At 44.0% G+C, this 72,089-nt stretch overlaps 1 protein-coding gene across 1 annotated transcript; it reads right to left on the bottom strand.

Annotated features, from left to right (window-relative positions):
- Positions 1 to 41,319: 41,319 nt before the first annotated feature.
- On the bottom strand, positions 41,320 to 58,469 carry SMIM21 (small integral membrane protein 21). The gene is given in 5 exon segments (XM_045378100.2): positions 41,320 to 41,365; positions 49,534 to 49,590; positions 49,592 to 49,638; positions 49,641 to 49,664; positions 58,123 to 58,469. Coding segments are annotated over 5 exon segments (303 nt in total). The 5' UTR covers positions 58,252 to 58,469.
- Between the last annotated feature and the right edge of the window lie 13,620 nt (positions 58,470 to 72,089).

Below are 72,089 nucleotides of genomic sequence, written 5' to 3'. Positions count from 1 at the left end.
GACCAAACTTTTGTATGAGGAAAACAATTCTCCTGTATTAGGTCATGAAGAGTCTTTTTTTTCTTTTTTTTTTTTTTTTGAGACAAGGTCTGGCTCTGTCACTCAGACTGGAGTGTAGTGAGTGGCAAAGTCATGGCTCACTGCAGCTTCGATTTCCCATCCCAGGCTCAAGCAATCCTCCCACCTCAGCCTCCTGATAGCAGGGAGTACAGATGCGCACCACCACACCTGGCTACTTTTTATATTTTTTTGTAGAGAGCGATCCACCCACCTGGGCCTCCCAAAGTGCTGGGATTATAGGTGCGAGCCGTGGTGCCTGGTCATGGGTAGTCTTAAAATTGATAAAGGCATGTCTTCAACCAATGTCTTCTTGTGGCATCAGTGACTTAACTCCTGTGGAGCCCCTGGAACATGGCATCTCTAAGCCTCAGGGAGCTGGCCGCCGTCTTGAGCGCTCTTCCCAGTTGCCTCCGTGGTGCGTTTTCTCCTCTGGGCCCCTGCCCCTGCGATTCTCACTCCCACTCACTGCACAATGCCTGGAGAGCCTCAGCAGCCGTCAGGCGAGGCTCTCTGCTGTCCCCACTTCCTGCTCCAGTTCGTCCTATACATAGCTGGCAGGATAATCTTCCAAGAGTGCTATTTTCATCAAGCTACTCCCCTGCGTGGAGCCCACAATAGCTCTGCATCATCCTTCTTCAGCCCACTTCCATTCTTCTTTGACCTTGCTTCCCCGACCCAGAAGCCCCTCCTCTCTGACCTCCTGCAGCCCTCTTGTGCCTCCTGCTGGGTCTTACTGGCTTTGGCCATGGCGCTTCTGCAGAGGGAATGACCTCAACCCCAATTTTCCTTTTGCCTTCTCTTCCTAGTTTTCAGTCTCACCTCTAGCCAAGATTTCTAATTTCCAACAAGCCCAGCGGAGCCAATCCTACGACACACTGAGCACCCGGTGGCTCTGCGATCTGTGTTGTGATGCAGATGTGGTTTGCTTCACAAATTCCAACGTGAGACACTCCATGCTTGTCCTTTTTTATTTGACAGAACTGCTGTGATGGGTGCTTCAGCACAATGCTTGGGAACCACGGCTGGAGTCTGACAGAACTGAGTTCAATTTTGATTATGCTATGTACCGCCTATGTGACCTTGAGCAGGTCACCTCATCTCTCTGAGCTTCGGTTTCCTCCTCTGTGAGACGGGAATGGTGATAGTAATGAAGCCTGCTTCTTAGGTTGTTCCTGCAAGGGTCAAATGATGTGATAGACATACAGCACCCGACAAGTGCGCGATAAAATGAGCTTTTCTGTTCTTGCGGTGTGTGCTCCAGGCACTCAATCCATGCCGATTAGAACTCGGCACCTGCACACGTGCGCTAGGAGACAGCTGGAAGGAGGCCAGCATTTAATTCTCCACGATACTTCTGAGTATTGCTTTCTTTAAGCTGAGCTCCCACGTGATGTCTTAGAAACTTCTCGTATATCCTGGTCTCTTGCTAAGGACATTTTCCCCCACCTGGGCTCAGCCTCCATACCACTTTTTCCATGTTCAGTGTGGACTTCCCACCTCGTCCAGGTTCCTCTATATTAAGACTGAGTGTTACAGCAGCTGCACTTTTCAAGGATGGAGACTGTCTCACTCCTTTTCACAACTTCAGCACCAGCCACGGTGTCTGGTGTGCAATCCATGTTGATGGATAAATTTTGGATAAATTAGCGTCACCCATAAATAAACACTGGAGTTGGTGACCTCATAGGTCACTGAGTTGCAGTCCTGGGAAGGCTGAAGTAGAAGCTGTGTATCCAATGGCCACCTCTCAGGGAGGTTGTGAGACAGGCTTCCTGCAGAAGTGAGGTCATGGGTACCCATGGGGGAGGCCGCCATGTGTCTCCTGACGGCTGCTCTAAGGTGGGGTGACTCTAAGATCCCACGAATGAAGGAGTCTATGTGACATGACCGTGGGGCGTCAGTTGCCTCAGTTTTCTCATTTTGAAAAATGAGGTGTTTCCTTGTGGAGCTGTTTTGAGCGTAAATGGAAATGATACAAGTGAAGCAGGAAGCAAGTGCCTGGCAAGTAGAAATGCAAAGAAGGTTCACTGCACAAGAGCACAAATGTATCCCACCAGCTCTCCACTACATCATTTGACTTATGTATCTCGTGGGTGCCCACACTCAGCATCTTCAACCAGGGGTTTATCACTCCCAAGCTCCGTTCTCCTCCCAATTTATTTATTGCAACCATCCCCACTTCATCTCCTTTGCTGTGCGTGGGCCTGGATAGTGTCCCTTCTATTTCAATAAATTATTAAGGCTTCCCCACTTCCTATTGTTCCCTCTCACCCAAGTTCTGCCAGAGGGACCCTTCTAAAATGTGGTTAGATCACAAGATCATTAGAGAGCCCTATTTTTATTCTGAAGTGGACAATTGCTACCATTTACTAGGGCGTGCTTTAGTTTATTTTTGCTGTTTGATGGGTGATTTGCATGTATGCTTATTGTATTTAAAACAGCTCACTTCCTTCATTTTCTCCATAAGGAATATTCTGAACTGAGGGGTTCCATGATTCCATCCCACCAGTGGGCTGTATCTATTGGAAATTTGCCTGCTGAAGTGGATAACTCAGTGGTGTTGCCTGTGTATCAGTTAGCTGTGCTGCATAACAAACTATCCCTAAACTAGTGACTTCAAGCAACAATATGTTATTTAGCTCATGATTCTATGGGTCAGCAATGTGGGCTGTACTCAAGTGGTCAGATCTTCTGGTCTCAACTGCACTCACTCAGGCATCTCCAGCAGGTGAGCCCAGGCCTGCTCAGGTGGTGGCTAGGCAGCAGGTTCCAGGAGTGTGAGGGAGTTCAAGGCCTCCTCTGGAGTCTGGGCCTTGAGCTGGCCTGCTGCCACCTCTGCTACATTCTTTGGGTCAATGCAAGTCACTGCCCAGCCCAGATTCAAGGGTTGGGGGAAAGACTTCACCTCATGATACGCAGAGCTTCAAAGTCACACTGCAAAGGGACATAGGGAATGGAAGGAGGACAATTTGCAAAGAATTTCCCACGCCCTGATCCACAGCACACTCCCTGCTCCCTCATGAGTGAGAAGTTCTTGTGGGAGATGAACGGGGAGGAGAAGACAGCTTCTGCCCTTGAAGAAATGACAAACCACAGTTTCCAGTGTGAGAAGGGATATCAGTCTGGTGTGGAAGAGACCACCCTCTCATCGTGAGCTATCGGGGTACAATTTGTTACCTGTATATGTGTTTATCCATGTTCGTCTGCTTTTCAAACTTTTGTCAAAGGTGGCATAGTAAATATTTTAGAGTCTTTGCTGCCTACCCACCTCCAGATGTGTCACTAACTGGACGTGTTCTAACAACACATTTTGCAAAAACAGCCGGCAGGCTGCACTGGCCCTCAGGTCATAGTCTTCTGACTCCCTGGTCAATTTTGAATCTACGTCTATCTTTTAGTTTTCTTTCCAGAGGGGCTGTATGCTAGTGCTCTTATGGCAAAAAACTAGGTGTCAGATGTTACTTTTCTTGTGGTTGAAGAGCCTCTTTCCTGGTGTTTCCAGACTCTGTCAGTGAAAAGGGAGCTGCAGATCCACCTCTCTGAGCTCATGTACGTTTTGAGGCCTCCTTCCATGTCGTGAATGTGCATGACTCTTGAGGCCAACACTGTTGTCTGTGTCCTAAACGCTGATGTGGCATCTCCTGAAAATGAACTTTGGGCCACACTCGATTTCCTGAAATATCATCACAAAGAATATTACAAATAAAAGAATTTGGGAGCATCATTATATTAGATCATCTTCTTGCTAAAATGTGAGATCACCTTCCTGGGCTCCAGGCTGGAAGGAACAGCAGAGTATTATTAAAGAGTTAGCTATGACAAGTGGATAAAAAGCAAAACTGAATGCAGAAGTCTGCTATTTAATGTAGTGCGCGCCGGCGTTTACCCAGCTCTGTGTCTGTCATGCATGGCTCTTTTCTGAGAATGGCACAGACTGTTCTGCATTTGGTTTCCAGAATCAGCAAATTACATTGGCAGAACAAAGCTGTCATATTTGGTGGTATTTTGTTACATCCATTATTTCACTTAAGTTTAAACATCTCTTTGCAAAATCAGATCCTACTTTAAAAAATTGCCGTGTTTTGCAACATTAAACAAAATGACAAGCTGGAAAAAAAGTTGATTAGTAAGCAATGCATTGAGGAAAACTCTCCTTTAGGTTCAGAAATGAAGAAATGAAGACTTAAGTCAACAAATGCAGTCACTTTTCTTATAAACAAGAATGTGGTTTGGAACTTGCAAAAATTTCCAATTAAGTTATGCTCAGTGAAACCACAGAGTCTGGACCAACGGCCCTTGGTGGCTGGGCAGACGCTAAGTGGGGCTTGTTGCTACTGATGCAAAGAAGCCTTGGCTCAGCCAGCACACTTAGCACCTCGTTAGCCCCATCACCAGCATGTGCCAACTGGTCTCGCCCATGGAGACCAAACCACCTGCCAATGGACTGAGTGCTCTCCTGTACCATCCTCTTGTTTGGCTTCATATAGACATAACCTGTGTCTAAAGCCACCTTCTGATAAAGGAAAGATAATGCAGATATAGTCTATGTCTTAGTCAGGGTTCTCCAGAGAAATAGAACCAATAGGATGAAATGCATATACAATGGGCATTTGCTCCAGTGGTTATGGAGGTTGAGAAGTCCCATAACCTGCCATCTGCAAGCTAGAGATCCAGAAAGCCTGGTGGTGTAATTCAGTTCATGTATGAAGGCCCGAGAATCAGGAGTGCTGATGTCCAAGGGCAGGAAAAGAGGGATGTCCCAGCTCAAGCAGAAAGAACACATTTTCTCTTCCTTCCACCTCTTCGTTCTAAACAGGCCCTCAATGCCCACCCACACTGGGGAGAGTAATCACCACTGAGTCTACTGACTCAAATGCCAATTTCTTCCCAAAACACCCTCACAGACACACCCAGAAATCATGTTTTACCAGCTCTCTGGGCATGTCTTACCCCAGTCAAGTTGAAACTTAAAATTAGCCATTGGAGTCCAAATCTTTCTTTCCCTATTTTTATAAACAAAGCATAGGGAGCAGAAGCACACTTTACAAATACAGCGCGACTGCCATGAAACTGCCCAAATAGTCACAGCTCGTGGTTGCACCTGTCTGCATCTCGGTGTCCTCTGGCTGCGGGGGAGAAGGCTTGTTTCGCACAAATGTCTGTGGTCCAGATTCTGCCTGTGCCATCCTCCAAGTATTCAGTGCTCTATTCTTGGATTCTACTCCTCCCTACGTTCTTCTGTGGTTCCCAGTCTTAGAGCCTGCTAATGGGGTCTGACAAGTGTCTCTACACTTCACCTCACCAAGGCACCTACATCTTCTGTCTCTCTTTACCAAACCAGATGTCAGGTTGGGTGGATTTCTTTCCCACTTATCTTCTTACCTCTTCCTAAATAAGCACTTCCTGCTAGGGCTGGTGCAGCCAGTTGGTACCGTGCTGAGCAAGACCCCGAGGCCCTGGAATGTGAAGCCTCTGTGCCAGGGGAAAACTCTCCTTTAGGTTCAGAAATGAAGACTTAAGTCCACACCTGGCACAGGCAGATGTGGAAAAGGCATTGGCTTTACCTGGACGAGCCTGGGAAATCATGGTGATGATGGAATTTCAAATGTGGTTAAAGAAGGGCAGAGACTGATGAATAGTATTTATTCATTCTCAAGGGAGCAGATGCATTTAGAGCCATCATTTAAAGCAGGGATCATCGAGTTTATTCTATGAAGAGGCAGACAGTACATGTTTTAGGATTTTTGGACCACACAGTCTCTGTCACAATGACTCAGCTTTGCTGTTGTAGCATGCAAACAGCCGTAAACCGTATGCAAACAAAGAGGGTGCGGTTGTGTGCCAATAAAACTTTATTTCCAAAAGCAGGAGGATAGTGGAGTTGGCTTGCAGACAGTCATTTTCAGAGCCCTGATTTAAAGAGTAAAATGGCAGAAAGAAGGGATCTTTGTGGATGTGTTTGTGATTGGAGCATAGTAGGCTTATGGGGGGGGGGTGCAGGTGATAGGTAAGAGGCAAATGTGAATGTGAGATTTATGGACTTAATTTATATAGAGATGGCAGGGCACTTGGAGTTCCTTGGTGGGGTTGGGACGGACAAATCACAGGCAGAGAAAACAGCGTGTTACATTTTCTACTTTTAGGACATCGGTATATTGTATTATAAATTGATAATTCCATGGGGAGGAGGAAATAAAAGGAAACCTACAAGTGATTATTGATTTTAACTGTGCTCCTAGTGAGGTGGACTTTGTTATCTCATTTTATACAAAATAAAGTTAAGGGTCTGAGAGGTGGAATAAGTTGTCCATGGGGACTTCCCTAAATTCACATTCTCTCTTCTCAAACACACGTCCCTGGTTGGTTCCTTTTGAATTCTTTGTGGCACCTGGCAGAACTCTCACTTGTCCTAAGTGATGAATAACTGTTACGGCCAATCTTCCCTCTCTCTGCTCCTGAAGGCTCATGTGGAGCCTGCTCACCCTCCCCTGCCCTCTGTGTGTCTGAAGGCTGCATTTCCTGGGCTTAGGAGTCGGTGGCCATTGGCTAGGTCTGGCCCTTTGGGGGCATGGGTGAGAGATGGAGGAGCCAGACGGAGAGGACTGGGTGTGCCTCCGCCTTTGGCTGGGGAGTTGGGTCTTCTCTGTGGGTGATCTTGCTCTGGCCTTCCTTTGTCCCTCCAGCCTCCAGCTATTGTGACTTTCTGCTCTTACAAATTAAGAGGCTGCCTCAATGTTCCCTATTTGGCTCTTAAGCAACTCCATTACCTACCTGGCTGATTCTCTGCATTTAATTCCTGGTTGAGCCATGCCTGATGCAGAGTCTGTTATTTTAAAGCTTTGCTTATTTATAAATATATTACTTCTTTCCGGTACTTTTTTTTTTTTGTAGGATAAAACTTTGACCCAAAGGAACAAATGTAACAGACCATGTCTGTTCTGTTTTCACATAGGCCCATGGAACAGATGTATTCCAGGAAAAACCCTTCTCAGCTCTGGCCCCAGCAGCTTCATCCTGGTCATTTGGGTGCCCAAGTATTCCACTCATAAACCACACTGACCTTTCAAATACCACAGGACCGTGCCCTTGGCATCTCACATGAATTGACTGTGGTCTTCTTAGTGAATTAAACACATTTTTTAAAAAACCCAATTTCTTGCTAAGGATTAAAAACTCTAAGGCTATTGTTAAAAAAGAGACTACATAAATAATATTGCTTTGAAAAGTAATTATTCTGCTTCTGATTTTAGCTCTCATTTTGCCTGTGTGCAGCAGGGGAGAAGTTTCTAGATCACCATTAAAACAACAAAACAGTATCTAGATCTTCTTTCCCTTGTTTTACCTTTTAATTTCCATGAGTTGAAAAACAAAATTCCAATTTAGGAAGAAGCGTGACTTAAAATGTCCAAAATGTGTAAAATGGTTCATTCCAGTCCTTCTGTAAATTCTTACAACTTGGAGTCCAAAGAGAAACAGCGATACTACGGCCCTGTAATTATTGAGCCCTGGGGACAGCCTGTCCTTCCTCGCATTCTAGTTCACTTCAGCTGCAATAATACAGACAATGAATGTAGCCCTGGCCAACTCTTTCATTTTAATGAAATCCACACTTCTGGTATAAAAATGAAAAAGCAAGACTCAAAGATGCTCAGAATCATCATATTTTTCCTAAAGGCAACTATGTAGCTGTGTCCTGCATGTGGACTTGTGCTGTGTGCACATGCTCATGTGGGCGTGCTGACGCGTGCGCACTCGTGGGCAGCTGTGTGCGTGCGTGTTTATTCCTAATTGAATGGTGGGATGTTACCATCAGTTTGCTGTTTGCAGACAAAATAAAACCCAGTACAGACCAGTTAAACTTTGAGATTCTTGCGGCTTACCAAACTCAGACTTGGAGAGAAGAGAATGAGAGGGAGAGAAAAAAAAAAGGATGAAAGTGGGAGAAAGAAAAAAGCCTGGTGGTTTGGGGGAGGGATTGTGTTTTTTTTTTTTCTTTTCTTGAGAAAGTGAATAATGTCATCGTTGATTTAATTAGCAAATTCTAGATGTGCTGACAAAGGAGATTTTCTTGGGAGATGCACTGGGTTGTGTCAATGCTCTGAATGAATAGGCAGAGCCGAGTTCCTGGTAATAACAGATGAACAACACAACTCGCCAAACCTCAAACAGTGCATAAATCAATTTGCTGGGAATTAACCACTCGCTTCAAAATTAGGGGTTACTTGACAGGGTTTCAGTGATTAGGTTGTCAGGGACCTGTATTTCTAGCTGGGATTTATCTATCATTGATATGAGCGTATCTTCCCCTGAGCTGCAGACTGACTTGCATCGCCAGCTCGCAGGCCGAGCTCAGAGGGTGGGGGCCCTGCCTTCTGGGGAGCAGATGGCCCTCTGGAGGTCACCCGGGCAGGGAGGAGAGGGAAGATGTGCTGGCTCTTCACACTCCTCCTAATGCCTCTCATATTAGCAGGAGAATTGTGAATGAGGGAATGTGTCTTGGAATCCTTCTGACATCACATGACCCCTTTGATGGCATAAAGAGCTTAACAATTTGTTAAATGAGATGCCTAAAAGTGTACAATTGCAGAGAAATTAGTGAAAAGCAATAAGGCACCGCGAGGTCACTGAACTCAGGGAGTTGGATCCCTGGTGTCGTCAGGATGCAGTGCTCTGGGCCTTCTGACTTCAAGCTGGGGCTAACTGCCCCCCCAAGGGCCTCACCAAGGGGCCTTCCACTCTGGGGCAGGCTGAAGAGGAAAAGGCAGTGATGATCCACCTCCTCAGGCCAGACTGAGCATGAATTGGGGAAGGGGCATGCCATCGGCCCAGGTTTCTTATCTGACACATTTCCTTTATTGGCCAGCCCTTCACTGACCATTATTCAGCACACTCCTGCCCACTTGGAAGTGTACACTCCCACTTGACAGCTCCTTGCTCTGTAAGAACAGTCCAGGAGTTCTATTAAGTTTAACCCGTAAGGACCCCAGTTTATTAGGCTGGGCCCAAAGACATTAACCCTGTAACACTGTCAGACAACATGGAAATACGAGTCCCTGGTTCCATCACCACAATTTGATAGCAACAATGCCCAAATCATTAGCTACATTCCCAGAAATCTCTTACCATCCCTTCTCTTTTCCTCTATTTCTTTTCCCTAATTACTTTTTTCTTTCATTCTTTCCCAAGTCAGCAAAGCTTAGCTTGGGCTCCCTCTTCTTGTTTGGGATTTCTGGAAGGGGGTTTGCTTGCTCTATCCTTGTGATTCATCCCATCCATCCTCTTCCCACACTCACCCCTGGCGCTCTTGGAAAGCAATGATGTACCTTTCTCTTCATTTAGGTGACCTTAAGCACCTCAAAATCACAGCATCTCCAAGCATCCCTACCCAGTTCTTTGGTGCCCAATACAAGAGTGTCAAGGTCAACTTAAATAGAATGGGCTTGCTTTACTGGGAGGTAAAATAAAATGTTCCTCTTTCAATTACTAGAAAATGCCATTGGATTCAACGGTAGCAGTTTTGGTGTTTCCTTCCTGTAATGGCTCTCCTGCTAATCATGTTTCTTTCTCATATCTCTTCCTGTTCACTCACAGCCTATTAACTGGTCATTAAGTCCTCCTCAATTTCATTGAGTCCCCAACTTCCTTATTTTGGTGTCTTCACAAGGCAAATGTTTACAGGATTGTTATTTTTCTTCTTCACTTAAAAAATGAAACTGACCCACTGATTTCTGTGAGTCTTTCTGCCACCTTTCCTAAAGTCCACTTTACCTTAGCCATGTCTATGGTCTACTAGGGCAAATATTTAAAAACCTCTAAGCTACTTCAAAACTAAACCCAACTTTATTGATGTATAATTTACATTCCATCAAATAGTTACCAGTTTTCACTGTACAACCCAATGAATTATAGGAAATTTACGTAATTGTGCAACCATCACCATAATCTAACTTTAGAACATTTCCATCAATCCCCACAAAGAAACTCCATACTCATTAGTAGTCATTCCTCACTTTGCCTACCCAGCCCTAGCCAACCTCTACTGTAATTTCTATCTTAATTGGTTTGCCTATTCTGGACATTTCAGTAAACAGAATCAAACAATATGTGGTTTTGTGTGTCTGACTTGTTTCACCTAACAATGTTTTTTGAGGTATATCCATGTTGTAGCTTGTATCGGTACTTTGTTCTTTTTCACAGCTGAATAGTAATCCATTGCATGAATATAGCACATTTTATTTATCCATTACCAGTTGATGGCCTTTTAGGCTGTTTCCACTTTCAGCCTTAATTTTACCCAGGTGCCTACTTGGATAAGTCCTTTTTTATAAATCCTTGTTTCTCTGTTACAGGCCATACAGCTTGTCTACTTCGAGGAAGCCTGGAGGTACTCAAGCACGTATGTATTTAATACCTCATCTTTTCTGGTCCTCATTTCCTTCAGACCATCTTCCTACTGCCTCTCCAGCTTGTGGTCTATAATTAATGAAGTCAACCAACTATGTATTTTGTATAAAAAAGCCAGGAGATAAAACTGATTGCTTGATTTAAATTTGGTCAAAGAGATGAACAAAAATAATTGACGCAACCTATTCCTGGACAGCACAACCCTAAAATCACTTCTGCTCCCAGATTTGTACATCTTTGCTCACTGAGCACCTGGACCTTTCTCTTAAATGCTGACTGCAAACGTCTCTCTAATATAGCAAGCTTCTGAAATCTTTAGCCGAGGATCTTCTTGCTAATTCTGAGCCTGTGAAGTTATTGAAGACTGGCCTCTGCTCTGCCTCTGACACTGAGTCCCCATTCGGGCTCTAAGGAAGGCTGCTCTGTTTGCTTGCATCTAGTTTGAGTTCATTAGGATCTGAATGTTTTGGCACTAAATGAAATAACACGTATTTTGGAGTAGTTAGAGCATCTTGGAGCGTTGAATTTTGGGGAAATGTTTGTGCCTTCTCACTTCCCATAATTAGGAAGTTGCTGGAACCAAGGATGTTAACGTGTAGCTTTGAGACATGAGTCCCGCCAAAGTTCCTCCATGTGAGCTGCTGCCTTCCATGTCCGACTGACATGGCTTCCTTCTCTCCAGGTTTCCTTTTGGATCACCAGGTCACTCCCTCTCAGCGTCCTCGAGAACCAACCTAGAGGATTCTCTGTCCTTCAGGAGGAAATCGGGCCAGGAGCAGTAACTGAAGATGGGAGCTTTGTTTGTTGTCTGTTTTCTGTGATTGCACCAGGGTCACAAAAGTCACAATGGTGAACTCTGCACAGGAAGGGCCATGGTTTGTCCCACTCCTGCCCTCGCTGGGTCTCTCTGCTTGGGAGCTCGCTGCTCCAAAGATCAGCTCCAAGATGGGGCCTGTTTCTTTCCATTGATGAATCTCTTCTCTCATGACAAAAATGGCTACAGGAACAGAAATGGCTCCAAATGAAGCCATTCTCATGACAAAGACGGTAATGAGGACCAAAAAATGGCACAAAATCAATTTATTCTCATGACAACCTTAAGATTGTAATGAGGACAAGAAAAACAGTCTGAAATTTATCAATTCTTGTGACAACCTTGAGACAGTAACGAAAGCGGCAAATGGTATGAAATTGGCCCGCTCTCCTGACACACAGCGAAAAAAACCGGACAATAGCACATTTACCTACCCCATAGACAGCCCGGAGGCTGGAACAAAAAGGGAAAAGATTACAAGATTAACCCATTCCTGTCAAAAATAATCTTGAAAGGGTAGCCTCCCACATGTCCTTTAACAATGACTGCACCCAGGTAGAGTTACATGTTAACTCCAGACTTTGCTGTGGGATGGAATTCATGGCTTGGATTCCCAGTTGACAGTCACATTTCTTTAGGATCTGTGAAAATTGAATTGTACTGATCTTATGGACTACGCGATGCGACCATCACTCTAGATCAGCTTTTATTTGATGTTCTCAAAGTGCTCTCTCAGTCTGGACTTATTAAAAGGATAACTCATAAGGCATATAAGCATTGCAACAGTGATGCGGACAATCATGCTGGAAATACCCATGAAGGTAACAGGTGAAAGGAATGGGGAATAGAGGCAACTTTCTGAGTCAGTGTAACAGTTGCTGCTGCATATTCCATAGAAAAATGGAGTTTTGGGGTGTGTGTTACTGAACCAGTATCTGTTCCTCAACCCTCAACTTAGCATTCTCATGCATGTAGGAATTCACAGATATTCTCAAAGAAGACACTGAAGAGCTTCTCAGCAGAGTCAGCATTCACTACAACACGGCTCAATGACTTGGGATCATTGAGTTAATAATCCAGATACATGATTCACTAGGTCTGGAAGTGGAGAATACTAGGAATATACACATTTTAAAAAGTAAATGTCATTCTTGAGGGTGCTGAAGTTGGAGAAGCATCAATTTATTGTGTGCAAAGGTACGGATTTGAAGAAGCTGGATTTATGATTCCTAATCAAAGACTTCACTCACTAATTCCTTCCTGCTAAAACTGCTAAGTTCCATCCTTGACATCGCTGATGAGTAAGTAGCAGAGGGCCAAGTTTTAATGTCAATTCAGGTGCCAGTCAGCTTTTCCGGGGCTTATAATAATTATTGATGAGTGATTGAATGACAGAGGTTGGAAGTAATGGCTTGCTTTGCTTGGCTGGCAAGTACAGAGATAATAAAGAGACGGAAGCCTCCCCTGTCTGACTGCTGGTTTTCATTGCATGAAATGTGAAGTGGTCAAGTCTTTCTCTTTGTCTATCTGCCTATTTACTGTTCCAATTGATTTGGTCAGTGTTGAGTGATAGGGAAGGAGATATTTTTTGTTCCCTGAGAGTAGATCAATTTCTTCATTATTGCATTCCTTAAACAATTGGATGCTAACCTAAGTTCTAACATTTTTTTTCTACTACAGTTTCTACATTTTCTCCCCTCTCTTTTGTTGATGGTGGGCTTCTGGTGTTTTTTGCAGAGCTCAAGGAGTTGGATGTGAATTGTAAGGTTTTGGCAAAGGCTCTGGGTCCAGCATCTCATCTTTCCTCTGTTTTGGAATGAGTCCAGTAATGACTGCACCAACGTGTCACTGTTGTTTCCCCAGACACTCTCTCTGGAGGCCTCTCTCAGTGGGATCAGTGGCCTTGATGATCCAAATATTTTCGGTCAAGTTCGAGGTCAGGACATTGCTGAAGGAGCTACTACAGTAATGGATAAAGAGGAATACATGAGGATTGCTTTCAGGTCAACGTGAATTTTGTCGTATGACAAGTTTGTACTTGACTTTTTATTTTATTTTAGCAATTCTAGGTGGCCCAAGAGCCAGGAAATTGGATACAAGGTTGGGGATTTTCAGATCAATGTCAGTAGACATGCAAGTGGCTGAAGGGAGTTTAAGGTGGTAGAGGAGGCAGCTTTCAAGTAGGTAACCTCAATTTAGGGTCCAACAAAGTCATGAGGCTAATAGTCTGGTTGAGCTGGGAGGGGTTGAGTGATAGGTAAGGACAGAGTTTCTTCTTGTTGGTCAACACTGGGGGCGAGGGAGAGAGAGAGAGAGGCAGGGTGTGAAAGAGAAAAAGGAAAGAGAGAGCGACACAGAAATATCATAAATTGAAGACAATAATTAAGTCACTTTTTGGTGTTCTCTTTTTTAGTCTAAATTATCTCAAGTGTCTTTTAACCTTTGTTCAAGGAATCTAGCTTCTTCTTAATCATTTTTGTCACTCTTTTCTGCATTCTCTCCAGGTTTCCCCATAAGTTCAGAAGTGTTATCTCATTTCTTTCCACAACATACCCATGAGGTAAGTAGGGTCATTGCCAAGCTCAAATTTACAGATTGGATGAAAGTAAGGCTCATGGTGAGTAGATGATTTACTCAAGGTCAAACTGCATGGAGGCGTCAGGGCCAGAATTAGACTGAGTCCCCAGATTCTGCTCCGTGGACCACGTCTCTCTTGCTCCTTTCTCCTGAGAGGCATAACAATTATTCAATTTCAAAACTCCTTCTAAAGGACTTTCCGTTGGTTTCGTTCGGAATTTTGCTTCTAGAAAATAAAGAAAAATGTAAAAAGTGCTTTAGTGTGGCTGCGTAATTCTGTTTCTTTTTCACACACTTACTTAGGCTGTACTTACACACAGCATCACTTTTACACATGCACAAATGCTTTGTAACTCATGTCAGTCAAACGAATGGTTAATTTTAAAATTAGTAAATAGTTCCTGATGAGTTTTGATGGCCATGAAATTGTTTTCACATTGGTTTGGGGGTGTTTAGGCAGTCCTAGAAAAGATACCAAGCCTGAGGTGGTGAGAGATTATGTCTAGTTTTAGACCTGAACCCAATTCAGGCTAGGAGAACGTCCTGTTTCATTTCCATACTGGATCGTCCCTCCTTCCAAAATTCTTCCTTAAAGACTGCCAATCCAGGAGAAATGTCAATGCAGACAATAGCCAGAAAATTGTCCAGATTTTTTTCCTGTAATGAGATGTTGCTGTCTTGGAAACTGCATGGCAGGTAGCGAGTTGTCATGTCTGCCTCCCATGGGGTTTACAGCAGTGATGTGTTGTCAAAATGGGCTCTGCTAAAGCTAAGTGCCCATGTCCAATATAATCCCTTCTACACAGGTGATACTCAATGAACTGTTAAGAAATCTTTAGTTCACATTCATCTACCGTATTGGAATGGGCAGAAGCCACACACTTTGGAGGTGTTTGAGTGATTCTTTGCCTGTTCTTTCTTTGACTAGTTAATGAATTCACTCAGAGAAGGGAGTCCTCCTGTTTCACCCACCATTGCATCCCCATCCTCAGTATCATGCCCTGGACATAGTAGAGTCTCAATAAATATTTGCTCAATGGGTTACGTGAGTGACACATTGAATGAGCTCACTCTCATCTTTCCCAGATTTTGAGAGGAAGGAAAACCTGATCTTGTCACATCTCTGCCTAAAATTCTTCAAAGAGGAGAAGAGGAAAAGTGTTGCTACCCTGCCTCAGGTCATGGTCTACAAGATGGGCCACCACCACCGAGTGACACCTGGGTAAGGATGTAATGGTGCAGTGAGAGGAGAAGAGGAGGGTTCGTCCAAAGGCTCACAACAGCAATGTTGCAGCTGGATGTCGCAGTGAACCTTGAAGGCTGATGGGGCAGAGGAGCTCCAGTTATATTTTGAGAAGAGACCGCATTGTTGAAACATGTCCACATGCCTACTTGGAAGGAAGCAATGGTAACTTAGTGGTATGGCTCTTGGTATCTTTTTGAAAGAATTATGACATATTCAAAACAACTTATGACATTTTAGAGGAATAGAATTATTCCTTTAAACATTACCAATTCCAGTTGCATAAATCATAAATAAACAAAGATTCCAAAGTCAAATTTCAGAAGCCCACACTTTGTGAATGCAATGACAGATTTTCAAAACCTCCTGCAATAAACAATTGCATTTACTCACCAGAGATCGAATGCTAAGTTGTCACCTTCACCTGGTGACAAATGTGATTCCTGAGTGTGTGTGGGGCCATGTTGCATTTACCCAAGTGAAATAAAAGAAGGATGAGCAAGATAAGAAAATCATTTTACAGTCTCCTGTTATTAAAGTCGGCAGTTCCCAGTCTGGGTGATCCAGCCTTTGAAAAAGTGTTCATGCTTAACCTCAGTACCACAGGGTCACGCGTAAGACCCCAGCTGCCTCACAAAAACCCGTGGAGGAAGAGAGTGGCTGCAGGCGATGGGTGGGGGCATGTGCCCTCATCTCCCAGGCTAGGGCTTTTCTCTTCTCTCTCCTGCTCCTCTTTCTAGGAATGAATGATGTCAGAAGACTCCATTATTCCTTTAGCAAAAACTCTCCAGCACTAAAAGTAGAGAAATGAAGGTCTAACATTCAGACGTTGCATAGATTCCTGTGTTTGTTTTGAATGGTAGTTCCTGGGTTCATGTGTCAGGATATGGTATTTATCCTCTCGTCTCAATTTCTGTGATTGAAAATGGGATTGATAAATTTCCCTCTTAGCTCAAAGGGGACATTACACACATTAATGAGTAGAACAGGCTTAAATCTTCTTTATGTTCTATGGACAACTATGCAAATATGCAGAGTTTTTCTTTTCTTTTTTTCCTGTGGATTTCAGCCATATTTCTTCTTAAGGAAAAGAAAAATCCATTGTTAAAATCACCGTTGCTCTAGATGCCTCCTGCTAATGTGCTTCTGGAGGAACAGTTTTCAAATGAGAAGTAACGGGAGCCGCTCTGATTGAAACAAACTGGTGTTGATTGCGGATCAGCCATCTGTAAAGGAGGCCACCTCGGGAAGGGTGTGAACTAATGAAAAGATGGGCCTGATTTGGGAGCGTGATGGGCTTCGTGCCACCGGCCCCTGTGAGTGGCATGAGATTATAGCAGTGCGAGGAGAGGTAGATTGAGAATAAGTAACTTCTGTCTTAAAGATTAAATGGCAAATTTGCTATTAAATGTGAAAGACCTAAAATGGAATTATTGCTTTGAGGACATTAGCTGTGGCCGTACTCACTCACAGACAGTGCGATGACCTGTCCTCCTGTCAACAATGCATCCATCCTAGCATGCCGTTTACAGGCCTGGAGAACAGAGTGGTGAACCCTGGGAGTGGCCCACACAGCACCTTCTTTGCAAGGCACTTCCTATGGCCTCCCTTCATCCAGTGACCTTTCAGACTGGTGAATGTTATTGATGAAGTTGTTACGTAGCCCAGAAAGCCAATTGATAATTCTCAGGGATGTTGGTGATCAGAGGGTGGCCTGGGAGAGGACAATGAGAGGCTTCCACTGACTGCTGACCTGGAGAAGTGGTCCTGGAGTTCCAGGAACCCAGGCTTATGTGATTATAACAAAGGCAGAACCAGAGGTGAATTTTAACAATGCACCCAATTGCCAGGGCATTTGGAATCAGTGAAGCACAATCCCAGAAACAGACCGGCACGGTGGAAGGTGTTCACACTGCACCTCAGTGCCTGAGAGTAGGCACCCCACAAATATTCATTGAAAAAATAAAACTTCAATATACGGTCAAATGTAGGGTCTGTATTGCCCTGCCTGGCTCTCGACACAGCTTCCTCTCTCGCGTAGTCTGTTTGCATGCACCAGCTATAAATACACATTTTCTTTGGTCCCCGTGCCCTGTATTTGAGACTGTGAATGTTTGAACTTTTTGTTTGACTTACGTTCCTGATATCTGGTAATTTTCTCGGAAGTTAGAAAATCTAAAGAAGAAAATTCTAGCATTTCTCTGGTTCTACTTTTCAGCTCAATCCGGATGTAAACTCTAGTTGTTGGCTTGTGCTACATCGTTCGTTGCCGTAAGCCAAAGGATGGCTTATGCCACGGCCATAGGGTTCCCCACAGATTGTCAAAAAGCCCTGAGGCTTTTTGGGGTCAGACTTGGGCAGCCTGGTTTCTCTGTCTACCCTTCCAGCCACGATGGAGTTTGCATCCTTCCCTTCTGGTGTAATTGCTGCCTGCAGCCCACCTTGCTCAGACCTCATTGTCTTTATGGGGCTGTTGGAAGCTTAGTCTATTTGCATTGATTCCAGCCCACAGGAAACACCTGCTTAGCATATTGGAGTTCCATTGGTGTACTAGGAAATATTGATGAATGGGTGAATGAATGAATGAATATGAAAACTAGTAGCAATCCCTTACGACCTGTCCTCGACCAGTCTTAAACCCCTCTTGGCACCAGAATTCTGCACTCAGGAAAGCTGTACGTGACTGCAGGGAATAGGGAAGGAGCTGCTAGATCTTTCAATCATCCCCGTGCTTGCATGAGCACATTTGCCAGTAGAGAGGCGATGGGCTGTGCGGCGTGGCACTTTATGGTGTAAAGGCTTATGTTCTGCTGTATTGCATTATTTTATATGCTTATGTGACTTAAGATTATAGGGCACAATCAATGAAATGAAACACAAGTAGTGAAATAAAGGAGATAACACTGTCTTTTAGATTGGATATGCGTCATTAATTCCATTCTTTTTTTTTTTCCTTTAAAATTGGCCGGTATGAATTTCCTGCACATGAACTCAGAGGGCTAAAGCCACTGGTTTGCGGCACTTGCATAGTGTGCAGGCCGCTTCCTGGAAATTCCCTTCCCTGCTAAAGCGTGGCCTGGATCTGCCACCATGCCCCACAGCATTGGGTTGGAGACTCTCTTGACACGGCCTGGTGGCAATGCCAAATAATATGATAGTTTCGTGATGACGACAATGTCAACAGGGATCAGAGTGAGAGAACCAAGCTCATTTTCACTTTTGACCCAAGAAGGACTCATTCCCAGATTTTCAGACGTGAAACGCTCACGCACTAATTAGCACTGTCTCTTGCCCTCAGCATCAATTTTGAAAGTCACCAGTTCAAACTGAACACCAGAAACTTGGCAACATAATCCAGAGGATATCCAAACAGATTTTAAATTAATCAGCTTATAAATCCAATTTGCTAGCTATAATAAGACTTTATATTTACATGGCACTTTTTTTCTCTTATTGTTCTTACAGCTAATAATGCTGGAATAAATATTGATTAAATACAGTTCAGCATACAATGGACTTGCTATCTTACTAATCCTCAAAACATTTCTTTTAGAAGGTCACTACATGTGCTTGGGCTCACACCTTCTCTATCCACCAGTGCCCCTTGCACCACATGAAAAAATTCTTACCTTCCAAAGACTGGATCTGCTGCCCTGTCCCCAAGTTCCTCCCGTGGGTGTTGGTCTGGAGCTGTTCTGAGGATCCTCTTTTACTCACTCTTTTTTGGGTTCCATGATGTCTTTGCTGCCCTATCCCATCACAGTCCTTTATGAGTCACCATGTGTGTGTGTGCCCCATTCTGGCCTCTCTGTGCACCCCTGACTTCTGTCTTGACTTTGTCCTGGCTCCCGACGGCATCCCACCTTTTTGCTGGCCGTCAGTCCAGTTCGGAGTCTAGCTCCAGGATTTCCGTCTGTCCCGTAGTTTCAGGTGCTGAGATCTTGGATAAGGTGCTCATCATCTACGGCCCCTGGAAACTTCTAGAGTCTTATAGCCCCTCTCTCTTAATCCATGCTCCAAAGAGCAAGGAGGCCAAACACTGGACTAATGATCCTCCTTCTACTCGGAGTGTTTTCCTGTGGTAGCAATTTTTACAGAGTGATTTGTGGTGATCGGTGAGAGATAAGTCCCCTTTCTACATCTTGCAGTATCTGACACAAGGTAGACACTCAATACATATTTGCTAAGTGATGAATTTCCCAGTAACTGAAGGGGGAATGGTGCATATTAAATATTGCATTCATTCGTTCATCATTCTTTCAGCATGTTTACTGAGTATCTACTGTGTCTCAGTCACTGTTCCAGGCAATGATCCCTGCTCTGAAGGAGACTGCCTTCAAGGGAGGGGACACAGACACTGAAAACAGAGTAACTCAGTGTATTAAGCAGCATAGGAGAAGGTGATAAATATAAAAAGCAAAGGTGAACAGGGTCAGGTGAACGGGCTGTGCCAGGAAGGGCAGAGGGCTTGTCAGCATGTTGAAAAGAACATCCCGGTGGAGAAGTGGCCGTTGACCAACACAGGAAGGAGGAGTGCTGAGGGGACACCTGAGGGAAGGACTGTCCAGACAGGGCAGATAGATAAGAGCCCTGGATGTGGCTTCCCTGAGCTCCTGGGCCAGGGTGTGCAAAGGGAACGGAGCTGGAGGGGAGGTCGGGGAGTCAATGAGGCTGCATCATGGGGAACGAAGGACCCCATGAGCTGCCACAAGGACTCCAGCTCTTCTTCTCAGTGAGGCCCGGAGCCTCTGAAGGTTTAGGCAGAACAGTGGTGTGACTTGACTGTAAGGGCTGAGTGGGTGCTGGGAGAGCTGGTGGAGGCCTCTGTGACAATGTAGGGGAGGGAAGAGATAGGTTCCAGCCAGGCTCGCAGTCATGGAGAGGGTTAAAGGCTCTGAGAAGTTCTGCAATAAAGAGTCTTGCTTTACCTTATCTCAGTGCTTTCCACCATTTTGGGCACAAATCCCTGTGTTTTGTATAACACACTCTGATGCCCCATGGCTCTCCTGTTCTGCAGAACACAGTCTGGGAAACGCTGCTGTAGAGATGTGTGTGTGTGCTAGGTGCTGGGGGTCATCCGCAGCCTCCTCTGTCTCTAGAAATAGGTGTCAGGCTCCACCACTGTTCCCGAGGCCTGCTGTTGGCTTGAGAGGTGCTCTCTTGTGGAAAGGCCCTAGGTCCAAGCAGAGCTGGGTTCGAGCCTTAGGCAAGTAGCTTCTGATCTCGAGGCTCCTGCTGCCCATCTTTCTAATGATTATAAGAACAGCAACAACAATGGTAAAGGCTGCTTAGACCACCGTTGGGAGTGTATTTAAAGCACTTTGCCTTCATCTGGTGCATAGGAAGAGCTCAGATGCTGTCATAGCTACTGCCATCGTGTCAGATGGTATTCTGCCTGCTGAAATCTCAGAACCCTGCTCTCTGTGGGGTTCCCTATCAACGTCCCCTGCTCACAGTCCAGGGACCCTGTTCTTGGATGAGGACCCTTCTGGTCTGCCCCATAGCGGAGAGCGACGGTGTCCTCACTGCTCAGTTATAGGTGGTCCTACCCTCTGCCCGCAGAATGCACCTTCACCTCTGCACCTGGGATAGCCCCCTGGGTACCTGCTCCAGACCCATAGGGGAGCCCAGTTCTGAGTGGACTCCATCCTCTGACCTGGCCTGTGCTCAGCTAAGTGCCTAAATGTTATAGAAATGACACTGTATGTAAACGAAATCAAGTGTGACTTACAAGTGACCTCTGCATTGAGACCGCCAGACTCCCAGTCACGCCTCTTTTCTCGGGGACATGGAGTCCCACTTCTTTCCACAGCACTCACTTTCTTCTCTGACTAACTTGTGGGCTTAGAAGCACACAGGGTCTTAGTTTTCTCTGGGGTTATTGATGGACCGGAATACTTTCCTGAGCACATAATTTAGTGTGATTCGAGTTTCATACTGGATTTCCTGGACGTCACCGCAGCTACCGTGCCAAGAGCCCTCCCTTCCTGTGGCAAAATCACCAGAGACAAAGTCCACAATGTTCCTACTTGGGGCCGCAAACGGGGCTGTTACAAGAGGACGAGGAAGATGGAAAAATGTCCTCTGTAGCTGGGTGGCTCACGGAATTGCCCATCCTCTCTGATTCCAGTTGTGGAGCTGTTGGGGGTCGCTTTGAAAGCGAAGCTCTTGCCTCACGGCTTGTGTACACCTCTCAGGTAGGGTGTTGCATTTGTGCGTTCAGCCGTTTGTCTTCTGGGACTCCGCTCGTTATTCCATAAAACCCATTGTCAGTCAACAGCCATCAATCACACAAAATTCACGCGCACCACGGATCTGTCAGGAAATCAAAAGGCTGTTAGGGTTGTTGTGATTACCCATTCATGAGCCATTTTGACTGGGAATTTCACAGACCTTCCCTCTTGCTACAAAGAAGGGGGAAGTTTAAATCAATCATCTAAACAATTTGCCAGTGAGGTCTCTTTTTGCCACTGAAAACCCCTTTCCCACCCTGTTGCCTGGTCTTTGGCTTCAGCAGTCTTTTGCCTGTTGTGCAGACTGACTTCATCCAGTCACCACCGGCTTTGTTTCCCGAGGTGGGGGATCCACAGCGATGCCTTCGTGTCATTTAGTGTCGTGAGTGTGAGGACGGGACCGACTCCCGTTCACCCTGGGTCCTCCCGTTCCCCCTGGGTCCTCCCGTTCACCCTGGGTCCTCCCGTTCCCCCTGGGTCCTCCCGTTCACCCTGGGTCCTCCCGTTCCCCCTGGGTCCTCCCGTTCACCCTGGGTCCTCCTGTTCACCCTGGGTCCTCCTGTTCACCCTGGGTCCTCCCGTTCACCCTGGGTCCTCCCGTTCACCCTGGGTCCTCCTGTTGCTGCTCTGGGTTCACATTTCAGAGAAAGAGGGAGGAAGGCGTTTGGAGGGGGAGCAGGAGAGCAGGGCCGCCTGGGATGATTCCTGCTCCTGAAAGGGAAAAGTCCCTGGCTCTCCAGGTTGGCGTTTGGGGGTGGCTCCAGCTCTTTCATGGCTGTACGCCTTGGAGTTTGCCTCTGAACAGGAGGGTCGCTGTGGGCTGGGCTCCCTCATAATGTGGGTGGGCATCTTCCCTTCATCCGTCTCCCTGCTTGTCCCAACGTGCCTTGCCATCACTGATAAATGAACTGTGGTCCAGCTGATAACCACTTTGTGTGTCGTTCTTTCTTGTCTTTGCAGCAAGCATGCTCACAGAAATCCTGGAACTGCCACATCGAGCCTTCTGCGTTCAGGCTGACAAACGTTCCTGGGTTGGAGGAGCTGGCTGGCTGGCACTGCCTTGTGACCCTGTGCCATGCTGCCATACCCAAGGGGGCACAGGCGAGGCAGCCAGGTGCACAGGAGTTGTGATGCCATGTCAGACACTGGAAACGCAACCATTTCCCAACCACGAGCCTTCTTGGCAACTTGTCCAGCTCACCTTGCCCTGGATCTTCTCCTCAGAGAGGGGATCATGTAGAGAGAAAGAACAATTAAATAAATGCAAGCCCGTTAGCCAACCAACTGACCAATGGGCCCAGCTTTCCAAACAACCGTGGGCAAAGATGAGATTAGAAAACAAAATATTGTTAGATCAAATGAGCTCAGAAAGAACGGAAGGTCTGACTGCATGAGACAGTTAAGAACTTTGGGAAGCCCCTGTGTCAACCACTAGCTTCTAATAACCCCACATGAATGTAAGACTCCCAGCGTCAAGGGAGGGATGCTCCCCTGTGCAGCTGTATCCTAGCAATGCTCTCCCTCTCATGGCTGCACGGATGTTGATGATAATGAAGCGTGCTGCACGCAGGTGCGCTGTGCTCGTATCTGCTGCCCCTGGACAGCTGCTGTGGTTACGTGATATCTCAGCCAGTGTGGCAGGTGAAGGCATGCACCCTTCCCTGGAGTGACAATGGCACCCTCCTTGCCCCTCCCCCAGCGTGGTCCCCCGTAGACCTCCCCTGACTACTGCAGCCGTTCCTGCTGAGCGCCGAGCATGCCTGCAGCTCTGCAGTGGCCGTGTGCCCGCAGGGGGCTCCAGCCTGCCATCCCATCCAACAATGACTCTCCAGGTGGGGGGAGGGGTCACCAAGGGCACTGCCGCAAATCCTGCGTCCTTGATATCATCTTGACCTACTGAGATGCTACTGCTGTTAGCTAGCTCCAGGATGCAACCCCTAGATACTTGCATGTATTTTAAACTGGAAAAAAACATCAGTCGGAAGGTGACAGCTTCCAGAATCTGGATCTTATGCAGTCACACCTGGAAGGAAGGGGTCTGAGGTCCATTGGACTGCATTCACCTGCAGTCTGTGGCTGGTGCTTAAAGGAAGGGGCCAGAACTAGGGTTGGAAGGTGGAACATTTGAGGTCGCTCTTCACCCCGGTGATCTTTGCCAATCAACAGAGGCTTTGAGAAAGCAATCATTGCAAAAGCCATTCAGAAGGGAGGCAACTTAAACAAATAAAACAAATGAATTCCAAAGGCAAAGCAGCTAAATACGAGAAGAAAACAGCGTCGGCTAACGTTGGAGATTTATGAGCCTGAGATGTGGCTTGAATCTTATACGGGGTTATAAATACAGATCTTGATGAAAAGCAGAAGTTCTTCCCTACGTCCATGTCCATGGTGTTCCTAAACACTTACCTCTGGAATCTGCTGGAATGTCTAAAGCTGCTAGTCACATGGATCTGGCTCGAAGTCGTGATTAGCAGATGCCCGTGAGCCACCTTTGCTAGTGTGAGGGTAAGTTCAAATAGCACCAGGGCCTTCTCTCTCTCTCTCTCTCCTTTGGAAATATTTGGGCTAGAAATGGTTTGGGTCTTGGTGCTATCTAATATTAACTGCGTAATGCAGTTAATGTAACACAGGCTCTAATTGCTCACATCTGATATTCCATTTTGATACAACCATAGAAATGTCAAGTTTACCCGTGATAAAGAAACAGAACTGTCAGTAGTAGTTTTCCAAATAATTTGTCCCTGTGATTTTTAGAAATAAATAACACAGACCTCTCTGTTGCAAAGCCATCCCGCTTACCTGTTTTCTTCTCACTTCTCTTTTGTCAATTGTTTTATTTGGGCATTCTCATCCAGTGAATACATTCATCAGCCACTATTTTTGGGCTTCTGTATTGAAAAGCTCATGATTTCAGAGGAAGTGCATTGTGTATTAAAAAAAAATCTCAATTATTATAATTAAATAGCTGGTGGTGAGAGGCCCTCTTAATGAATGTGAGGAATTTGTAGGAAGGAAAGCTAAATACTCTCTCCTTCCCTGCATCAAAATAGGAAGAGGCTACTCAAGGAATCATGCTGAAGATTAATTTTCAGAGTGGATTGTGGGTAAAGCAGGTAGTGTCACATACTGAGATTGTTGCGGCCAGGCGCAGTGGCTCACCCCTGTAATCCCAGCACTTCGGGAGGCCGAGGCAGGCGGAACACGAGGTCAGGAGATTGAGACCATCCTGGCTAACACGGTGAAACCCCGTCGCTACTAAAAATACAAAAAATTAACCGGGCGTGGTGGCGGGTGCCTGTAGTCCCAGCTATTCGGGAGGCTGAGGCAGGAGAATGGCGTGAACCCGGGAGGCAGAGCTTGCAGTGAGCCGAGATCACGCCACTGCACTCCAGCTTGGGCGACAGAGCGAGACTCCATCTCAAAAAAAAAAAAAAAAAAAAAAAAAAAAGATTGTTGCAATGTGACCAAGGCGATTGTATACTAATGGTTTCATGTCGAGATTCTTTGACGATGTCAACTACTGAGCAAACCTGAACTGGGGTGTGGGAGTGAGTTGGCACCTGTTGATTGCTTGGGTCAATTTGGCCAACCTGACTGCACTGGGAGCTTCCCTTCCCTGTCTTTCCACATGAGTATTAGCTGGCTCTTCTGAAGAACAACATCTTCTACAGGAAAGGAGCAGAGGTGTGCTGGGGGCCAAACCCTCTCGAATATTTGAGCAGGCTCTCAAAATCCATTTGTGGAAGCAGTAAGGATGATCAAGGAGTTTAATGAATCTTTAATTGGTCCAAGAGAATTTGTGATGGGACAAGATGAGATTTCCTGCCCTTCTAAATTGTGTTCAGTTATCCTGGGAAGAACCTTTTAAATCATGTATAGATCACAAACTTTTCTTATTTAAGAATGAGTGGAGTAAAACCCCTCTCACTCAGAAGAGAACAATGCCTCTCCAACCTTCACGTGCTCATCAATTACATGATTAGTGGGTCCGGGGTTTCCTGTTTCAACCAACTCCCAGGCGATGCTACTGGTGCCGATCTGCAGACCACCTCTGAGTACCAAGGTCTTCCAGGAAACACAGGTTTGTTACCTTCGAGAGTACACCTTGAAGGAGGCTGCTGCCGTGGGACCTGGGGAGCCTTGCCTGTGCAGTGCTGAGACTTCACAGAGAATTCATTTGCTTGCTTTCCCTAATGCTCAATTTCAGAATTTGCTGCATGAAAAATCAATATTTCTGAATGCTTAAAATAGTTTTTAAAAAAAATCTTAATTGACCGGGCACTGTGGCTCATGCCTGTAATCCCAGCACTTCTGGGAGGCCGAGGCAGGCAGATCACTTGAGGTCAGGAGTTCGAGACCAACCTGGTCAACATGGTGAAACCCTGTCTCTAGTAAATATGCAAAAATTAGCCAGACGTGGTGGAGTGCACCTGTAATCCCAGCTACTCAGGAGGCTGAGGCAGGAATCCCTTGAACCTGGGAGGCGGAGGCTGCAGTGAGCAGAGAGTGTGCCACTGCACTCCAGCCTGGGTGACAGAGTGAGACTCCATCTCGAAAAAAACTCAAAAATCTTAATTAGTGAAACCCCCTTTAAATAAGTACTACTTATGCTGTTTATTTGGGTAGGAAATCCATTTTGCATAGATAATGCCGATGTAAACTCTATCCCAACCCAAAACAAACCTTTTAAAAAACCTGTATTTTTAAAAGACGCCATCTGCCATAGAGTGAGGTTTAAGACCACGTTTGAGTGTTCTGTGTTCCTGTTACCGATCTTTAGTTCCTGACGGAGCAAACCCTTTCGGAGAGGACACATCCACCTCAGCAGTAATTGCCCTGGAGGGGCCTGAGGATAAGACATTTCTCAGCCAACGCGGAAAGCTCTCCCCTCTTCTCATGCAAGTTGTGAAGTGGAGGAGAAGAGGAATGCATTCTACTTGCACAGTAAAAGGAATGTTTTTCTTCTTGGATGAGTAGGTTCTGTATTTCCAAGGCTGTTTTAACTGAAATATCTCATGGTACTGTACTGGCATTTTCAAATACTCTATTTATTTTTGAAGAAAAAGGAGAAAAGCTAAAATTCTTTCTTTGGATGACTTTATCCCTCCATCAGCTACCAAAATACTTGTAAACACACTTCGAGTCAGTTATTCTTGGGCTACTCTGTTTTCATTGTACATTACATATTGGAGGATTGAATTGAAACCAATAAAGGTGTTCTAGTGAGGCCAGATGTGATCAGTGATTCAGTTTGGACAGAAGGCCAAGTTCGCTTCTCTTAACTCCCTCTTCCTTTGTTATTAGTAGTAAGTCTGGAAAGTACACAGAAATAACTACATTAGAGTATATGGGAATGAATGCTTTTCTCAATATTTTGTGCTCCATAAACATTAAAACCAGTGATGGATGCTATTAGTCATTTGACCATCTATTTCCATCTATTTGTCTACTCAAGTGAAAAGTTCATCTATGTAGTTTGTGTGACCCTCACTCAGCGTGTGTGTGTGTGTGTGTGTGTGTGTGTGTGTGTGTGTGAAAAAACCTCCGTTTCAAAAGTAAATAACTTCTTGAGCATTTGACCAAGGTAGTTTTATCTGGAAGCTATTCGATATGGAAAGATGCATTCAGCAGTAATTTGAGTATCTACTATATCTTGAGAATGATATTGGGTGTTTCTCAGGATATAGTAGATACTCAATAAATTCCTACTGAATATATCTTTTCATGTCGAATAAGAGGACATGGGCCCATGAAATCATTTCCTAAATAACAAATCCTTCAGGGCATGAAATCTAGTGAGTGGGACAGACAAGTAAACAACTAGCTATATGAAAGGAAAGAATCAAGTAGATGCTGTAATAGAAATGGAGGCAATGTGTTGTGGGTGAGGGGAAGAGATGGAATGCCAATAGTAATAATAACAATACTGGAGAAAGCTTTGAAGAAGGAACTGGGGGACCAGAATTTTGTAAAAATATACTGTATATAAATTTTGGACAGATAGCTAGCAGGAGTTTGACCTATAATGGAAGGTCAAGGGCCTCAAATTCTGGGTTAGACAGTTTGGACTTTATTCTATAGGCAAATGGGAGCCATTGATGTTTGTTGAGAAGGAGAGTGCCTTCCTTTGTGTCTAGTGACAAATGGGAAGTCAGCAGCAAAGCAAAAATTACATACTTATTGTCAGCCTCAAACTGCTATTTCAGCTCCTTTTTGTTAGTAAAAGGAAGAACTGTTGGCCTAGATATTAGTGCATCAATTCCAAGTACCCTTCATTATATTTTCTTTCACAGCAAAATACTTGTGGGAAATCATTACCGCAGAACTAAGCTCACTGGGAAAGGACACAGATATTGGGACAATTCTTGCTGCACTAGTCTCTTCCTAGATTCTTCAGCCAGTGTGGCAGGAATTGTTCATTATTATTATTTTTGGACAATTTAAACTTACAGAAAAGTTGCAGGAATAGTACAAACAACATCCCTGGACCCATTTCTCAGACACTCCTTCCAAATTTACCAACTGTCCCACTGATGCCCAATGGACCCAGGCCAGGGTCCCAGGCTGCACCCAGTCATCCTGTCTCTAGTGTCCTGCAATCTGTAATGGTTTCCTCAACGTTCATGCCTTTGATACTTTCGAACAGGATAGGCTGCTATTTTTGTAGATTGTCCCTCAATTTGGATGTGTCTGATGTTCCCATAGAAGCAGACCCAGGCTGTGCACCTTTGGCTGGAATGTCAGGGAAGGGGGTGCTGTGTCTTTGAGTGCATCCTCTCAGGTGGACAGGCTGCAGACTCGTCCCACTGCTGGTGAAGTCACATTTGCCACGTTTTTCCACTGAAAAGTAACATTGTCTTCCTCAAAAAATTGCCAAGTGTTTTGCGGGGAGATGCTTTGAGAGCATGGGAAAGCTTTTCTTCGACCAACCTCCATATCCCAGTTTTAGCATCCAGAATGGTTCTCACCTGAATTGATTATCATTGTGATGGCTGCCAAATGGCAATTTAAAAATTACATCATTATTACTACATTTATTAGTTGGTTTTTCATTACTAGGAAGAGATTTATCTCTTCTCCACTTATTCATTCATGTATTTATATCCTTATCAACACTATGATTACTATTTTATCCACTAGGTTACAGTCTGCTTACTATCATTATTTATTTTGACTCTCAAATTGTCCCAGCCTTGGCCAAGTAGTAACACTTCAAGCTTACTGCTACATCTTTTTGACATGTCCTTATCATTCTTTGGGCAATTTATTTCCTCCTTCCACAAAAATCAGTTCTAAGCTTATCTTATGTTTTCCTACCCTGGTTTGATATTAGCCGTTGCTTCAAGGAATCTTTGTTGTCTTAGTGGAAAGTCATATTTAGAAACCAAGGACTGGGCAGCAGATGTACTCATTGGTAATTGTAGTATTGCTGCTCAGACCTTTAAGGCTAGAAAATGTCCGTCTATAAGTATGAATAAATATGCATATATACAATATAGATGTATACATATTCACATTTATATTTCTTCCTATATCTACCTATATATCCTATATCTACCTATCCATCCATCCACCTGTTCCCTCCCTTCCTCTCTCTCTCTCTCTCCCCCCTCTTCATCCACCATTGGCCTATCTATCTATCTATCTATCTATCTATCTATCTATCTATCTATCTATTATCTATCTATCTATCTATCATGAATGTACATCAATAACTCTAATTTGAATCTAACAACACAGGTCTCTTATAGCTCTCTCTCTTTTCTTTTCATGTCTGCACCTTCTTTCTCCAACAGTCAGAACACAGGCTCCTATGATGTTTACACACACATGAAACGTTGACATCTGTACTTACTCTCCTGCATGGGGCCAGTCTCCCACCCTGTCTACTGCTTCTTCACCCCCTGCCATTCTCCCAGGGGGCATCCACTGCTGCTGGCCACTGCCTTCCACCTCCTGAGCCAGAAAGGCTCCTGTCTGAAAGTAAAGGAAGAGAGAGGTTGGAGTAGAGAGAGAGAGAAGAAAAGAAGAAAGTCAAGGAGGTAGGTGTCCTGAGAAATTTTAATCTCAATAGCCCCCATTTCCCAAATTAGTAATCAAGGTAAGTGAATATAGCCTCTTTTATGCTACTGTTATTTCTCTCTACTGTGGAAGAATCAACTGTCTTGTGACAGGTGCTGAAATACTTAATTTCTAAAAGAAGGTTCTCAGTAGAAAGGTAGCCGGTGCTAAGCATAGTTGGTTTATTTGTGTCTGTGGCTGTGAGTGCCTGTGTGTGCCTGGAAACATGGAAGCAGCAGGTGTTTAGACACCACAGCATCACTCTTAGCAGAACATATTTCTTTAAATCCAGATTAAATATACAATTTGAAGCCTGACCTTTCTGAGTAATTAAGGATTTCTACTTTATGGTTTTTAGAGACATGGTACGGTAGAGGCAAGATGAAGCTCTTTAATGATTAAGGCAGAGAGTGTGTGGAGCTTTCTTGCTGCCTGGATTTTAAAGGGGCAAACCCTGGGTAGAATTCCATTCCATCCCTTTTGCTGCTGCTGCTGCTGCAGTGATGGTTTTCGTGTCCATGGTCAGAGTGGACCCAGTACTCTCTCCTGCTTACAGGGAGGAGACCATGGAGAGGAGCTCTGAGCAGTGGCTGGATTATAGAGTAAGTGGGAAATAAAGATGATTTGAGGCTCATGCATGGCATCTTGTAATGCACATGAGGATGGAGCAAGGTGCCAGGCGGGGTGGGGGTAAGATGGAATCATCCTTTCCTGGTGGGCACGCTACAGCCCTGACGTGCTTTCCAAAGCTCACTGCCTCCTTGTCTCAGGATGAGTATGACAGGCAATAGTCTTCTCATTTTACCATTTGGAAAATGCCTGGGACTCGAGGCGTAGCAGCTTCGCTGGGGAGAGGATGCACGTTGAATGTTGCCTACAGAGCCAGACTGGGTAAGTGTCGGTGAGCGTGGCCCCAGTCACCTGTATTTCTCGCTCGGTAGCTTAGTTTTTGCATCAGTAAAATCCAATGGTTGGATGAGACCATTGTGAGGGCCTGTCTAGCTTTGACATTCTAGGATTTTAGGTGCTGATGTGGATTCATGCTGATCAGTAGATTCCATCCAGGAGGAGGACTTTGAAAGGGGAGAGATGCAGGTTTACCTCTAAGGTGGAAAGGGAGACGTTGGGAGTGAGCCAGCAGTGATTGTGTGTGTTGAGGTTGCACAAGCATCGACAGCCCCAATTCCTTCAACCCAGTTCTGTTCATCACAAGCCACCTGTCCTTGTCAGACACAGGCCACACTCATTTTTCTAGAAATATGGTGCTGTGCCTGTGCTTCCTGCCTGGGAAATCTGCCACGGTTGCTGCTACCCCCCTTTGGCAGCAACTCCTCATTGCAGAGCCATCAGGGTGCCCTCCACCTGCCACAGCTGTCCTGACAGCTGTCACCCTGGAGAAGGGGCAGCGAGGAGATCCCAGGCGCACAAAGCAGCATTTGAGCAGGTCAAGGTCCGCCCTTGGTGTGTCACTTTGGGCTTCTTTTGCTCTTGACCTATCGGGGGCTATTCTCTCCCTCTCCCATGTAGTGTTCAAATGTTTCTTCACCTCTTCCACACCAAACGAACACAACTCTCTCAGGCCCAGAAATCAATGGGTTGTCCAATCCTGTGACGTGGGGATTGATGTATTCCCTCCGCTATACGTATCTCCCTTTCACATCTGACTGTGGGCTGCAAGGTGAAGTAGTTTTTAAGGAACTAGTATCACTGCCTGTACACTTACAAGGCATCCTTATGCTGACAGGAGGCATTTTTTAGGGATGGGGTGGCCCTAGTCGTCTTAGGAGAGACATGGGGACTATGTATCTAACTTTGTTCCAAAGTCAGTGGGGATTTGTAGGGCACAAAGTCCAGGATGCTCTAAAGAAGCCACCAAGGCTTCACTGGTTGAAACTCCCAACGGCCCCTACGACTCAGGTGGCCACATGATTCTAGAATTCCTTTAACTGGGGATTTCTTCCTCTTGGTGTTCATGAAAGGAGGACATCACATTCAAGGACCTCAGGTACCAAAGCTGGGGCTTAAGGCAGATGATTTAAAGCTGGCATCTGTTAGACGAAAGCCTGTGATTTCAGTGTTTATAATGACAAGGGCCACACTTGGAAAGGAAGCTGTGCATATGCTGGGGGAGACAAGCTCCACTGCCCTAAGCAACTCACAAAGTGCACCCAAGCCTAGTGAACCCATGAGCTCAGACTATGATCTTCATTTTGTACTTTGAATGGCTCTGTTTAAAGGTGAAGCTTAGTAACTCATCTTTCACAAGCTAATGTTCTTCGTAGGCCTAGCATTTCTTTGATCTGAGGATGAATGTACATTTTATCTTGATATTGCCTCCAAATCTCTTTTCTAGAACAGTCATTTAGGAAAACAAGATTTGGTATCTAATAGAAAAATACAGGTTGTAAATGAAGCAAATAAGAGATAGATAATTTAGGACATAGTTGATCTGCCTATAAACTGAAAGAAAAATGCTGAATCAAATGCCAGGTTGTCACAGTTTTGTTTTAAATTCAAATCACATTCTTGAAAAGAGAGATGGTCAAGGCTCCTGGGGTCCCATCTTGGGCTAAGTTGAGTTTCTACAGTTTCTCAAATTCAATTGTAGCATCTCAAGAACTTTTCACACTGAAAGGGATTGCCCTCAAGTCTCTCATGTTTGAATACATTGATCCCTTTTCTATTGGTGACCCTATTTGGTAGCATATTATTTTAAATATCTATTACTATTAACATAAACTAACAGTTAATTACAAGAGAATTCCTACGGAAATGCATAAGAAAGTCATATGAATGCCAAATGAGTGCATTAGTAATTGGTGTTATCACAATGAATACAAAATGATTTCATAATGACTGGGAAGGTAACATCTAATAAAAAAGGACTGCTTTTACTTTTATTCACTGTCTCAGATTTAAAACTCATTCTTGGCCTCCATTCAGAAACCTGAGAGCTTTTCCCTGAAGGTTTCTCAGGAATCTATATGTCCTCAATCAAAACCTAAACAGTGTTACTCATGATCAAGTTAAACTTGAGGATAAATATCATTTGATTTCTCTTTACAAAGGGCCCTAGAAACACTAGCTTATTGTCTTTGATGAATTCAATATTTTATTTATTCACCCAATCAGCCTGTAAACATTCATTGAACATCTATGATGCCCTTGGCATTGTGATAGGTACAAGGACTGCAAAGAGAATAAGAGAGAACCCTTGTCACTGAGAAAAGTCAAATGGAAGGCAATATGCAAAAATATAATTACAATGATATGTTTCATGTGCTATAATAAAGAGAAAAGACGAAGTGTTGGGGGAGGAGAGAAGTAGCTATTACACTGTCAGGGGTTTTGTGGGGAGATATCACAGAGAAGGAGACCTTTGAACTGGTCTTTAGTGCCCGGGTAGGATATTGGTAAGTTGATAATGGGTTGAGAGATGGGTCATTTCTAGTAGAAATCGCAGCAGAAGCAGAAGCAGAGAGGCATGAAATTATACAGCCATGCAACAGCCAAAATCCTGAAACATAAAGTTAAAGGGGAAATGTGGAAAGCATCCAGAGAAAAACGAGGTGTTACATACTGGGGAACAATGATCCGAATGGCAGCTGACTGTTCATTAGAAGCAAGGAGGTTAGAGGACAATAGAATGACTTCTTAACATTGGTAGAAAAAAAAATCTGCTAACCAGAATGGTATATCTAGCAAAGCTACCTGTCAAGATGAAGACGAAATGAAGATATTTCAGATAAATGAAAACTAAGAGAATTTGCTATCAACAGATTTGCATTACAAGGAAGATAATTCTTTATGCTGAAGTAAATGGCAAAAGATGAGAACTCAGATTTTCAGGAAGAAAGGAAGAGTGTAAGAAATGGTAAGTGTGGGTAAAATATATGCAATGCACATTTAAGATACATACATGTATATATATGTACACATATATGCTATATATACACATTTCTTAATTTCTGTAAGGCATATGGTACTTAAAGTAAAAATTCTACCATTGTATTGTGGTACTTATAATATGGATCAATGGATATTTGTGGAAACAATAGCACAAAGGATGAATAGGGCAATAAATGTAATTATATTGCTGTGAGCTTCCAATGTTTTACTTGCAGCAGTACAATGTCACCTCTACTTAGACGATGATAAGTTAAAGGTGCCCTTGTAATCCCTGGAGCAACCTCTAAAAAATAGTGCAAGAGGGGTAGCTAAAACACCCATGGAAAGATTAAAATGCAATACTAAAAATATTTTATTAACCCAACACAAGGCAGAGAAGGAAGAACAGAGACACCAGAAGAGATGGACAATAGAAATAATAAAACAGACAAAACGGTACATCTATGCTTAACCGTATGAGTAGGGTGGCGAGTCTTCTCGCTGTTACTATTTCGGATAATGGTACACCTATGCTTAACTGTATGAGTAGGGTGGTGAGTCTTCTCGCTGTTACTATTTCTGAATTGCTTCATCATCCCCCAAATGTCTTCCCAGTCCTTTACTCACCTTTGTAACCAATTCATTGCATTAAATTTCCTATGTTTTAAATAGTAGAGTGGTTTTATTTTTTTTCTGTTTTGATCCTCACTGATATATATCAAATGCTAAGGGATTGTTTAACTGAATAATACTATGATTAGAAAATGGTACATCATGTATCCAGTAAAACTGATGTAGGACAATACGAAATTATCTGAAAAAGCATCCTGGGAACACTATAGCTAACAAAACTGTGTGCTTGTTTGACAGTAACTTCTAGTATTTACCTACATATTAATATTAGTTAATTCTGAAGATTATAAGAAATTTTTGCTCTCATCTTTGAAATTTCTATGTATTGATTTTTTTTATTGAAAATGAATTATGTTTGCAGTTAGAAAAATGGAATGAAAAGAAGAAATTGGTAAGGATTGTGATCTAAGACAATTGTAGTAGGGGTGAAGGAGAAATGGTGAGGGTTGTGAGACATTTCCAAAGTAGAATTGAGGTGACTTGTGATCAACTAATCACAAAGACAGAGCACCATGGAATTAAGGGAAATCCAAAGCTTGGAAACAGGATGACACATTCTCAGAGAGGAGGAGGAACAGGAGCTTGAAAAGCAGTGTCAGGTTTTGGCTCATGCTAGCTCCAAACTCAGTGCAGGCCTCCAGAGGCAGCCGGACCTAAGGTTCTGACACTTTGAAATGAAGTCAGAACCAGAGACACATATTTCAAAGTTATTAAAATCTAGAAACAGTAATTAAAGCCAAAGGAATTAATGTGTCAACACAAGGAAAGGATGTGGCTTCAGAACAAAAGACCAGAATAGAACCCCTTTATTTCATGGTAAAACGCCAAGATTTGAGGAGTGGGTGGAGGAGGAGAATCCATCCCCAAGAGATTAAAGTGAAATATTCAGAAAAACTGGAAGAAAGTCAGGAGATACTGATATCCTGGAAGCTAAGGGGAAAATGTTTCAAGAGGTAAGGGATTGTTAGCAATATCAAATGCAATAAAGAGATTGTTTAGTGTGTATATCCTTGGATTTGGCAACTAGGGAATTATTGATTATTTAGTAGAGAGCTATCTCAGCAGTGGTGTTAGCAGAAATTGACTTGTGATGGGGCAAATGAGTTTCCATTTCTTTGCATATAGTTTTATTTCTACAAGTGAGAAATAAAGGTGGTCCTTATCCTGAGAGAGAGTTGGAGAAGTAGTTTTATGATTGGGTCACTTATGTTTTATTTTTGAGAAGAGTTTTGAGCATGTTTACAGATGGGAGGGAAGAAGACAAATGAAACGGAAAGATTAAAGATATATGTGGGCCGGGCGCGGTGGCTCAAGCCTGTAATCCCAGCACTTTGGGAGGCCGAGACGGGCGGATCACGAGGTCAGGAGATCGAGACCATCCTGGCTAACGCGGTGAAACCCCGTCTCTACTAAAAATACAAAAAACTAGCCGGGCGAGGTGGTGGGCGCCTGTAGTCCCAGCTACTCCGGAGGCTGAGGCAGGAGAATGGCGTAAACCCGGGAGGCGGAGCTTGCAGTGAGCTGAGATCTGGCCACTGCACTCCAGCCCGGGCTACAGAGCAAGACTCCGTCTCAAAAAAAAAAAAAAAAAAAAGATATATGTGTGTGTCTATGTGTGTGCATGTGTGGGAAAAGGTTGTGGGGAGAGAGACTGAAAGAGTCAAAAGTAGCCTGGTCAGATTTGGAGAAGTAGAGGCATATCTTTTTCTCTAACAGAAGTGCAAAGATAGGTTGGGTGGGGATAGGGAAATTCTACAAACTCCTTATCTGGTAGTCTGTATTACTTTGTGGAAAGTGGGGAATTATAGCTTCTACTAAGAATGATAGGTGATGTGAGGTAGGATTTAGGAAGTGTCTTTGAAGGGCCATCAAATTTGGAGCTTATAAAGGGGAGATGATCCCTTATTAGCCAAATTTTGTGGTTTCTCTCAAATCATCGGGATCCTAGCAAGATGCCTCCGGCGTTGCCTCTTTTTCTTTTCATCATAAACTGTCAGGACCTTAACAGGAAGACGTGTGCACTTGTATTCACTTTAGTTGTCTCAGTTTTGCCTTCCTGGCGGGTGATTAACAGAGTCACACACAGTAGGTAAGGTGTAGAGGTGGAGGGTTGGGAGTAAAGGAGGAGTGACAACTTATGAGGGGAATGACCTTGGTTGGGCTGGCCATTGGTCATGTTAGCCTTGGAAAATCCACCCTTTTTACTCACCCACTTGTTATTTCTTCATCTACTCACCAAATATTTGTTGCGAATCTCAGTTTCAGGCACTAGAAATAAAATTCTGAACATAAGTGGCAAAGTCACTATTCTTGTGAAGTTTAAAATCTCATGGGGGAAGACAGACAAGCATCAACTAACCTCCAAGTATAGACCAACAGCGACATCAGCTACCTGTTGTGAATGGGAAGGCCAGGTGCTCTGCGGGGCACATGGCCTTTTTTTAGCCCTCAAAAAGAGGGGCTCAGATGTTGCCCAGGACACAGCATCTTTTGGAGTTGCCCGGCTGTGTGTGGATGAAGGAAGGCCTCTGAGGACCTTAAGGGAGGCCCCTATGGCCCCCAGGGATTTTCAGATGACAAGTCTTTCATGTGTCAGGGCACATCCCCAAATCTGCAGAGCACTGAGCCCTTCTGCTCATTCGGCTGGTGGGAAGGCCAGCCTGAACCCTACCTGGTTGATTTTTTTTGAACGCTGGGCAGTTGATCTATACTTTCACGCTTTGGCTGTTTCTGTGAAGGAGGACTTTTAAACATATCCCCAGAATGGGCTTGTGGGTACACCATGGTTTCCTCCAGAACACTCGGAGGGGTAGGAAAGGGAGGAAAGGGAGAGGTGGGAAATGTACCTAGGCCGTAAGCAGAAAAGGCAGAATATTCATTTCCAAGTTTGGTGTAAAGCTCATGGTTGACAACTTTCAAGAGGTATCATACCGTATGCTGTGCTGTTTTTGAAATGGGACTGAGAAGACTGAAAAGCAATCCTACAAAATGTTACCGTGTTTATCTCAAGGGTGGGATCATCAGGGAGTTTCAGTTTCGTTGTTCTTAATTTCTTGCAAATACTCTATTTTCGTATACTACTGTGGCAAATAGAAGATAAACAGCAGAAGTGATATTTTCCAGGTGGTGTCTGTTTGGGAGCAGACACACCCTAAGTAGGTGTTTCCCTGCTGGTAGCTTCTTTGAGGCCAGTTAGTGTGAATCTCAACCACGAAGCCGAGCTCGGAGTGCGGGGACAGCAGCCTCCCTCAGTGAGAGCAGCAGGCGGCAGGGATGGAGAAGGTGCCTGTGTCAGGAGATTCGAGGGGCTTCAGGGAACATCTGAGGGAGAAGGTAGTGAGGCTGAGCCCTGCACACTCTGAAGCCTCCATGTGTGTGGGGTGGCCGCGGGTTGGGGGCAGGCCTTCCAAAACGACACTTTTGTTTTCAATTAAACATTATCTGCACTGTCCATGGGGCAGAGCTGTGATGTCCAGTGTGTGGATGGGGCTTGACTGTGAGGGGCTCAGACACCAAGCCTGCAGATTCCTGACGAAGCTCTGGTTCAAAATTACCAAGGCCTTCCGAGTCAGGCTCCGGAAGTCAGTCAGGCTGCGGAAGTCAAGTTCTGGAAGTCAGTAAGGCCTTGGAAGTCAAGTCCTGAAAATTGTCCTTGAAGTCGTTAGGTGGAGATATTGTGTGTTCTGTGCTCAGATTTGTCATCCTCCTTAAATTCAAAGGAGATAGAAGCTGCAAATACTTGTCAGAGTTTAGGTGTGATCCGAAAGGAATTTTAAGAAACGGTGATTATGTTTCAGACAGCAGCAGCCTCCCTCATGATGCGGGAAGGCAATGTGGGAGGGAAACCCTCTGGGGGCCTAATTCAGCTTGGCAAGTGTGAGAGAGCGCACGATGAACTCCTCGCAGGTATCCAGAAAAGAGCAGACCCAAACCCAGACAGAATCTTCTTTTCAGGTTGGTGGATGGGGGTGGGGAGGAGTGGGCACATGTGTCCAGTCACAGGCATTCCAGAGATTAAAAATGCAGGAGCAGAGGAGGAAAATTGGAGAGATTTTAAACATCAGGAAATGTCTGCATGGGCTGTTATATAGTCTTTGGAGGAGGTGGAGAGAGTCCCCGCGCGACTCCCTCACAGCTACAAGCCAGCCTCATCATAAAGGGGCTTGAGAGTAGCCAAGGGGAGGAGTATTTGCAGGTCCTGCATTGGTGGAGAGGCGAGGCGAGCAGGATGTGGCTTGCTTTCTGGGCCTTGCATTTCACAGTGAGGATTTTAACACTAATCCTGGTAAAGCCTGCATATCAGCGGGGGGTCAGGGTAAAACAATCTAAAATGTGGCCTTTCCCGTTGAATACCCTGTGACCTTATAGCAATTGAACTATAGGCTGCCATCACTGTAAGTTAATAACCTATTTTATAGAATGGAGCCTACAGACTGTGTTTTAAATAGCTTTGCTTTTTTTTTTTTTTCTTTTTTTTTTGAACAACATTCCTGCAGAATTCCCTGGAGTGAGACTCAGGACAATATTAAATCCAATGAATCACGCAGCTTTCAGGAGGGCAGGGCAGCACGCTGCAGAGGAGCACTGAATGATGGCTCGGCCTGGCGTCCCTGGCGGCAGCAGTGGCCGCACCAGGCACCGTGTTCTCATTCAACAAAGACTCAGGTTAGTGAGGAAGACGGCTGTGCCAAATCTCTCTTCACTCTTTATCAAGTTTCCGGATGTTGTGTAATTCTTTTTTGCAGCCCTCAGTTCTGCAAGGAGCCTAGTGAATGCTTCCATCAGTGGACTATGCAAGGCATCTGGGCAAGCAGTTGCCTCATGGTCTGTATACAATTCGTTGATTTGAAAATTACTCCCCGTGACTATACCTTGCTCTCAGGTCAGGCTCAACTAACTCCAGGGAGTCTTACGGTCAGCACAGGGTACACAGGCGTGGATGGGTTTACTTTGTGTTGTGCTTGCCTGGGCCTGATCAAAACCTACCCTCCAGCCCCTGGGGAATTCTGCTCTGCTCCTTACCACCTATTGGCTTGCTTATGTGAGAGCCCTGAAGGCCATGCCATGCTCCCAAAAGTAGGCCTTGAAGACTGGACTGGCCAAAGGGCCTGGTGCTCCAGAAACTTACTAGAGCACTCGGCTCCATCTACCTCCTTTGGAGTGGTAAGTTGCTCATAGGACTTATGATTGTGCTGATAGGATGTAGTTAGAATGTCTAGTATGTCTACCTAACTGGATGAGGACCCTGGGGGAAGGAACAGAAGCTTTAAGGCCTTGATGCTCCCAGGATAGTTCAAAGACAGGCAAGGCCAACGGCATTGTCGCGGATTTGTTAGAATTGCACAATCTCTGGCCTCACCCAGAACTATGAATCAGAATCTGCATTTAACTAGGTGATTTCTGAGAAGTACTGCTTTTTAAAAGTCATCTGAAGTTGGACAGAGTTAAGCATCCCTGCCCCTGATTTGCAGGATGTGGCTGTAGTGGGGGCATCCTTGCCTCGCCCTGGTTTGCCAACTTCCTGTGGAGGGGATAAAGCCTACACAGCCTGTTTCTCAAATGCCCATTTCTCCAAACAGTCTCCCAGCTGTGACTCATTTGTGTGTCAGGTCTTCGAGTGATGACTCAGTACTGAGAAGCCCCTTCATGAAGTGTGTCCTTGTGGTCTGATGATGCCACATGCAGTGCTGGCGGACTGATTTATCAGTGATGTGGGGAGATTAATCCCACTCAACCCTTTGTGGGAAGCACTCAAGCTGGCTTCACAGAGCTTTGTGTTGACAGAGCTGAGTCTCTCCTCTCCAAATGCCTGTCGGGAAGTGCAGGTAGTGCAGATGCAGCCTGGGCGTGTCCTCCTGTGCTTCCATGTCATTGGGGGCCAGTGTGCCCCTTAGTACACTGGCAGTGTAGGAGCCTGGCAGTGAAGGAGCATGCCATGTTTTGGTTTGTTGCCTTGCCACCTCTGCATGTGTGAAGAGAAGAATAATACAGTGACAAATGAGATGAAAAATGGCTTCCAAGAACTTAATTCAAAGAATGGTAACAGGTCCCCTTCCGTAGGCTGGTTTCTTTGTGAACACCATCCATTCATTGTTGACCTCACTGGCTCCATGTGTGATGCAGGGTAATGGGATCTGGACATGACTGTGGGGAGATGAAAGACAAAGGCAGACTGTTCCATTGGTGACAAGAACTCGGGGTGTGTGTGTGTGTGTGTGTGTCTGTGTCTGTGTAAGAATAGTCTCCATTATAGTATTTTTCTCTGCAACACACAGATGGAGGTTGTGGAACGAGTTACACCTCTGTCATTCCTCCACTTTGTTCCAGGGAGCCCAGCCATCTGCACTCCGGTCCTCAGGTGGATTTGCCCTTCGGTTGCTGGGCTGCGCTGTGAGTTCTGAATCCCTGGCTCCCCAGCCGGACTCTTCAGTGCACAGCTGCCACAGGCAACCTGGACGAATCCAGCCAGGCGGGCAGAGCAGGGCTCACCTCGTCAAGGACTTTGCAGCCGCCTTAACTTTGAGTCTCCTTGCTTCTGTCAGGAGGTGCCACAACCTTAGACGTAGCTCTTGTTGGTGTTAATTATTTCCTTTTCATTTCCAGCTGGCACAGAGCTTTAGCACCTCAAGTTGCTCAATTTGATCTCTGCACTCAGGAACAAGGTAATTAAGTCAGCCACAATATAAGAAAACTCATCTGCCTCAACTTGTTGCCCGTCTTCAGACAGTGCTCCATCCTAAATCATTTGATAATGTAAGAGGCTTGGTGCAGTTTTCTACTTGACTGAGGGTTAGTTCATTAGGTCACAATCAGTAATTGATTCTCAGTGTGTCTCTGCTGGTTTTATTACAGTAATGAGGACTGTCGTTTTTTTCATCTCCTCTAATACGTTACCCAAACCATCAGCTTCTCAGTTTGGTGTCAGGATGACTTTGACAGGTTGTTAGCAACTATATAATGTACAGAACATCACAGAAATATCTCAAACTGTGTTGCTGTGTACCACACAGAGCCTTAGGTGGTCCCGAAATAAGTGAAAGCACTTGCAAGGCAAAAGTTCCAGCAGCAATTGAAAACATGACTACAGGCTTGATGTCCTAATGAAGAAGTTCTTTGCACGGCTGGATCTGTTTCGACTCACAGGGCAGATTTCTCAGGGTTGGGTGGCATCTGCAACTCTCCTCCGGAATATTCCTGAGCAGAAAAAGGAAGAATGCCTCTCAAGAGCAAAGCAGACATTATCATTGCAAAAAGTTGCACGTTCTTCATTCTGTCTGTGGAGCTCCTTTTAAAAAGTGAGCCATAATCTGCTATCTTTAAGCAATCTGATTTCCTCTTAATTTCTTTTTATCCTGAGAATGGGAAATCCATGGTATGAAGGCCATGAGAGAGAAACCTGGTGTCATTTATTGTGTTTCTGCTGTGTTCCTGGATGGCTTCAAATGGAGAAAGCTACAAGAGACAAAGGAGGGAAAAGCATTTTCTTTGTTTTGATGGATATAATCAAAATATTACAATAAAGTCGACCATTTGTTTTTATCCAATGAACACACTTTAAATTTTAATTTTTTCTCCAAGATTTTGGAGTGTTTTGAGGCTGAGGATTCTACTCACCGGAGCAAGTCCTGTTTGATGGCAACAGGATTTTTGAGTTCAGAATAGCTAGGAACCCTGGAATAATTCTCTGAGAATGAGACACCAAAGGCCACAAGCACAGTAATGTAGGATGCACTGACTTCTCAAAGCCCTTACTAGCCTTTTATAAAGGATGATAGATAGAAGTTGCATATATGTGAACTCTGAAATAAACTCTATTTGTGAACCTTTTCAAAAAGAAGCAGCACCAAAATAGTAGACCGGTCATAATGTTCCCCTAAAATCCAGAAGCCCTGAGACCATTGGGCAACGAACAAAGAGCTCAGGGGTTTGGCCTGACAGCCTCAGGAATGTTTTTTGTTACATGGTGGACACAGCTAAACTTTTTGCTGTCTAACTCACAAATGATGATCCTTGGAAAATGAGACTGTGAGATGTGTCCAAAGTTAGATTCACACGCATTGAGAAAAACATGTCTCCTACCCTGAGATTGCAGAGGAGGGACAGAGGCCTGGAGACAGCTCGGGGTGGCTTGGCCTCACTGACATTGTGGGTGACATCGTTAGCCAGCTCCAGCGCACTGGCATGGCATCCAGAACTGCCAATTCAGCCCATGTTTGCAGCCTGAGATTATGAAAAGCTTTTATCAACACTAAAAATAATATTTAGCAAGCCTCATCGATCCTTCTTTAAATAAAGCACCTATTTTAGGTGAGGTTAGCAATTTTATTCATAGGATTAATTTCATCCCACAAACTGCTGTGCAATGTCTGACAAAAGATCTTTTTATAAATTCAACGTTGGAAAATAAGTCATAATCCCATCTGCTCCCTTCATTTCTCTCTACTCTGTAGAAGGCATGCAGCAATACAAGGTCTCCTGCAGGCTGAGACACGTAGAACAGATATTAATAAATCACCAGCAAATTTATAGATGAAGGTGACAGTGGCTATAAGAGATCAAATCATTACACTTGTTCTGCTGCTACACACTTCTTGCCACACTTCTTGGCATAGAACATGGACCCCAGAATATGCCACACTTCTTCTATGCCACACTTCTTGGCATAGAACATGGACCCCAGAATATCTAAACTTCCAAATGTCCCCCAAAACTTCCTGAGCTTCCAGGATCAACACTGTTCTGACCTCTGGCCTTCAACAGATGAAGCCCAAATTCTCCAAGAGAGGGCAAGTACATGTGAAAACAAACAAGGTTTAGAAAGGTTCTTAATCTCTGTATTCTGAATTTTCACAATAGTTGAGTGTGGGCAACTTTGTTAAAAATAAAGAAAGAAGGAAAGAAAGGAAGGAAGAAAATACTGGTGAATTTAAAGCAGACCCTTAAATAAAACAATCAATTGCTATATAAAACCTAAGCTGAGCAAGATTTCTATTTGCCAGTCCTTAATTAGGTTTTGAAAGAAAGGGAATCCCTCCACCAAGTACTAAGAATATTTTGCTGCCTGCTGCTTTTTCTGGAAGAATCTTCCTGGTTTGCGGAAAGAGTGCTATTCTGACGTTGGATGCTGCTGAGAATCGGGCAACAATCTTAGTGAGGTGACCATCATCTGGGGAGGTATGAGGTTTGGAAGCATCACTGGGCACTGGGCACACAGGCTTCCATGTCGCTCTGACATGAAACGTTGACCAAATGTCTTGGCCTCCCTGTCTCTTGAGTCACAGTAAAGCTAGTCTCCTGATGACAGCGATGGTTTGCATGTGGGTCCCAGAGGCCAGGTTCTGAGTGCCAAGTCTCGGGAAGACTACCCGTAGGCTTAAAGAACTCCCACTCCTAGGAAAAGACTGGATAGATTTCTCTGATCAGTATCAGTTTTTCGTTCTCCTCGCCTCCCCCAGTCTCATTGCTGTTCGTTGTACCTTGAATGTCCCTTTGCCTGTATTTTCATTCAAATCTGAACTCTTATTTGAATCCACTGCAATCTTACCTTTGGGTCTCTATATAGCCTTTTGTCTGTGAACTTTTTGGTACAAATGCATCCTCTCCTCTTCTTGGACTTCCTGTGTTCTGATTATAAGACACTCAAAAACATACTGGCAATTGCTGAAGTCCAGGCTCCAGGCCTCCACACTGATGCTCCTGGGCCCCTCTACCTGGGTGTCCCTTGGTCATCCTAAGGATGCTTCCTGAAGAAAGTCTAAGGTGGAATCCAACAGTCCTCCCCCGAGAGATGCTTCCTTTACTCCCCATTTGAGCCTCCAGAGTCCTAGCCTGTGCCAGATGCTCACCTGCCAACCTTTCTGTCTCCACACTAAACCCAGTCCATCTCCAGGCCTTCCCACTGTGCATTCTAAATGTCTTTGATTTTGTCTACTTTTAGTTTCTTCTGACCATCTCCTGTGAAATTACCTACCTGAACCAGCAGTCTCTGGCTTGTGTCTGGAGAAGACACGTAATTATCATCCTGCCTCTAATCTTGCCTCCTTCAGTGATCTCCCATTTTACTGCTGAACTGTTCTTTCCAGAGCAGAGATCCAAAGCCTGTACTTAAACCCTTTAATGATTCCCATTGCTGTCAGGATAAACAGGACACATAAGGCCATCCGTGGTCTGGTATGATCTGCCTCCCTCCAGATCAATTTCTCAGCATCCCCTGCCTCTCTTCTCTACTTCCCCCACCTTGCAATTTTCATTCCAGCCAGACCAAGCAGGTTCTATGTCCCGGTCTCTAGAATACGACTGGTCCCTCTTGTCTCAAGATCTCTGTATAAGGGCCATCCTTGCTTGACTTAGGATGTCTTCCTTCTCCTAAGTCTCATGAGTGCAAACACCTTGTCTACTTCAACACGTGATCTGCGTTGCCTAGAACAGGGATGAATAAATTGTAGACACCTCAAATATGTTTAATAAATTAATCGCGGGTGGATCACGAGGTCAGGAGATCGAGACCATCCTGGCTAACACGGTGAAACCCCGTCTCTACTAAAAAATACAAAAAACTAGCCGGGCGAGGTGGCGGGCGCCTGTAGTCCCAGCTACTCGGGAGGCTGAGGCAGGAGAATGGTCTAAACCCGGGAGGCGGAGCTTGCAGTGAGCTGAGATCCGGCCACTGCACCCCAGCCTGGGCGACAGAGCAAGACTCTGTCTCAAAAAAAAAAAAATTAATTAATTAATCAAATAAATGACATGTAGGCTTTCAAATGAGTGCTGTGCCCTTCATAGTATTTACCTTAGAAAACAATATCAAAAACAAAAAACAAAGAACAACTATTTATTTTGCAAAGAAACAAACTCCTGATTTGTACTTGCTTAGGATGATGATGCCCTCTCTCTCTCTCTCTCTCACACACACACACACACACACACACACACACACAGAGTCATTATCTAGCATGGCTATCCATGTTGTTTCCCAAGATGAGTTCCAAGTTACTATTGATTATAGAAATAAAATTTATTATCAAAGGAGAAAAATAAAAATTTTTTTTGTCCCTGAGGACATGTAAAGAATGTGCCTTGGTCACAAAAAATGTTTTCATGTAAATGCAAAGTTACTCCTCTATTTATTGGGCACTTACTACATGCCAGGCACTGTGCTAGGGACTAGAGCTGCCTAAAGAATAAAAAATAACCCCTGCCCCATTGACTGCTGAAGAGATGCCTCAACGTGCCTGCCGGGTTCCTACTTGAGAGGAACCCACTCCACACATCAGAAGAGGAAGGAAGAGGGAGGAGCACTGGGGGAGGGGAAAGATGGGTCAAGGAGAAGAGAGCCCTGCATTACCACTGAGGCCCAGGGGCTTTCTGGAGAACTACAGTGGCTGAGGAGAATGTATTCAGTTGCCTTCCATGTGTTAGGAATGGAAAACCTCCTCCAGCTCATCCACATCATCCAAATCCTCAGCTCTCAGTTAGAATGGAGGATGTTTCTTACTGTTGTTTTGTGTCTGTTTTTGAAGAGAGAATAAGAGGATCGGGGAGATTGGGCATTTGGCGAACACAAACGTGGTGGCCTGATGCTTCACCCCAGGTGGTTTTGGATCCTTTGAACGTACCACATAATTGGCTTTGGTATTTTGTGTTCCTCGCTCAGGGATGAGTGACACAACACCAGCAAAAAAAGGGAGGAAAGTTCATCTTGAATTTTGAATTCTGAGAGCCTAGAATTCAGAGAACACAAAATACTCAGTTTATAAAATGTGTTTGTAAGAATGGCTGACCATCAACAGTCATGCACCCAGTCCTGACAAGATCAAGATTCCCTGGGACTTTCAGATGGGAAAGAGGAGTGCACAAATACTCCCTCTTCTGTTAGTGGATCCCTAAAGGAAGAGGCACCGAGCTTTGTCATCCTTCTCCTGCACCATGAACACCTCGTATGGAGCTAACAAAAGCACCAGAAAGGATTGGGGAATCTGGGCATAGAGAGACCCCTTTCCCAGGTAAGGGTCCATGGAAGCACCAAGAGCCCACAGTGACAGTGGATGTAGGGATCTCAGGGCAGAGGGGACTTCACAGCTGCCCAGAGCTTCCCGTAGCCAAGCAGTGGTCAGCAGTGGCAGAACGATTCTCTGTGTTCTCTGTGTGGAGATGGGTGAGAGCTTGCAGAGCAGGAGTGGGGCTGACGGGTTCCTGATCCAGTGACTGGCTTCCCAGCCAGAGGGAGAGGTCTCCGCTGCTGGGAGTCTGCTGATGCCAGAATGGACGGCCCTGACATGTGACAACATCTGCGGTCCTGGGGAAGGTGAGCATCCCGACTTGCCTGGGAGTGTGCTCCCACCACCAGGCGGAATGAGCATGTGAGATGATAGTGAAGCTCCTAGCCGCACACAAAACAAATGTCCTTACTCACAGAGATCACCGCCACTGAAAACTCTCAGGGTCCTTTCCTTCCGTAGACACATACAGACTGAAGTAAAAGTTATATAGGATGCATCTAATCATCCATCAATCATCTGATTATTCATCTATGGTATCTATCATTTGTCTACAACGTTATTCACTTGAGATAGCCAAGACATCTTTCATCTACGTACAGCTCTGTCTCATTCTCTTTAGTAGCTACGGAACATTCAACTTAATGGCGGCACTACAATTTATTTAACCATTCCCCTATTGATGGAAATTTGGTTGTTTACAGATTTTAATGAGAAGATGGCATTCCATTTTATGAACTTATCATAATTCATGAAAGCATCTCTTGCGGGTAGATATTAGGCTGCAGGCAATGTTTACTGTTACAGTACTCAATCAAAATTCCTGTACATATACCTTTATAATGTTTTTATTTGATTTTTTGTTAGATCCATAAAAGTGAAATGGCATGGCCAAAGGATATGCAAATATATTTTATTAGATAATTCCAAATTGCCCCCAAAATGTTTGTAGCGGTTGGTTGTTCCTGCCAACAATTATGAAGCTGCCTGTTTTTTCACAGCCTTGACAGCAATCAATGTTAACAATATATGACGTGTTAACAGTCAGATTTGGCAGAAACTATTTTGTTGTTATTCACTTCCTTATTCCTTTAATCAATACTGAGGTTGAGCATCCTTTCACAGATTTATTTGCCATGCGCACTTCTTTTTTGCTTATACGTATTCTTTATCTCTTTAGGGTATTGTCTGTCATTGTCTTTCAATGAGTTGGATTTCTCTGAATATGGGATATTAATAGTCAGTTGTAAATGTTTTCCCTCCCTTGTTTGTCACTTATGTTTTAATTTTGTTTAGTCTGGTTTTTACTGGGAAAAAGTTTATAAAATTTGGTAACCAAATATGTCATGTTGTCCCTTCTTTCATTTTGTTCACTCTCACTGCAAGGCTACGGAAATGTTCCTCCATATTTTCTTCCAGTGTTCTTTTGGTTTTTATTTTTACATTTAGGTCTTTGATTTAACATATATTTATTTCTGTTGATGATATAAGGTAGGGATCTTCATTTTACTTTTTCCAATGCATAGTCAGTTGTTCTCATTCAACATATTTAAGAAACCATTCTTTTCACTAATTTTAAATGCTGATTTTATCATAGATTAGAGACCCTTGTGTACCTAACTTGGTTTCTGTGCTGCTTTTTTTTGTTCCATTGGTGGATTTGTCTGGTGCCGAACTCTTATATTTTCATCATCCTTGCTGTAAGTTGGGCGGCTTTTCAACCCCTGGAGTTTCTGGGAGGCAGAAACGACATGTCGGTGCTTCTGTTCCACAGAGGACAGAGCACACTGCTGAACACAGAGCTTCCTTTAGGAGAAAATTTGGATTTTCACACATTTGGGAAGAAATTATTAAACTAATTAGCTAAAACCCAAGGTAATAAAATCACTGCTAATGGGCAGGAAGGCCTCCCCAGAATTTAAATTCTTCCTGGTGCTCCTCCTGTGCGTTTACGTGCAGACAGCATCCTCCCAGGGCGGGGAGAAGCAACTCTAGGAGAGCCTTAGTTTACCTTCCAGCTCCTGGGGTGCACGGCCTTTCCAGTTACCCTCTCAAGCGAGGGAGCACCTGCCTCAGGAAGGGCAGCTCCCGTTAAATCTTCAGATGTTAAAGGGCAGTGGGAAACGTCACAGTCTCCCAGCAAGAGAGCAGAGAGAACGGGTGGGTGTAAATCTCAGGCAGCTGATCGTTGGAATCCATAAGCCCAACCTTGTAAATAATTCACTTCAGTGCAGGAAATCTGCATATGAGCATGAAATGTCATTTATAACTCATAGGATATTGGCTTGGCTGGGAACAGCTTTCCAGTCGACTCATTAAGTGCTGCTAAGGAAGACAGAACATAGCTGATGTAGAATACACTCCCGCCAGTAAGCCTGTGACTGTACAGACTGTACAGCCTGTGACTGTTAGCAGTACTCAAACTGAAAATAAAACTCAAGACTATGCCTGCGTAATTACTCAACTCTCCGCAAGCTCAGCGGCTCTCCGGGGTTAGCTTGGCTCTACCTCGTTTCCCAAGGTGCTTCCAGGCCTGCCCTTCGCTGAAACCCGGAGCAGACCAGGAGAAATGTTGGCCGCGGTGCTTTCTCATGAAGTGATGCGTGCTTACTGGCTGCAAAGAGAATATATAATGTTCCAATTAAGAACTTATCGCCCTGAAATTCTGGAATCTCACATAGATGACTTGTGGAGAAACAAGATGGTCTTTGTAATGAGCTCCTTTTCTCTCTTTATTAAATATTGATTGACTATGGAAGAAATTCAATTTCCAAATAGAGTTTAAGTCTTGTTCCTAGGGTATTTGGTAGTAAGTTTTTTATTTTTTTTGTTTGCTTGTTTGTTTCAGTTTTGGTTTGAGGACTGCGAACATCTCCAGAGCAGGAGACATTTGGAAGAGCCCGTGCCTACTGGTATCTGAAACTTGGCTGCGCATGTGAGTGGGTGCTTTATTTTTATTTTTATTTTTCCAAGTGAGGCTGGGTATGTTGAAAACACAAAAAGCCTACAGTGGGAGAAAGAAGGAGTTTTTTACCTGTGGAAAGAAAAATAAAATTAATATGCCTTCCAGTTTAAATATAAGCCTCTGAAAACGTTTCCAGCCAATTGTACACCTATCTGTTGATACATAGAAACATTAGTGAAGCACAACTGGAATCACTCTAGAAATAAACTCAAAGAAGGGCTGAGATTTCTTGGCCTTCTTCCCAAGGGAGTTATTTACTAAAAGAGCAGGAGGGACTCATTATGAAATGGCTTGCCTATCACAAGGTCCCATGTCACTGGCTCTCAGAGGCGATTAGAGATTTGCAGGCTCTCGCTGACAAAGTGCTCATCCTGTCTCATGGAGCGACCTCACATAGAAAGAGGTCGCTGCAGTATACATGGTTCACTCAGTCTATCTATGTGGCCCCGTGCTCTATCATGGATGGATTTTAATTTCCTCTGGCCTAATTTCCTTTTTACAAAGTAATTTGATAGCTACCCAGCATGCACACTCTCCTAGGTGGCTACAGATTGATTGCTTGATGAATGTGCCGGCATTTTTTTTTAACTGCTAAGGTTATCGTTTACCCACTTTCGAAATATGTAGTATTTTTTTGATGGCTAAGGTTATTGTTTACCTACTTTCAAAATACGCTGTTTGCCTTTTTCCAGTCTTCAGAAACCCCTTGTATCCTGCGGATTCCTCAGCAACACTGTCACATGGAAGAGAACCAGCAATGTGAACAAACATGAATATGATGTTCATTTTCAGACTGAAAAAGGAAATAATTACAGCTACTATTTACAGTGTCTGGCTTTTCAAGCTTCATGCTACAAGCAGCTAACTCTTTGTCAAACAATTAATTTTGTTTAAGATAAATAAGTTTATATATTTAAGGTCATGTTTCAGAAGTAAAACCAGAACTATGGTTTTTATTGAGTTATAAAATTAGTTGGGGAAAAGGTAATGAATCTAAAACAACTCTTGAGATCTGCCATGTAGAATTTGAAGTATCAATGTAAATTAAAAGCAGATTCACAGAGAATTCTATGAAACCGAGTTCCCTGTTAACTTGAGGGTGCCAGATTGGATCATTTCTCAGGTTTCTCATGGCTTTTAAATACATAAGTAAAAGCCCAGTGAATTATCAAAGAGATCTGTGACCAGTGTGACTTCAGCGTTCCACTGTGATTTGAGCATATACATCACTGACTGGTTTTTGTTTTGTTTTGTTTTGTTTTTTTTGTTGAGACAGAGTCTCGCTTTGTCACCCAGACTGGAGTGCAGTGGCCGGATCTCAGCTCACTGCAAGCTCCGCCTCCCGGGTTCACACCATTCTCCTGCCTCAGCCTCCTGAGTAGCTGGGACTACAGGCGCCCGCCACCTCGCCCGGCTAGGTTTTTGTATTTTTTAGTAGAGACGGGGTTTCACCGTGTTAGCCAGGATGGTCTCCATCTCCTGACCTTGTGATCCGCCCGTCTTGGCCTCCCAAAGTGCTGGGATTACAGGCTTGAGCCACCGTGCCCAGCCCTGACTGGTTTTTTTTAGTGGTCAAAAATACATTTGACAATGTGCCAACAAAATTTTTCTCAAATCATGCCATATATCATTGGTTTATCAGAGGTTACAATTCATAGCAATAAGTTTTGTGCCTTTTATTCTGAATTTCACAGTCTTTTATGAAAGCATCTTGACTGATAATTGGCTGAAAGACCATAAACAAAATCAATGAAAATAAATCTAGTCAAGGTGATGGCCATTGGAATAACAGGAGCCCTGAAGTTGAGTTTTATTTAGCATTCTTCTTCTTTCTCAGAAAGAAAAAAAAAAAAAAAAAACATAGCAAATTAAATATGTGAACCCCAAACCAACTATATCCAAAAATTCTTGGCTAAAAACCTGTAGATACACTTTCAAGAAGTGGAAAAATGGAAGAAAATGATTTCCTTAAGCTGACAAATGAGAAAATAGTTAATATGGGGCCTCATCCTTTCTGTGGCTGGTGGCTCTCTCTGGTTGCAGATTGTGTGCACAGGGAAGGACAATGCTTCTTTCATGTTATGAGGGGGCATGAGCCACCATGGGAAGGAGAGAACTCAGTGTTACCTGCTGTTAACTAGATGAAGCAAAAGTTGTTTTAATTAGATTGGTTCTTCCAGCTCCCTTCCCCCAATCCCAGCATCCATGTACTGGTAAAATAGGGCTAGGCACCATTGAAGAATGTAGAATGGAGCTTCCCAAAAGCTGAAAGTAGTCAAGCTTAGGGTCAGGGTTTGACTGTTGATGGGAGAAACTGGACTAGCCTTGCTGTTGGAGTATTGCATTGAAAGAGAGCAGGTACTTAGCCACCCTTCTGTTTCAAAGCTGGAGCTGCTTGGGTTGTATCATATTTGCATTCTAATAGTCTGCCAGCTAATAGGCCTCTAGCCTTGAAGAAGTCAAGAAGGAAAAGGAGAAAGATAGGACTTCTTAATGCTGCTACAGTCTTTATTCCACTTATAAAGAGGTGGAATTGGTGGATTTAATTATTGTTGAAATATATGTCGTTGCATCTTCACTACGAAATCAGGGTCTCTGTCTCTCTTTTTTTAGATTCAAAGTGGTCTTCAACATACAACATCATTAGAGAGCTACTCTGTGCATCATTTGGAGATAGTAAGGATTTTTAAATAATTCGGTTTGAATAAAATATACTTAGATCTGTACTGCTTGATTAAATGATGTTTTAATTTGCAAAAGGGCCATCAGGAGGCATTTGCTTGGGTGGAAACGTGGGCGCTTCCTCACTGGGCTGAAGACTAAGTGACTAAAGAAAGTCACTGGAGTACTGGGTCTCCATTCTTTCTTTACTTCTATGCTTGTCCTTCGTTTGAAGCCAAGGAGTTGTTTGGGGCTGTTATCCAGGCATTAACACAATAAAACTGAGTTGGAAATGATGGAGCAGAAAGAAATATTGGGAGCTTTCCTGGGCCCTTATTCCAGGATCCTCCAGTTTTAAGATCCTCGGGCCCTGCCTGGAGATCCGCTGGCCTGCGGATCCACAGGTATTTGTGATATTCCACAAATGCCACCACTGCTAGTAGTGAGAGATAAGTGCTTCCACAGGAAAATTAGAAGCCAGTGAGCCATTCTTAATGGGAATACTAAGAGCATGAACAATATTATTCTCCTAATTAGGATTTCATAATGTGTGAAGTGCATGGAAGCACCTGGACTTCTCTAGAGTCTGAATTTGGAGATTATTTTATTCTATTTGGGTTGATCATGAAGCAGTTTTCCTGTAAACGTGACTAACTTAAGTAAAACAAATACAAAACCAAAACCAGCTTTAGGTCCCATGAGGAACTTCCAGAAATATCTAAAGTCTGTAGTCACTAAGGAACAAGTGTAATTCCTAATGGCAATGCTTTCTACAGCATTCTGCATAAACCTGGAACCCCAAGACATTAACAGGTTATTTTTAAGAAAGGAGGTTGTATGAATTTGGGAAACACTTGATAAACAAAGTGCACAGTGATGGTATTTGGGGGGCACTGAAACCAAATCTTCACCTCTGTGATTCTGAGCTGCAGGCTCCCCTATGGCTCCCACCATGAGATATGGGTCCGGCTGGCAGGACCTCTGCAGTGGCCACAAGTCAGGAGTGGAGGGAGCGGAGGAGGTGGCGTGTGCAAGGTCTCTGTGATCAGGGAGGGTCAGAAAAGTGAAAGATCTCATCCTAGTGTTTCTCCCACGTGGAGCTCTGTGGGGTCAGAGTGGGAAACATGACAGGAATGTCAGAATAATGTAAGATACCCAGTAACTTTGGGGCTAACTGCCCAACTTCCATGTGTAGCTTGGGGAAGGTTGCAGGCCTGTGGCAGAAGCCTTTGTTCAGCTCAACTCCATGTCCAGAAGAAAGTAAAATTGTGAGACGAGTGGGACTGTTTCACATTTTTACAAACCTGTATAATGCCCAGCTTAATAGAAGGCAACGGGGTTTTCTTATCTGCTTCTGCACTGAGTCTTTCGAAATACCTAACCTCATGCAGGCTCTGGAAAACCCCACTGCACATAATACTAATGTCATAGTATTATCATACAAGTAATTTTGAGCTTTTAGATCCCTGAAAACACGTCAGGGATTCCCAGATTACACTTTGAAAACCAATATGACAGTGATTGGGGTTGAGACAGAGAGACAACTGAGCCTTCACAACTGGACAGCCAGAGTCTGGACTCCTTGGGGGACCGGCTTGACCCCCAACAGTCCAGCCAAAGCTGCCCGCCCAGCAGGGCCACCAGCCCAGAAGTCAGCATAACAACTGTGTAAGAGAGGCCAGTGGGCATTCATAGGGTGCTTTGGGAGGCTGAGACCCCTTATTCCTGAGACAGGGGGGCATCCTGGAGAGGGATATGGGGCAGCAGGGAGACAGGAATTTGACTCAATGAGCACCTCAAAGACTGTGTCATCTGAGTCACTGAACATCTTTGGCAGGGCTTTGCATCGACTGAATATTTAACCTCCAGTTTGTTTTTGTTTTTGTTTTCAAAAGAAACTGAGCTGGCACACTTTGAAAAAGACTGACAGCTCTTCAAATATTAAATAGGGTTATCATACAACGTAGCCATTCTGCTCACAGAGATATACCCAAGAGAAGTAAAAACATATGTCCACGAAAACACTTGTACACAAATGTTCAGAGCAACATTACTCTTAATAGTCAAAAGGTGGAAATGACCTGAAAGTTCACCAAGTGATGAATAGATAATCAAAATTTGATAAATCCAGAGAGTGGAATATTAGCCACAAAAAGGAGTGAAGGCAGACACATGCTGCAACAAAGATGAACTGGAAAACATCATACTTAATGAGAGCCAGTCACAAAGACCACATGTTGTATGATTCAATTTACCTGACATTTCCAGAATAGGTAAAGTCATAGAAACAGGATGGTGGTTGTCAGGGTCTGTAGGGATGGGGAGGAAGGAGTGACTGCTGATGGGCATGAGGTTTGTTTATGGGGTTATAAAAATATTCTAAAATTAGTTATGATAATGGTTTCACAATTCTGTGAGTATATTAAAAACCACTGAATTGGACACTTAAGGCTACATTTTACAGTATGTAAATTATATCTCTACATGTTATTTAGAAACATTTTGTCCTTAGTTTATCAAAATAGGACTTGAGAATTCAGTAAAAGACTTGAGTTCTCACTAATTGAGCTCAATAAGTTTTACTGTGAGATCAGATCAGTTATGAAAATTAAAATGCTGTACTAAAAATAATGCTACACTTTTCTTGCAAATCCTCCCCCCCACAAATTAATCAATCTTTTTTCCTACAGGACTTCCCAGAGGTTTTACACATATGTCATTGTGTCCGGTGAGGGTTCAATGTTGAAGTGTTTCCAAAAACAGCTGCTCCCTGCACCTCTGCAGTCTCAGAGCATTTGGTGTGGCTCTCTTAGTGTCCTAGAGAAATCAGAGAGGTTGTCCTTTTCACTTTAAGAGTAAAAAGAGGCTTTACAGATTTATATGGAAGGAGAAACACCTTGGAAATAGAGTTAGGAGATGAATGTGTTTCTATAGAACAGAAACATTTAATTTAAAGGGACCTAAAGAGGGAGGCAGCCCCAGTGACCCTTCCTGGGGTGAGGGCTGTGCCAGGTGCGATCACACCACACCCCTCATCTTTCCAGCCAGGCTGTGAGGCCAGCGGGATGTCCTGTGTAGCATCAAGAGGTTTGGAGAAGTCACTTTGCTTATGGGCAAACAGCAAGAAGGTGATGGGATGGGGCTCTGGCCTCAGGGTCGTCTCGTGGTTCTCGTGCCCTTTTCTTTAAACTTTGCAACCAGAAAATATGGAGCCAATAGCACTGTCTCAAGCCCATTTCAGGAAAGAACAGTGAATTAATAAATTACTTGTGCTGTGTACACCTCTGTTTTGATTGGCTCGAGTATTTCCACTGTGATAAGTGAAATTCACCCATCACCTGTAAATTTCAAAATTTCAAGTGTACAAGAGACTTAAGTCCAATTTTTTTTTTTTTAAACTAATGGCCTTAATCAGCAAAGACACTGCCATTTTAGTGACATGTTTTTGGAATGGAGGCAGAACACAGTCAGTCTGTTAGTTGTCATCTGTAGCTGCTTTATCCTTTAGTTCTCAAATCTACCACTCAGGTTGAACTGTTCTTTGCAACGCGTTACTTCAAAAAGGTTTGACCATTTTGTCTCTTCTTCATTCAACAGTACAAAAGAGAAGACCACCCATAGCTGTAATCTGACACTTCTAGCTATTCAGTTATGACTTCTCTGAATGTACAGGTATCATTTCTGATCAAGAAAAACCATGTTATAGTATTAATCCACTGACACTTAAAAATAAGTAGCAAATACAATCAACAAGATTCTTATTAGTGACTATTAGGGGTGTCCATGTCAGGACTAAAAATGGAATATTTACTTTTCTTTCCTTGACCTGAAACTTTATGAATTATTTTATGATTACACGTACAATTAGGAGCAATATTATATAGAAATCTGATGAATAACATACTGTTTATTTAATTAATTCAGAGGAGGAAGGATTTCTTTCCCTTATTAAGGGGGTGTGTTTAGGATACAGCACTTGGGAGTTTCACACTAATAATGTCTTTGCATGGAGTGGAGGATCAGTCTTTCTTCAATTGAAAGGACTGTTGAAATCCCTAAAAACTTTGGAAGCATCCCAGTGCACTTGTTTTCCTGTCTGCCTGATACCCGTATCACTCCAAGTCCTGTGCATAGTAATGGATTTTTAAAATCATTGTGACAAGGGATGAAATGCATGTTCCTTGTCCTAGTGCCCATATCACATTGTAGTAGGTGTGTTGTAGTGACAACCACCCCCCAATCTCAGCGGTTTATAACAACGAACATTTCTTTCTTGTTTAAAATATCTCACTACTGTGACACTGTATGTCTTTTCATTCCAGGACTCAGGCTAAGGAGCAGAGATCTGGGGCAACAGGCCCTTTTCATGGAAGTTGAGAAGTACAAGGGGAAGAACCAAACCACACAATTGCTTTTAAAGCTTCTGCTCAGATATGCTGCACATCACACTGCTCATGCTGTTGTGGGCAAAGCAAGCCACAGGCCAAGCCTGGTAGTGGATCAGCTCCCCCAAGTCGCATGGCGATAGGCAAGTGTATCTGCTGTTACTGAGAAAAGAGAGGGGTAAATAGTTGTGACAGATGATACAAATGTGCACACCTCGCCTAACACAACTCTAGTGGAACAGGCTATCTGTTGTGCTGGAACCCATGTGAGCTTTTGGATTTTCGTCCTCTGTGCATGAGACAGATTCCACTGGGCACCAAACTTATCCACAGCATCCATCCAGAGATATCTGGACTCACTGAACACCCAGTCACTGCCTTCAAACAGGAGATACTGAGTTTCCAGTAAATAAGAACTCCCAGACGCATGAATACCTAAGAAGAAATTAAATGTGAAGATCTGATCAGAAACATAGTGGAACGAGTGAACACTGGCCAAAACGAAAAAAAAGTCCCATTTCACTGCCTGGACAATAGTAGGAAGGAATTCCTTACAGTTTCATGCCCTGTATTGACTTTAGAGTCATTAATGAACAGTATCTATGTTGTGTGATCCATGAAGTAGTGAGAATTATTCACACCTGAAACCATTTTCCTACTGGCTACAGAAACGTTACCATGATATGATTTATTATTAAGTGTTGTTTTCCTTGTCAACATTTTATGGTTTAACAGCCCACCTAAGTGTGAATTAGTTATCAACTGGCTTTCTTATTGAAAGACAGATGAGGCTGCATGAAAATGCTTAGCACATGGGTAGGAAGCAGTGGATGAAGACAGCAGAAGTAGGACCCAGGAGATGAACTCTTTTACTTTCGATTATTCAGATTATATGTAAGTTCCCACGCTGTTGAAATCTCTTCAGCAGCAAGTTAACCTCCAACCTGCGAAAGACGGAAGAAATCAAGACTTGAGGATGGAGGGGACAGGGACGGTCTCTGTATCCATGTGCTCCCTGAGGTGAGGGCCCCTGCCTCTCCCATCTTTGCACTCCTCATGCCTACTGTGTACCTGGTGTAGACCAGCTGCCCTGAGATGTTTGAGGTGCTGTGTTACCATTGCCTCTCCTGAATGCCCACCGAGTGCCTCCTGAGTCATGTCACGTACCCCATCGCAGCCTTCACCCAAGGCCTGGAGACAAACCCAGCACACACAGGTCTAGTATTAATTCATAGCCATCATGATGTACCTAAGATTCTACCTACCTGGATGTTGATTGATGAAATTTATAAAGTATTATAAGGACTTCAAATCCACTTATAACTATGACATACAAAATGCACAAAACCAACTTTTAAAGCCTTCTATGATTTGTTTAAGACTGAAGAACTTTAAGACCATTACTTTTAAAATGTAAAAAAAAAAAAAAAAAGAAAGAAATGGAAAAAGGAAAAGGAAATAAAGAAGCAGAGGTGGACATCAAGACAGAGGAAGGAGGAGATGCTACCTGCCTGCTCCCATCCATCTCTTCTTCACAGTCAGAAACACTAAGAGGAAACCTGTGCTACAGGAGAAGATGTTCCAGAAATTTTGTCTTAGGACTTTAACCTTTCTGATATATGACTGGGTCATAAACTTCCTTTTCAGAAGCTATCGATCACCCCATCACCTCTGCAAATGGGGTGTCTATCAACGGTGTCTGTTGCTGGCACATTGGAAAATGGTTCATGAGTGGTGAAATTTGTTGCAACTTTTGCTTCTGTCCTGTAATGAAGGAAAATAAACTTTCTTCTAGGAGTGCAGTATTGAATTTGCCTGGGTATGTTGAGTTTGTAGCTGTTGCAGGTGCACCTAGGCTTAAAGCATTTGGAGGCATCCTTGCATCTGTGTTAAGAGGCTCTCTGTGTAGGGGAGAGATCATTGACTCATTGGCCTGTATACTGATGTAATGCCCAAGGGGAGGGCCCAGTACCTTTTCTGAAAGGGGCAGCTCTTCCTCGGATTGGGAACTGGAATTGAGAGGTTGTCTTGGTCAGAACTGAGAAAGAATGAGCTCTGGATTGACGTCTCATCTTAAACTCCATAGAATCTGGGTTTGAGAAACAGCACACTCACAGGAGATTGGGGCAAAAGAGTGCTTTGTAGGGCCATAGCTCTGTAGTGATACTTCTCTCTTGTACCCAAGTCAAAGACCCATAAACTCACCGTGGTAGATGTTTCCTTCTGCAGCAAATTCCCCTTGAGTATCCCTCCCTTTCCTGCAGAGTTTTGTTTAACTGTTCCCAGTTGTGGTATGGGGAATCGGGGAGGAGCTGTGGACACACACTGGTCCATGTAGGGGCCGCAGCAGTGACCAGTGAGAGGGCTCCTGGAGGACGGCGACTCTGAGGACACAGAGCTTGTGCTGTGAGACCTAGAAACTAAGTTCCCAAGGAGCTTTTCTCTTCTTTGCCAACCTTGAAGATCCAGGTATTATTTTATAAAGCCGGATGGAATCTTCCTGCACATAGAGTTCTCAGATCCAGGTAGTATTTTATGAAGCCGGATGGAATCTTCCCACACAGAAACCTAGAGTTCTCAGGTTTCTCAGGTTGCTCTCCGGCTCAGTGATGCTGCGTGAGAATGTTTGACCATATCTTCATGGCACAAGCTTTGGATCTGATGTCAAGAAGCTTTTGTGAATCCTAAAAACGAACTGCATCTCCCTGAATTGAAATAAATACTACTATATGCACTTGAATGGAAACAAAAACTAGGATTCTTTTTGGGCCCTAAGCAAAATGTAGAAACTCATTTTCCCATCAGACTTTTCCGTAACTTTCCTTTAACCTAATGAGACACTCCATAGGAGTCTAACATTTCTTCACTGAATTCCAAGTGTAGGTTTCCTGGGTTGTCCATTTAATTGTTAAAGTGAGAGAGACTCTGCTGGAAGACAAGCACCACAGAACAGCAGGGGGAAAGCCGAAGGGAGGTTACTTGGGAGTCACCCCAGGAAGAAGCCCTGTGCAGACCGCCATCACCGGCTGGAGAGTGGCCATGAGACATGTACGGTGGCCTCTGGATGCTTCTGCGCTGCCTCATGGGAATTTTCACAGGTCTTCCTCTCTTTGTAAATGGTGTTCAGTGAGGGGAAAATGAAGTGGTACTTACTACACACACGTTCACCAGATACTTGCTGCGTTATCCCCACACTGTGGATGGCTTTTGACGAGGTGCCTGATGAAGAGAGATGCACATAGTTGTGAGTCCTGGCCTACAGAAGCTCATGATGGGTGCTCCACAGTGCTGGTGTTGAGTAAATGCCCAGGACAGTATGCACTGTGCTTGACACACAGTATGACTCATAAGATATCTGTTATTATGTGAACAGTGAACATATGCACAGCATACAAATCAGTAACCAAGTGCTGTTCTGATGGTCTTGTCCTGAGCAGTTTTTCCCATCAATTGGAGACAAGACTCATTCTCTAGAAAGAAGAGCAAACAATGGCGGGTCCCACCAAGGCTGCGGACAAGGGAAAGGCAGAAACCTGCGGAGGGAGCAGAGACAGAGGAGGCTTGAGACCTACATGGAGGGACAGGAAGGGAGCTCAGAAGCCCATTTTCTAGCAGATCCCAAGTTGTGAAAGTTGATATGGCGGAGCGCACGCGCACAGAGTAACACCTAGAATTCTCAGAGTTGGTGACTTAAAGAAAGAAAAAACACAGACTAAAGATTACTCCTCAGTTTCCCACAGGCCTCAAACTTCCAGCTGCCAAAAGACAGTGGGGGGTGGGGGGTGGAGAGACACCTCATCGCAGAGGGACAGCTTTGTCTGTGACAGTTGAGACGGGTGCCAAGGAAGGACGAAGTTTCTCTCTGCCAACTAGACTTAGAGGGGGAAAAACAACCATAATCATGTTTCTTTTCCTGATAATCATATGCAAATCAGGTTACAACAATCTATACACATGGTTAATTCCTCTTTATGGATAAGTACAACTTAAAAGTTGTGAACAAGAGCAAAAGGATGTAATTTTCTAGTTTTCTAATGAGCTCAGAGTTTATGCCCAGTTACAGTTGAGCTCTGGAATGGTTTTTCTAGCTCTTCCTGTCCTGTAGTTCTGGTAGAGAAGCTATGAGGACCAGAGACAGAGCCAAGGTGGTTTAAATTCTGGCTGCACCAACTGCCCTCCACATGATCTAGGGCAATTGACCCAACCTTTGTAGGCCCCAGTTTCCTTTCCTACAAAATAGGCAGGATAACCAGGAGGTCAAAGTGAAGTGACAAGATGTGAACCTGCTCTGTAAGATGATAAGCACTATTTGCTGGGAAGGGATTGCAGCTTCTTAGCTGTCCTTAAGTGTGGTTGGGGTTGTCTGTGGATTAAGGAAGGAAAATTGGGTTTTAATTCTAAACAGTCCTATGAATCAGCTGGGGCTGAAGACCTGGGTGAAGGTAATCTATAGTCAGTGGATTTTAGATAGTTAACTTCAAATAATTAGGAACAACACTGAAATATTTGACCATATTTAGTGCATCTGCTGAAAATGTTTTTGAAAACTTAAACCCTGTAGTAGGTTAAACCAGCCTTGGGCTACAGCCTGAAGCATGTGCCAGCGCAACGTGGGCCCACTAAGACCAGGGGAAGTACCAGGTGATAGAAAACAAAATGAATTAGGTGAGTCTTACCTTCCCCACTCCTCCCTCCTTTTCCTCCCTTCCCTCATTCCAGGTTTAGATGTCCTGTTTCCTATATAAACTCTCACATGCCCTGGTTTTTGACTGAAGCGTTTGTGATTAGACGAGGACTTGGATAACTAATGAGAAGCCTCGTGACCCACGCAGCAGAGAAGCAATGGAGAGATCACTCCTGAGTGTGCGTGCTGTGCTCAGCATAGCCGCGCGGCATCCTAACCGTGTGTGGGTGTTTAACAATGCCACTTGGTGATTTTTATGATGTCATGCCACAGTCTTCTTATGTCAGTTGGGCTCCTCCCACACCTATTATGAGGCATGAGAATGAAAGATCCCGCAGTTTATGGGTTGAGTCGCAGTGGATGATTTGTAGGATTAAGATTAATCAGTGGCCTCTGATTAAAGTCTTAGTTAAATGGACCTGTTCCCTCCATGGGTCTTCGGTATTTAGAGACTTGGTCCAGGTTATCCCGTTAACCCGCTTTATTAGAGAATCTTATTGCTTTATTTATGGGATTGTGAGAGTCCAAAGGTTTTTACTTTCAGCTGCTGCTGCTATTTTGCCCCTAAAAATAGAGTGTAAGCCCTATTTTTTTTAATTTTTTTTTCTGATGGAAGAAAATTTTTTCTTTAATCTGTCATAGAAAAGGAGACTTTTCAAGCCCATAGAAGTGATTTCAACTTCGGACTTGTGAAGAGAGCTGTCAGCATACACCACATCTGTAATGAAAAGGCAGGATTCCTTCCCTCTGAGGGATCTGCGGTGTCCCAGTCAGTGCAGAGGACTTCAGGACGTCGGTTCGACACCTCTGAAGGAACAGCCAGCATCATCCCTGGAAACGGAGATTGTTGGTTGGTAGAGGTTATTGCTAAATTCGAAGAGTGTGCATCAGACAGTAAAGCTGGTCCTTTCATGAACCGGGGTTTGGAAGCTGCACGTTGCCAGAAAGAACCTGGCTTGCATCCGTTCCCTCTCCGTCACTCCCTGGCTTTCGGAGCCTCTTCATTAGGCTTGCTCATGAAGCGCATCCCTGCCCTCATGTTCTCTCTCTGGATCTCAGTCCTCCTTGGATTGTCTGGTCCTTACTGTGAGCTTCACGCCTGACTCCGTTTTCTGAGTTCCGCTACCTAGTTCCAGCTCCAAGTCTCAAGTTCCCATGCAGGCCCCAGGCACACACAGACAAATGTTCACTGTTGGGAAGACTCTGCCCTGCTTCTGTGGCAGCCGTGCTGTGAGGCTGTTAAGAAGCCATGCACTATGTCAGTAGCATTCTGTTCCCCCAGACTCTCAGACCCTGTGCGCCCCTCTGCACCGTGACCCTGTCTGTGGGACCCCGCTTCCGCTGTTTTGTGTCATTGTTCTCTGCTCTTCCTCTTGAACAATGGACTCCGCTGCATCTGGTTTTGACTGTCGTATGATGTCTTCTGCGTTCCCTTTCGTGTTTTATTCACTACCTTCAGATTCGTGATCATCTGCCTGCAGACCGCACGTAGAGCTTCTCCTACCTAGGCAGCCTCAGAGCCGCTGGTACCCCCAGGCGCTCCATTTGCCCGGCAAACCTCCACCTCCACCTTTTTGTGATTTCCCTGCTCCTGTGAACGGTGTCACCAGCCATCTAGTTAGCCGCTGTCATTGTTAGCCATCCCTTTCCTCCCACCCCTGCTGGTTCTGGCTTCATGTACCCTTCCCACCCCGCTTTAATACCCCAGAGTTCTGCGCTAATCTGGACCCTCATGCTGCTGGAGGGCACACATGGCTGTGATGGTCACTCAGCGGCCCAGCTATCTCCATAGCATGGCCTAATGCCCATGTCTAAATCATGTTACTCTCACGCTCAGCCAACCTCTACCTTCAAGGGGTGCTCGCAGGTTACAAAAGGAAGCCCAAACATATCAAAGTATTGGCTAGGCCCCATATTCCCCATCCTAATCTACTTGTAGCGCCAAACCTTTCACCTTATACAGCCTCCCTCTGGTCCTGGGGACTGTCCCTTAATGTTTCCCCTTTTGTGTCCTTTGCTTATGTGAGTCCTTCTCTCGGGGACAGTCAATTCTCCTGAGCAAATCCCAGCTCAAACACAGTCTCCTTCAAGAAGCCTTTCTTGGTGTCTGAGGAGACTCCTTTTCCTCTGGGCTTCCCCAGCCTGCCCGCTGAGTGGAGTGTCCTGGAGGTACTTGCTGCAGCCTCTAGCTGCCCAGGAGTGATTTGTCTTCTTAGGAACCTCACCTTCCTTTCAACTCTAAGCCCATTGAGTCAAGAACCTTGTCTTCTTAATGTATGTATCTTTCACTTACTGTATGAACTTGCTTTACTATGGTGAGCCCTGAAAAATGATTGATTTCATCTTGTTGGAAAAAAGACTGCTTGGCTTCCATGAGGGGAGTTTTATATGTATTACGTACTCTACAAAAATCCTTATTAAGAGTTTGCTCCTATTTTTAATCAGACTCCAATTTGTGATTTAAATTCGGAGGTGACATGAAAGAATTTACAAAACATCATTCTTCTTTGGTCATAATTTTTTTGAGTGATATTTTTTCTTAATTCCATTTACATCTATCTCTTTTGGTGTTTTAAGACCTCGAACTGGGGCAAGCCCTTGATAATTTCTTTAAGGAGAAAAGAAAAACACATACATTTGAAAATTCTAGTAGCTAAAATGCTTCCAAAAGTTAAGCTAATAGAATTAGCTCAAGAGAAATTATAATAACCTAAGTCTTCTCCAGTTAAGCATAATTTGCATAATCCCAGAATGAAATATGTCTGAACTTTCAGGAAAAAACGAATAAGATCAGCATTTATTGTTTTATTTTTTCATTGCTTCTGAAAAATTGTATTGGTATTGCTTTGTATGAATAGGTCTCCATGAGTAAATTATGATCAAAATTCAAAGCCATCATAAATTAAATGTGTGTTTTTTTTTTTCCTGCTTTGGTATACAAGACTTTCCATTAAGCTAGCCTCATATAATATACCTTGGATGTGTTCAAGAAAGCCCTGTAAATTATAGTAAGTATTTAAAATGGTAAGTAGACATTGGAAAAGGCCACATTAGGATTAATGAATGAAGGGGTTGATACTGAAAATGCACTTGTAAATAAATAACATGAAAAGTAAAGATGACACGTTGTTAGGTTAGAGTTACAAGTAGAGTATGACACTAAATTGCAGGGCGGCAACAGGGTGTTCACGGAACTTCAGTTTCTTTGTAGGAGCGTTTCTAATTTCTGTCTAGCAAAATCTTCCCGGTTTCATCCAGTCTGGGTTCCATCCTGAGGCTTTTCCTGTGCCTTCCTTTCAGATATGGGAAGTGCCTGAGATTTCCTTCCTTAGCAGTCAGTCCCCTTCCTGCCAGCATTTGGAGGACTATTCACCCAACAGTAGGGGACCAATAGAAGGTGGAGCTGGCTTTGTCGTAGAGATTGCATTTTCTCCCAGTAGCCCAGGACTAAATGCTCTGGGGAAGGAAGAGGACTCAGGAGTCATGTTACTTGTGACAAAATGGAAGCACTAAGCAAGAAATGCACACACAGGGCGGGGTACGCTTTCGATGCATGCAGTCATCTGCCTCCAGGAAGGGTTGGGGCAATGAACTGCGCTTTGAGGAAAACGTAAAAAGAGGACAGTGCATATTTGGACTGTTATTTAAAAATTTGTGTGGCTTTGACAGAATAGAGTGGAGACACTTGGAAAAGTATCTCGGGTATATTTAAAGTTTTGGCACAAAGTTCAGTTAACACTCTCCTTAGGCATATAGACTTGCAGCTATATAAACTCAGCTTTCCTAAATTATCTATACATATATATGAATATGCATATGTTATATGATGAGCGAGATTTCCTTCTGAGATGTTCATTTTTTCTAACACCCAAGTTTGCATAGCCCCAATTATGTGATTTGCAATACCTGTTAGATTTCCCATTTGCTAAAGAAGATGACTTCAGCTTGAACCACTGGAAATATGCTTTTAGAATTTAGGCAGAGATGCTTCACTCAGGTAAGTGGTAAGAAGAAATTCAAGAATAAAGGCTGGATTCTGTATCATAGAAAGAATAATAATGTAGATGGAAAGTTTACAGTGTCATGTAAAATACTGACAGGAAGCCTGAAGCTCTAAGAAACCATGAGAATTTCTAGATTTAAAAAGATGATTACAGAGGCTCTGCTTCTGATAATAGTGGAGAAGCTTGCCCCAGAATAACCTTCCCACAGATAACAATTACAAAGTCTGGACAAGATATAAAAACCAACTGTTCAAAAGCATTGGAGAATGATGAAAGGGCGGCAGCAACTGGGGAGGCAACCCTTGAAAGATGGGAATTCACTGGGTACCATTTGCATTTCTTCTCCTTTTTTTCTTGCCTTAAGGTACTCCCAAAACTTCTTGGGTTCTACCATGCTGTGCCTGGGTAGAACTCAAGAAGAACTTGGTACCCTTATCTGCTAGAGAAGTCACCGGGCATAGTTTGAAGCTGATAGCAGCTCAAAAGTGGAGGGGGAGTTCCAGAAATCAAGAGTACAGAAAGGATAGCAATGAAATCTGTGCAGGCACTTTTTCCTGCCTCTGGGTAACCACCGGACTGCATGTGCATGGGGAAGCCCCCACATTTCCCTGCGAAAAGAACAGCTGTGAGGCTAGAGACTCAGCAGTGTCCCCTCCTACCCACTGCAGGGAGGACGGTTTGGAGTTTTTCAGTCAAATTAAATGGCTGCTAGAGCAAAAACTAATATGCTTTAGAAGAACATAACAGAATCCAAAGTCTCCAGAGTATGCATCCACAGTGTGTAGTCTAATAAGAAATGATTACACATGCACAGGAACCAGAAGATTTTACCCAGAGCCAAGAGAAATGGACATTGATTTGATCTAGATGTTGGATTTAGCAGTCAAGGACTTTTAAAACAACATTTATAAGTATGTTCAAGGACTTAAGGGAAAACGTGGTTATTCTAAGTGGACAGACCAGGAATCTCAGCAGAGAAATAGAAGTTGTAAAAATAAATGGAAATTCTAAAATGGAAAAGTGCAGTGTTGAAATACAAATGATTTCTGGATGGATCAAAGCAGTGATGGAATGAGAAAATTAGCAATAGATCCTAAAAGCAGTGGGTGAAAGTTAAACGAGGAATAGGTCTCAAGGTATGTCCCCGTAAATTACTTGTTAATTACAAACTGAAAAGTAGAACCTTACAGTTCAGAAACCTGGTGAATTTCATTTTAAATAAGTGATCCAAGTTAACATCACTAATATTGGGACAGTGACATCTTGGGCCTCCTCATGTGCTGCAATGGGAAGGATGCGTTTCTGTGTAATTCCTGCCATAGTGCAGAACAGGAATCTAGTCAGGAGGAAACCTCAGCAACCCCCAGTGAGGAGACATCTACAGAGTAAGTGGCCTGTACTTTTCAAAATGTGAAGATGAATAAAGACAGAGGCTGAGCAACAGTTCCAGATGCAAGGAGACGAAGTAGACGTGACAAGCAGATGCATGTGGGATCTGGCCTGTTCCTGGGCTGGAGGGGGCAGTTTTAAGGACATCACTGGGGCAGTTGACACAATTTGCATCTAGGCTGTGGATTAGATAATCATATTATTTCTATGTTAAAATGTTCTGCTTTGGATAGTTGTACCTTGGTCATATAAGAGAAAACCTTTGTTCTTGTTGAATGCACACTCAGGTATTTAGGGGTAAAGGAACCCAACGTTGCCAAATTACTTTCATTTCCATTTCTTTCCCTTTCTGTCTCTGTCCCTCCCTGTCTCTTTCTTTCAACTGATAAAGCAAATGTATAGTAAAATATAAACTGGTGAATCTGGGTAAATAACAATGAATGGGCCGGGCGCGGTGGCTAACGCCTATAATCCCAGCACTTTGGGAGGCCAGGGCAGGTCGATCACGAGGTCAGGAGTTCAAGACCAGCCTGGTCAATATGGTAAAACCCTGTCTCTACTAAAAATACAAAAGTTAGCCGGGTGTGGTGGTGGGCACCTGTAATCTCAGCTACTCGGGAGGCTGAGGCAGGAGAATCACTTGAACGTGGGAGGCGGAGGTTGCAGTGAGTGGAGATTATGCCACTGCACTCCATCGTGGGTGACAGAGAAAGACTCCATCTAAAATAAATAAATAAATAATAACATTGAATGTTTCTTGTGTTGTTGCAAATTTTCTATTAATTTGCATTCATATTAAAATTAAAATGTTATAAATAGGCATAAATAATTGATTTTATTTGAGCTCCTTCATTGCTAAAACCAATGACTTCCAAGTTTGTCTTCTTCTCACCTGCTATTTTGACACAATGAAGTCCTTTCTTGACAATTTGTCTCACTTCAGCTTACGAATCACCTTATCTTTCAAACTTGTTCTCACATTGTTTGAAAAAAATATTTTCTATTCTTTTGTCGTGTGGATCCTCTCTTAGTCCCCTCCCATCTAGTTAATTTAGAAAATTAACTAGAATGTCCTAAAAAATTTACGAATGCATGAATTTTGAAGTACCTAAAAATTAATCACAATTTGCTCTGAACCATTCAAAATAAAAATATTTACATACAAAATTTTTAAAAAGTGAGACATCCATATCATGAATGCTAAATTCTTTCTCTTTGCACTTTCATCTTCCTCCGTTTTTCCCCTGCCATACTTGATTGGCATGTGACTATCTCACTTCTACCAACTGCATCAGGTATTAAGTGGCATTAATTTATTTGAAGTGTGTAAAGTCATTCTGCTAATAAGTAACAAGTACCTCTAGTAGTTGGCACAAAAGGTACCAGTAATGAAGATGAACAGTTTGCATCAAAGCTATTTTCAGACCTTCCTTGACACTGGTGAGCACCTGAGGCTCTGCTGTCCTTTTCTGGATGCTCCTCTGGCCCTGGATCATCGATGCCACAAGATAAAAGGTATTCACACAGTGAAAATGCATTCTGTGTCTTCTTACACATGCTAGGAACACAACGGAAAAATATCTTCATCCTTATGGAATTTCTATTTAATGAGAGAGCCGAACAATAAAAAAATAAAGAATAGGTTAGGTGGTCCACTATGGGGAACAGTTTGGAGATTCTTTGAAAAACTAAAAATAGAGCTACCATATGATCCAGTGATCCCACTGCTAGGGATCCACCCAAAAGAAAGGAAATCAGTATATTGAAGAGATGTCTGCACTCCCATGTTTATTGCAGCACTATTCACAAAAGCCAAGATTTGGAAGTAACCTCGGTGTCCATCAACAGATGAATAAATAAAGATCATGTGGTACATATACACAGTGGAGTACTATTCAGCCATGAAAAAGAATGAGACTCAGTCATTTGCAATAGCATGGATGAAACTGGATGTCATTATGTTAAGTGGAATCAGCCAGGCACAGAAAGACACGCATCACGAGTCCTCACTTATTTGTGGGAGCTCAAAATCAAAACAAATGAATTCAAGGACATAGACAGTAGAAGGATGGTTACCGGAGGCTGGAAAGGGTAATAGGGGAGGGGAAGGGGGGAGATGGGGATGGTTAATGGGTACAAAAATATTAGAAAGAATGAGTAAGACATACTATTCAACAGCACAACAGGGTGACTATAGTCAACAATAATGTAATAGTACATTTAAAAATAACTTAAAAAATATAACTGGATTGTTTGTAACACGAAGGATAAATGCTTGAGGGCATGGATACCCCTGTTTCCATGATGTGATTATTATGCATTGCATGCCAGTATCAGAACATCTCTTGTGCCCCATAAACATGTACACCTCGTATGTACCCACAAAAATTAAACGTTGACTAGGTTAGAGGGTGATGGGTACTCAGGAGAAAAACAAGACCGGAAAGGAGCATAAAAAAACATTGGTAAGGAAGTTGGGTCCATTTGAGAGTGGTCAGGGGAGTGTGACTTTGAAGTTAAAAGTATGAAGGTGAAGAGAAAGGGGCCACGTGGAAGGCCAGGTAAGAAACAGCAAGAGCAGAGGTCCCCGAGCAGGAGGCTGCCTGACTTGGTCAAAACCAGCCAGGAGGTGGGTGTGGGGGGGGGTGGAGAGGCGATTGGGGAGACGTGAGTGGAGCAGTGAGCCCTCGGGGGTCATAGAGGTACTCAGTATTTTCTCTGGATGAGATAGGAAGCCAGCGGAGGTGTCTGGAGCAGAGGAATGGCGTGATCTGACATAGGAGAGTAAACGAGAGAGATTCGCGGGAGGAAGCAGGGAGAATGCCACAAAGCCACTGCCAGAATCTGAGCCACAATGTTGGTGGCTTGGACCAGGGTAGGAGAGATCCAAGTGGCGAGATTGGTCAGGCTCTGTGTGTACTTTGAAGGAAGAGTAAACAAGATCTGTGGATTGACTCAATGCACGTTGGGAGTGAAAGAGAGGAGCCAATGAGGATAATAAGGTGCTTGGCCTGCCTGAGTAACTGCAAGCCCGAAGTTGGCATTTGCTGCGATAGGGAAGGCTGTGAGGGAGGATACCGGGAGCTCAGCTGGGGAAATGTGAAGCTTGAGAGCCTATTAAATATCCCCATGAGATGTCAAGGCCGTAGTTTGATTTTTAAGCCTGGAGTTTAGGGTAGGGAATCAGGCTGAAGATACGTGCATGTAAACACTACTTAAAGATACGGGACTGTAGGAGGGTTGAGAGGGCAGGTCTCGCTAGAAAGGAGAAGACCCAGAGATTGAGGTCTGAGCAGGCCAATGGTGGCCATGATGCCCACTTACCAGCAGTGTTCATGGGGACATCCAGGCCAAAGAGTGGGGAGAGCCACAGGGAAAAGGGAGCAGACTTGAATCACTGCCTCTGGCTGAGACAGACTCCAACCTAATTGCAGGCACCTGGAGCTGACTTTTCAAGACTGCTCCTATCACAAGGACTGGAGTCAAAAAACACTGGAATCAAGAATGTTAAGTTGATCCCTGGGCACCACACTTGTATTTCTAGATAGAGGTGCCCCCTGAGCAGGTGAAAGCATTAGAGGGAGATGGGAGGGCATTTGAGTTGTCAACAGGGAAGTCCCTGAATCATCTACAGTTCCCAAATAGAGCCTCTCTAGGGGGTCGCCCAGGCAACGCCAGCTGCCAGAGGTGATCCCCTCAGTCACTGAGTCACCCAGTTCAGGGTCCTGCTGAGGGCTCACCCACGTTGAGAGTAATTCTAGAGTTTGCCAGTTTTTCCACATTCTTTTCTTGGGAGTCTGGATGTTGGCTCACAATTTTGGCATGTGAATGTCTGTGTGCAGATTTTCATCTGTCTCCCTTAACCTTCACAGTGAAACAAATACACACGGATGCAAGATGCAATGTGAAGTACTGAACAGGTTAAGTTGAAAATGCTCCCTGACACTCTGGAGGCACAAACACTAACCGTATTTTTCCATCTAAGCAGGTATCTGTGCTGAATTGCTGGGACAAATGCACTGAACATTGCCCTCACCTTCAAGGTTGCCTTCATTCTGCCCCTGTTGAACTAGGCTAGCATTAGTCTCACCAGGGAACTGGGAAAATAAGTAACCGGGCAAGAAGGGAAAGTGAAATCCAGGGTTGAACATCCTTGTTTTATTGATGGCATGCATCCCCAAGTGTTCTATTATCCCCTGAGCAGCCTTGCGTACATGTTAAACAGAAGTGACTGTCCTGGGGGTAATGGATGGTCCCCTGGGGCTTTCTCCAGAAGAAAACTGCCCTTATATGGGCATCAGCTTCTCTCAAGAGGGAGGGGACTTTATTCATGTTCCTCTGTCAGAAGCCTGGGCTCAAATGAGAATGCAGCTACCCATCCTGGAAAAAAAAATCATGTTTTTTTTTTTTTTGCTTTGCATTTTAGGAATCTCTCCTTGAGCAAAGACCTTGATCAATTCCGAGGCTGATGAGTTTTCTTGGTTCTTGCTGATGAGGCTAACTCCATTCAGTTCTAAGGCCGGTTAGCTTGGGTCTGTTCTGAGGATGCTGTCAACATTCTTATCCTGTGCGAACACTTTGAACCTTGTGGGTTGTTGGTCACGAATGGTGGCAACCGTTCTTTATGCCGCTTCATGTCACAGGGGAAAATGCGTGTGTCTTGGACTCCAAGGGTGGCAGCATCCCCACCCGAAGAAAGCAGCCCATTTGTTTTGATGGATGCTCCTCAGGGCTTCCAGGAACGTGTTCTGCTGGAGGAGTAACGGGGATGGTGGCTCTGCTAACACTGACACAGGTCTCACGCCAGGGTCATTTCTAAGGAGCTTACTCACTCTTTCAGATAGGTTATTGCAGATTTGTCTGTCATAAAACCTTTCTACATATTCCTTCCATTTATCCGGAAGATTTATCCATCCTAGAGGCACATCCCTCCACAGTTCTGTGCCTTCTTAGTAATTCAAAAATCAGCCTTGGTAAACGATTTAGTTTGAAATCACCATTCTCCAGAACCTTTAGGGATCTCAGGGTAGGATGAGCCAATGAGTGATAGAACTGATTAGGTAAAAACTGGACTTCCACGGCTCATTACCTGCGCGGAAATGATTGGATATAGGGCGGGAGACTGGTAGGGTGGAGTCCTGCTGAGTCCTAGAGGGCTCCCATCGCTTGCAGCAATCATCTTTTCTCATTTGTTTGTGTCTAATCTCAGGATATGTTCTGGTCTCTGGCTTCTTCATAACCATTGGTCTAAATTCCTTAAAATACAATCTTTTGTCTTCCTTTGGCGTTCAAAAGTGTGAAGCAGATAGCTCTAAAGGAATTCAAGTCACCACCATAAATCTTGAGTGATTTTAGAAAGATATATAATACTCCTAAATGATGACATATTTCCAGAAGATCAGTAAAACATTTCTGAGTGATAAATGGTTGGACAGTTGTGTCTCTGCAGCGAACCTAAGGGGGAACATCAAGCAAGCACAGTATTTTATGAGTATTATTGGTCATATCTTTTGTTTTTAATCTGCCAGAAATGCAACTAAAGAGGCTGGCCACACAGAAAATTGGTCCACTTTATACCAGGTCTGGCTGGGAAAAGCTCTGGGATTTTTGATTTGCCATCAGAACAAAAGGTTGGTGTGGGACCAGGGTGGGAGGTGTGGCGAGGGAGGGATGGAGGGTTGCAGGGGGGAGTTCAGTGTCTGGAGAGTAGATGACAGCCTTGGTTCCAGCATTTAAAAGCAATTACAGAGCCGTGCGTGTGTGTGTGTGTGTGTGTGTGTAGATTTATTCACAAAGTCTGTGCTGTACATTAACTAAATTTGTAGTTTTAATCACGGATAGAAGAAACAAAACATACACACACGGAGCCACGAAATACCCAAAGCGGCAGGTCATTTTCTGTCAATCCCCAGAGACCTTCGTCTTTGAGTGCTGGTGTGGGGAGAAGGCGGCAGGAGACCGCTGCAGCTGTTAACAAAAGTCAGCCACAATAGAAACACCGTTCTGATAGGTGAGCTGGGAAATGCAATTAGAGCTAGTTAGAATTATGCATTTATTTGGCTTCCTGGGCAGAGTATCAAAAGGCTAGGATAGGA

Source organism: Macaca fascicularis, chromosome 18, assembly GCF_037993035.2.
Source record: "Macaca fascicularis isolate 582-1 chromosome 18, T2T-MFA8v1.1".
NCBI classification, from domain to species: domain Eukaryota; kingdom Metazoa; phylum Chordata; class Mammalia; order Primates; family Cercopithecidae; genus Macaca; species Macaca fascicularis.
Note: the sequence above shows the minus strand (reverse complement) of the source record. Positions and strands in the feature narration are given on the sequence as shown.